This window comes from Columba livia, chromosome 26, assembly GCF_036013475.1.
Source record: "Columba livia isolate bColLiv1 breed racing homer chromosome 26, bColLiv1.pat.W.v2, whole genome shotgun sequence".
Lineage (NCBI taxonomy): Eukaryota > Metazoa > Chordata > Aves > Columbiformes > Columbidae > Columba > Columba livia.
This window is the reverse complement of record NC_088627.1, coordinates 4,588,569-4,650,359: the sequence shown is the minus strand read 5'-3', so window position 1 is coordinate 4,650,359 and position 61,791 is coordinate 4,588,569. Positions and strand designations below refer to the sequence as shown.

The 61,791-nt window shown below is 47.1% G+C and overlaps 5 protein-coding genes across 13 annotated transcripts; 2 read left to right on the top strand and 3 right to left on the bottom strand.

Annotated features, from left to right (window-relative positions):
- Positions 1-3,611: 3,611 nt before the first annotated feature.
- On the bottom strand, positions 3,612-33,651 carry MACO1 (macoilin 1). Of its 2 annotated transcripts, none has more exons than XM_065041834.1 (11): positions 33,343-33,651; positions 24,944-25,085; positions 24,152-24,278; positions 21,313-21,436; positions 17,842-18,020; positions 16,893-17,391; positions 8,847-9,005; positions 8,479-8,661; positions 7,660-7,780; positions 6,425-6,599; positions 3,612-4,816 (listed from the first exon to the last, which is right to left on the bottom strand). In XM_065041834.1, the coding sequence occupies exons 1-11, from the start codon at positions 33,420-33,422 to the stop codon at positions 4,614-4,616; spliced, it is 1,992 nt and encodes a 663-aa protein (XP_064897906.1). In that variant the 5' UTR covers positions 33,423-33,651; the 3' UTR covers positions 3,612-4,613. The 2 variants fall into 2 exon arrangements, with proteins under 2 accessions (XP_064897906.1, XP_021136510.2); XM_021280835.2 differs by lacking the exon at positions 33,343-33,651 and adding an exon at positions 32,527-32,933.
- Positions 33,652-33,977: 326 nt separating this feature from the next.
- RHCE (Rh blood group CcEe antigens) lies at positions 33,978-43,305 on the top strand. Of its 5 annotated transcripts, XM_065041872.1 has the most exons (12): positions 34,476-34,529; positions 35,041-35,200; positions 36,522-36,554; positions 37,112-37,298; positions 37,517-37,667; positions 38,335-38,476; positions 39,729-39,889; positions 40,183-40,320; positions 40,550-40,680; positions 41,342-41,421; positions 42,406-42,479; positions 42,674-43,305. In XM_065041872.1, exons 4-12 carry the CDS (start codon positions 37,132-37,134, stop codon positions 42,698-42,700), a joined length of 1,071 nt encoding a protein of 356 aa, XP_064897944.1. In that variant the 5' UTR covers positions 34,476-34,529; positions 35,041-35,200; positions 36,522-36,554; positions 37,112-37,131; the 3' UTR covers positions 42,701-43,305. The 5 variants fall into 5 exon arrangements, with proteins under 5 accessions (XP_064897942.1, XP_064897945.1, XP_064897944.1 ...); XM_065041870.1 differs by lacking the exons at positions 34,476-34,529; positions 35,041-35,200 and adding an exon at positions 33,978-34,441; XM_065041871.1 differs by lacking the exon at positions 34,476-34,529 and having other exon boundaries at positions 34,536-35,200.
- A 1,170-nt stretch (positions 43,306-44,475) lies between these two features.
- TMEM50A (transmembrane protein 50A) lies at positions 44,476-46,980 on the bottom strand. Of its 4 annotated transcripts, none has more exons than XM_065041916.1 (7): positions 46,775-46,980; positions 46,353-46,449; positions 45,867-45,979; positions 45,652-45,719; positions 45,363-45,455; positions 45,226-45,286; positions 44,476-44,939 (listed from the first exon to the last, which is right to left on the bottom strand). In XM_065041916.1, the coding sequence occupies exons 2-7, from the start codon at positions 46,443-46,445 to the stop codon at positions 44,894-44,896; spliced, it is 474 nt and encodes a 157-aa protein (XP_064897988.1). In that variant the 5' UTR covers positions 46,446-46,449; positions 46,775-46,980; the 3' UTR covers positions 44,476-44,893. The 4 variants fall into 4 exon arrangements, with proteins under 4 accessions (XP_064897988.1, XP_064897992.1, XP_064897989.1 ...); XM_065041920.1 differs by lacking the exon at positions 46,775-46,980 and adding an exon at positions 46,728-46,771; XM_065041917.1 differs by lacking the exon at positions 46,775-46,980 and adding an exon at positions 46,603-46,746.
- Positions 46,975-51,949, top strand: RSRP1 (arginine and serine rich protein 1). The gene is made up of 6 exons (XM_065041861.1): positions 46,975-47,240; positions 47,408-47,463; positions 48,657-49,286; positions 49,592-49,746; positions 50,926-51,009; positions 51,421-51,949. Exons 1-6 carry the CDS (start codon positions 46,996-46,998, stop codon positions 51,601-51,603), a joined length of 1,353 nt encoding a protein of 450 aa, XP_064897933.1. The 5' UTR covers positions 46,975-46,995; the 3' UTR covers positions 51,604-51,949.
- Positions 51,950-52,429: 480 nt separating this feature from the next.
- SYF2 (SYF2 pre-mRNA splicing factor) lies at positions 52,430-55,357 on the bottom strand. Its single transcript, XM_065041909.1, has 7 exons — positions 55,160-55,357; positions 54,958-55,071; positions 54,135-54,260; positions 53,791-53,908; positions 53,611-53,701; positions 52,952-53,050; positions 52,430-52,842 (listed from the first exon to the last, which is right to left on the bottom strand). Exons 1-7 carry the CDS (start codon positions 55,217-55,219, stop codon positions 52,677-52,679), a joined length of 774 nt encoding a protein of 257 aa, XP_064897981.1. The 5' UTR covers positions 55,220-55,357; the 3' UTR covers positions 52,430-52,676.
- Between the last annotated feature and the right edge of the window lie 6,434 nt (positions 55,358-61,791).

Sequence of the window (61,791 nt, the reverse complement as noted above, 5' to 3'; positions counted from 1 at the left end):
TTAAAAAAATATATAAATAAAACAAGAAACCCAACAACTTGCTGCTGCAGATGCTGAAGTTGCTGCTCGGTCCTGTTTACACAAACCTGTTTGGGGGTGAAATGCGGAGTCCTCACTTTGGGTTCCGCTCTTTCCCGTCTGAGATGCTAATCCTGGAACACTCATTCTCAAGAGCAGGTGATGCTGGTAAAGGAAAAGGGTTAAACTGTTTTTGTAGAGTGTTTTCTATCAAATGCTATTGGAATGAGTCTGGTTTTTATTGTAAAGTGCAAACAAATAAATAAACCCATGTGTTGCACACAAATATTCCCAATAAGAGCATGTTGGGAGCAGCAGCTCCCGCTGGCAGCGCTGGAAATGCCAAAAAGCAAATCAGTTTTGGTCTAAGGAACTGTCTCGGAGCCAGTGGCTCCAGCGTGCAAAACCAAATCTGACTTAACAATTGGGGAAGGAAAAGGAAAGACAAACCGCAGGTTTGTTCTGCTTAAAGGCTTCAGAGGGAATGGGCACCCGAAGGCAGTCGGGGTTCACCCGCTTCCCTGCGCAGACACCGGCATCTCCGGCATTTAAGCCCTTGCTTCCCCATCACAGCAAAATACGTCAAGAGAGGGGAGCTGGTTCATCTTAGCGCTGTTACAGAAGAGTCTATGAATAAAGGAGCTTTTTGTTAAATACTAAAAATAAAATTACATACTGCTTTCCGCTCTGCTTAAAATTTTAGGGAGGATAAACCCCGAGGTGCTCAAAACCATCGCACAGAAGCCCTGTCTTTCCATTACCTTTTCACAGAATCACAGGATGGACTGGGTTGGAAAAGCCCTCAGAGATCACCAAGTCCAACCCTTGGTCCAACTCCAGTCTGTTTACTAGATCATGGCACTAAGTGCCATGTCCAAGCTCAGTTTAAAACCCTCCAGGGCCGGTGAGTCCAGCACCTCCCTGGGCAGCCATTCCAATCCTGACCACTCTCTCTGCAAAGAATTGCTTTCTCATCTCCAGCCTCAATTTCCCCTGGCAGAGTTGAAGCCCATGGCCCCTTGTCCTATTGCTGACTGCCTGGAGAAGAGCCCAATCCCCACCTGGCTAGAACTGCCCTTCAGGTAGTTCTAGAGAGTGCTGAGCTCAGCTCTAAGCCTCCTCTTCTCCAGACTAAACAAGCCCAGCTCCCTCAGCCTCTCCCCATAGGGCTTGTGTTCCAGTCCCTTCCCCAGTCTTGTTGCTCTTCTCTGGACCCGCTCCAGCACTTCAATCTCTTTCCTGAGCTGAGGGGCCCAGAACTGAACACAACACTCCAGGTGTGGCCTCCCCAATGCAGAGCACAGGGAAGGATCACTGCCCTTGTCCTGCTGACCATGCTCGTTTGGATACAGGACAGTGACTTCCTAGACTTATGCTGGCTGGAAAACAGCTCTGGATACTCCGGTTTCCTTTGGCAGATGTCTCTAGAGCACTTATTCCGCAGTAATATTTCAAAACAGACTGAAGAAAGAAAACAAAACATCCTCAGTGACCCTTTTGCAGTCTTAGGCTCTTAAGCTCCCCATATATTCATCTTGCAAGTACAATTTATGATGAGTCATTAAGATCTTTTCCATTTCAGACATTTAAATATTTAAAGATGCAGAGGTTTGAGTGCTTAAATCACCTCCTTCCACTCACGGTGCGCAGCAGCCGGGGCCTGTAAGTACCGTCCCCTTCCTAAAGGAATGAGGAGGGAACTGGAAAATGCAACGTGCTCTGTTAAAACTGCAAACTTATCAATAATGCATTTGGATTGGGAAACGATCTGTGTGTGTGTCAGACTGACGGTGGTTTGAGGAGATGAAAAGAACCCGAATGTGTCCTCGGGAAGCGGGAGGTTCTGGCAGCACTTGCGGCAGAATCACACAATAACCCCACAATAACCCCACAATAACCCCACAGTAACCCCACCATAGTTGGGACTGGAATTTCTCGGTACCTGGACAATTTTAAGCCTCCGAATGGTCCAGCTCAGCTTTGCTTTTGGAGCAATGAGAATGGCTGGAAAGGAACAAAGGTGAAAATTAGATGGACTTTTGCAATTCTCAATAAATTCACCTTTTTTCTTTTGAGAGCCTGCAGAGCAACTTGCAAAGTTCCTATATAGAATAATACCTGTTCTTCCTTCTGTTTGACAGAAGTGAAGCTCTGTTGCAAAAGAGAAGACTTACCTGGAATAACTGTGTTCCTTAAACAAAACATGGTCTTTACAGCAGGTTAAAGCAGGTCACTTAAAAAAGCAAAACAAAATTTCTGCAAGAAAACGTTTATTCTTTGTAAACCCCACCAAAAAACCTGCAGCCAAGACCAAGTATTGAACGGAAACTGTGCCCAAGTAGAGCAGTGTAGGGGAAAGGGACCTGGGGGTCCTGGGACAGCAGGGTGACCATGAGCCAGCACTGGGCCCTTGTGGCCAGGAAGCCAATGGGACCTGGGGTGGGTTAGAAGGGGGTGGTCAGTAGGTCAGAGAGGTTCTCCTGCCCCTCTGCTCTGCCCTGGGGAGACCACACCTGGAATATTGTGTCCAGTTGTGGCCCCTCAGTTCCAGCAGGACAGGGAACTGCTGAGAGAGTCCAGCGCAGCCACCAAGATGCTGGAGGGAGTGGAGCATCTCCCGTGTGAGGAAAGGCTGAGGGAGCTGGGGCTCTGGAGCTGGACAAGAGGAGACTGAGGGGGGACTCATTCCTGGGGATCAATATGGAAAGGGGCAGTGTCAGGAGGATGGAGCCAGGCTCTTCTGGTGACAACCAGTGACAGGACAAGGGGCAATGGGTGCAAACTGGAACACAGGAGGTTCCACTCAAATCAGAGAAGAAACTTGTTTGGGGTGAGGGTGGCAGAGCCTGGCCCAGGCTGCCCAGGGGGGTTGTGGAGTCTCCTTCTGTGCAGACATTCCAACCCGCCTGGACACCTTCCTGTGTAACCTCATCTGGGTGTTCCTGCTCCATGGGGGGATTGCACTGCATGAGCTTTCCAGGGCCCTTCAACCCCTCACATTCTGGGATTCTGTGAAAACAGGGGAACCTCAACACAAAAAGGCAGTGACAGTATCTTGTGTTCTACACAAAGATGGAAAACCTCTGACATTTCTGAGTGACACTTTCATGGTGACAATTACACAAGATGATGCAAAAACACAAATGACAGCAACATGCACACCTGGCAAAAGCGAGAAGTTTCATCCCAAAAGAGTATCTGTGATTCAGATAATGAAACTTTAATACTTCTATTGATTTATGTGTCCTGCTCGCTTTTTTTAATGAGGCACACATGCCAATTAACACGAAACTTAAAATCTTTTCAGAAGAACTTTGTCCTTCCAGAGTCCCAAACCATAATGGTGGGTTTATAATTCTGCTGGTTTCCAATATTATTTTGCTTCCCGCTCTCCAAAAATCCAAAACGCTCCAGGAGTTGCAAGTGCAAACACTTTCTACCAGTGTATAATATACATTTGAACATAAACCTTTGTGCAATTTCGGAGTTTCCTTTCAAACTCCTTGGGGCGACGGCTGAAAGATGTTCAGCTCCGCTTGTGAAACACGAGGTGATGTTGAGGGTATCACACTCGAATAAAATAATAATAATAATAAAAGAAAAACAACCCAGAACTGCAGCTTTTATTAGCCAGCTTTACAGTCTCTTGTATACAGTACATTGCACAGTTCCGCCTTCACAATAACGCTTCCTGCGGGAATATTGTGCCTTCCACGATGCAGTATAATCAAGGCAAGTTACAGAACACTGCGGAGTTTCTATCGAAATAAACAGAAGATGTAACCCTGGTTTATAATGAACATCCAAATTACCATGTACAATTTGCAGTAGACTCTGTAATGAGCTTGATATAGAAGCTAGATGACAGTGAAGGGGGAAAAAATAGTTTAAACTATCAAGTTTCCTCTTGAAATTGTCTTTTCCCAAGGCACTGTGAACGAGACTGTCAGCAATTCTCAAGGACTAAAACACCAATGGGAATATAAATATTTCACACAACAACCACCGTCACATCATCAGCTATTCGCTTATTTTGTCCCTTAAACGACGCCCCTGAAATTTGTTTGGTCCTTTGAGGGGTGATCAAATTATTTCCTGCGACATCACATATTTGTATTGAATACATCTATGAATCAAAGCTTTGTTGGATTATTTAACCCTTTCACTGTAAAAACTCTAGGTGGTGTTTTTCCTCACCATTTCTCAAGAAATCTGTAAATTCAACTTGATTATTAAAATAAGAAAACAAAGGAAAGAAAGGGTTCAAAATCAAGCAAAGCCCTGTGTTTTTCAAGAGGAAACCATGCAAGAGTACATAAAAAGGCAAAATTGGCTACTTGAAAACCAAGAATTGTTTTGAATGCGTTGGCCAAGGAAAATAAATCGCAAAGTTCTGTGAGGTTTTCTCTAAAAATTTACAAGAAAAACCGATGGGCAGTTCTAGTCAATCCAGATGTTCTTTTTTGATCCTGTTTTAAATGACAACGAGGACGGTCTCACACGATACAACTTCATCTCGACTGCAAGAGACACTCTGGTGCGGCGCCTTCGGCAGGACGACATTACTGGGCAAACAGAGAAAAGAACCTTGGCATTCATTTCTTCAAGGGCTGATAAACGGAGGCGTTGGGATCGAGTCCGGAAGGGCTGGTCTCCACAAATTTGGAAGAGTAATGTGGGGAAACGGGACTCAGAGTGCTGGTGGCCGCAGTGTATGTGATGCTGGGCATGACTGCCATGACTTCTGCAATCTTCTGTTTTAGGTCCTTGATTTCCTGATCTTTCTGAATGATTTGCCCTGGAAACAGCAAAGGAGAGCGCTCAGAACCAGTTTTCAAGCAAAACAGCCCAAGACAGCATCAGTAAGAACACAATTCACAGAAACCCAGAATGTCAGGGGTTGAAGGGCCCTGGAAAGCTCATCCAGTGCAATCCCCCCATGGAGCAGGAACACCCAGATGAGGTTACACAGGAAGGTGTCCAGGCGGGTTGGAATGTCTGCACAGAAGGAGACTCCACAACCCCCTGGGCAGCCTGGGCCAGGCTCTGCCACCCTCACCCCCAACAAGTTTCTTCTCATCTTTAAGTGGAACCTCCTGTGTTCCAGTTTGCACCCATTGCCCCTTGTCCTGTCACTGGTTGTCACCAGAAGAGCCTGGCTCCATCCTCCTGACACTCACCCTTCATATATCTGCAAACATTAATGAGTCCCCCCTCAGTCTCCTCTTGTCCAGCTCCAGAGCCCCAGCTCCCTCAGCCTTTCCTCACACGGGAGATGCTCCACTCCCTTCAGCATCTTGGTGGCTGCGCTGGACTCTCTGCAGCAGTTCCCTGTCCTGCTGGAACTGAGGGGCCACAGCTGGACACAAGATTCCAGGTGTGGTCTCCCCAGGGCAGAGCAGAGGGGCAGGAGAACCTCTCTCACCTACTGACCACCCCCTTCTAACCCACCCCAGGTACCATTGGCTTCCTGGCCACAAGGGCCCAGTGCTGGCTCATGGTCACCCTGCTGTCCCCAGGACCCCCAGGTCCCTTTCCCCTACGCTGCTCTCTAATAGGTCATTCCCCAACTTACACTGGAACCTGGGGTTGTTCCTGCCCAGATTCAAGACTCTACACTTGCCCTTGTTCTATTTCATTCAATTTTTCCCTGCCCAGCTCTCCAGCCTGTCCAGGTCTCTGATGGCAGCACAGCTTCCAGTGTCACCACTCCTCCCAGCTTGGTGTCATCAGCAAACTTGCTGACAGTCACTCTATTCCCTCGTCCAAATCATTGATGAATATATTGAATAAAACAGGCCCCAGTACTGACCCTTGGGGCACTGCACTAGATCCAGGCCTCAACTGGACTCTGCCCCATTGACCACGACTCTCTGGCACAGCTGAACGAAGGACAGACTGGGCAGGGTTTATACTGGTTTCATGCTCCCTCTGGTGGCTGCGCCACCAGTAGCCACACTTACCAGCATCAAGTTTACAACAGGTTGGGTTATTATTTTCCCCCACATTTAGGTTGTATTTACTTCAGGAGCATCAAAATATTATTAGGATTCAAGGACAGGGGCTTAATAGATGGCAAATGTTATTTTATCTTCTAGTTGTTTAAAAGAAGTTCTCCAGCTTGAAGGTAATGGTTTATAGAAATGTAGAAAAACATGATAAATTAATCTAAATGCCCATCTTGACATTTATTGCCTTCAGTTCAATAGCTTGGGGGATCAGGTCAGCTGAGGAGCCAGACTCTGAGGTTCACTCACAATGCTGAAATAGCCAAAAACACACTAGAAGCTGAAATGCTGAATGGGCACCACAGCCCACCCCTCAATATAATGCCAGGACATCCTTTCCGTCATATTTTTGCAATTTCAGTCGGCGCTACGTGTTGAATTAAGCCCCCCCGCGTTACCTTGGGCAATCTCAAGCTGCCGTTTTGCATCTCCCAAGGCAGAGAACAGATCCAGCTTGATCCTGGTCTCTGCGCTCAGGCTGTTCTCTAAGTGCTGGGTTTTATCCTGCATGGCTGACAGTGCTGACATCAACACCTCCGTATCCTTCTCGTTCTCCTTGTACTTCCGCAGCTCCTGCAGGAGTGATTAGGACAAATGTTTTATTCTCATCGACTTTACATGTGAGATACAGTGCGAAGTCTTTCCCTTCCCCACAGCACACCGCCGAGCCTGGAATTAATACTGGAAAATTAAAATGATGGTTAATTAAGGACACTGTAATACTACCTCCAGTAATTATACAAGACCATCATACAAGTGATTAAAGCCATATTGTACAATACATAATTACAGCGCAGTGAGCAAGTACCATTTACTCTGCTTCTCGCCCTCACCCATTCGTATCGAGACCCTCCCGTCCTCCTTTATCTTGGAATATTTCCCGCATTGAACCTTAATATGCTGCAAAGCCAGAAATCTGCAGAACAGAAAAGGGGGAGCAAGTACCCTGCACATAAGAGACAGTCGCCTTATGGCTGGGAAGTATGCATTAACATTTCAGCTAATAAATAAAAATACTATTAAAAAACCCTATAATTTTAAATGTAGTAACAATAATACACCAGGGGATATATTAATGCCCACACAAAAAGCTTCTCTAATGGTTTGAAGGTGATAATAAAATTTTTAAAGCTTGATTGTAGTTGGGTTTAACACATGCTCGTGTTCTTAACGGAAAAACGACACTTGTTGTCGAGGGCTCGGTAAAGCCAGGAACAACAAGACTGCATATGTTATTAGAAAACAAGTTCACAATGGCACCAGGTGGATTTTGAAGAGTCTATTAAAAAAACCTCAAGACATTAAAAACACATTAATGCAAACTGTCAGTTGACAGTCCAAGCACATCTTTAGGAGCAGAGATTTTAAAGGAATAAGGTCAACTTGGACTCGCACATCACAGCGCTTAAACTAACATGCCAGACGCCACGTCTGCTACAAGTCTACCGCAATGGTGTAGAGCTGAGCCTATTAACCCTCCTCATCCCCACGGCCTTACAAAGCCTGATGCAAGACAGACATCTGAGCGTAATTCCTGAAGGTGCTGATTGCCTTGTACGTAGATCCGCCAGCTTCAGAGGGCTGAACACGCTCGTTGGGATGCAGATCTAAGGCCCCGGTGTTTTCTCCTTACCTGAACTTTCATTTCTAGTTCTCGTATCTGATCTTCTTTCAGCTTGATGTCAATTGTTAGCTTCTTGCACTCTGTCTCCAGCTCTCGGATACGATTTCGTAAAGTTTCGGTACATTCTCCCCTGCATAAAGAAAAAGAAGATGAAATAAGAATGAGGTTGTCATTCCTGGCCTGTTTAACACGTGAAAATTAATACAAATATTGAAGGATAAAAGAAGGAAGATAACTTTGTTCTTTTCGGCAAGACAATTTCCCTTATGGCAACGTTATATCTCAAGTATTAGGAAATGTGGAATAGTTATGAAATATGGAGAACACAAAAGCAGAAAGAATTCTTTTTAGCCATTAGGAGCGCTGCAGATTGAAGTCATCCGCATTGGTGCCACGCTTTCATCTTGGAGAACTCCCATCTCTACACGTGTTAGCGCTGAGACAGCCCTGTGGTGACCCAGTGATCACTGCCCGGAGCAGAGAACGCTCCAGACGTGAGATAACAACAATTTTGGCCAGTGTTGCTGCATGAATCCCTAACCACAGTCCCCACAGGGAAAGGGACGCTCCTTTTTTGACAGCAGACTGACCCGCACCAGGCACAGCGCCTCTGTCAGCACAATCGAGGTACAGCAGATTACTTAGAGCACGTTCATCTTTCCATCCTGCAAATGTCATTTGAATCAATACTGAGATGCAGCTGCATGGAAGGAGATGTCCCTCTCCCACCGCCTTCACACAAATAAAGCATCCTCCTGCAAAGACATTTCAGCAGCACCAGCTCTGTTTCAGGAATTTTCTGGAGCTGCTTCAGAGGGAACAAAGTACCTTGTAGCAGCAGCGAAAGCCACAGCACGTGCGGCAGTTGCTTCTTCCAACTTCTTCCTTTTCTTTTCTTCCATTAATTGCTTTTCTACAAAGGCTCGTGCCTCCTGCTCTGCCTTTAGCTTCTTCTCCAACTGGCTGATCATTTGTTTGTCTTTTTGCTTCATTTGTACAGCGTTGTGTAATCTGGAAGGCAACAGGTACAAGATTTAACGAGGGATTTGATTGACTCAAAATAAATGGCTGTCAGCGCTCCCAAACGAGCCTTGCTGGGTTCGCGGACAAGTGCCTCAGATTTTGTAGTCTTAAAGTAACACTTTTCCTTCCCCAGACTATCGGCAATGAATTGTCAGAGCTGTAGGAACACGTACTTGTTCTGAAGCAGTTCGTTTTCTTGGCGGAGCTGCCCGATCTCGGATCGAATTCCCCGCTCTGTGTTAGTCAGCGAGCTGATCTGACTCCGCAGCTCCTGTTCGATCTGCCTGCTCGCTTGCAGGTCGGCCTTTAACTTTTTAATGTCTTGTTCCAACCTAAGAAAAGACAATTGGAAAAGATCGTTTCAACTCTGCTGCCCGAAGGCTCAAGCGCATCACATCAAAATAAGCAGAGAAAACATCGCACCATCCGCCACCCCCAAACCCTTCATACTTATCACAGAACTGACTGGGTTGGAAAAGCCCTCAGAGATCATCCAGTCCAAGCCTTGGTCCAACTCCAGTCCGTTTACTAGATCATGGCACTAAGTGCCATGTCCAGTGTCAGTTTCAAAACCTCCAGGGCCGGTGAGTCCAGCACCTCCCTGGGCAGCCATTCCAATGCCTGACCACTCTCTCTGCAAAGAATTGCTTTCTCATCTCCAGCCTCAATTTCCCCGGGCAGAGTTGAAGCCCATGGCCCCTTGTCCTATTGCTGATGCCTGGAGAAGAGCCCAATCCCCACCTGGCCAGAACTGCCCTTCAGGTAGTTCTAGAGAGTGCTGAGCTCACCTCTAAGCCTCCTCTTCTCCAGACTGAACAAGCCCAGCTCCCTCAGCCTCTCCCCATAGGGCTTGTGTTCCAGTCCCTTCCCCAGTCTTGTTGCTCTTCTCTGCACCCGCTCCAGCACTTCAATCTCTTTCCTGAGCTGAGGGGCCCAGAACTGAACACAACACTCCAGGTGTGGCCTCCCCAATGCAGAGCACAGGGGAAGGATCACTGCCCTTGGCCTGCTGACCACACCAGTTTGGATACAGGACAGGACACCATTGGCCTTCTTGGCCACCTGGGCACACTGTTGGCTCATGTTGAGCTTCCTGTCAATTAGTCCCCCAGGTCCCTTTCTGTCTGACTGCTCTCCAGCCACTCTGTGCCCAGCCTGGAGCGCTGCAGGGGGTGCTTGTGACCAAAGTGCAGCACCCAGCACTTGGCCTTGTTGAACTTCATCCCATTGGAATCAGCCCATTTTTCCAGTCTATCCAGATCCCTCTGCAGAGCCCTCCTGCCTTCCAGCAGGTCGACACTCCCTCCCAACTTGGTGTCATCAGCAAATTTGCTGATGATGGTCTCAATCCCCTCATCTAAATCATCAATAAAGATGTTAAACAGGACTGGACCCACCACTGACCCCTGGGGACACCACTAGAGACTGGCTGCCAGCCGGATGCAGCCCCATTCACCAGCACTCTATGGGCCCGGCCCTCCAGCCAGTTCTTAACCCACTTGTCCAAGCCATGGGCTCCCAGCTTTTGCAGGAGTATATTATGGGAGACAGTGTCAAAGGCCTTGCTGAAGTCTAGATAGACCACACCTACAGCTTTCCCCTCATCCACCTGATCATAAAGGAGATCAGGTTGGTCAGACAGGACCTGCCCCTCCTAAACCCATGCTGGCTGGGTCTGATTCCTTGTCCATCCCGAAGGAATCTCAGAAGTTACCACTATCCTTGCTAAATAATAATGTTTAATACAGCCATACATATCTAGCTCTATGTATAGCTACACACACTTAATAACCTCTCATCAGAATTCGTTTCCTTCCATGCACTGCAGAGTTGTAAACCACATCTTATGGAATTAGATTTTGCCTTTAAGTCTGTGAAATTGTCAACAAGAACAGTTGCATATATGAACAAATGTCACTTTTTGCAACAAATTACGAGCTCCATTTGTTCGTCATAGCCAAGCTACAGAGCACACTGCTGAATTCTCACCTAAAAGTACTTTTTCTTGAAGTACATGATGTGCGTGTTGAATAAAGATTATGCGTTAAGTCATCCACAGTTCAGGAGTCAGTAAACTCGGTTTTAATTGCTCCTGAACAGAGACCATCTGCTATACACTTAACTGTAGCTTCACAAAGTTCTTGACGACTCGTGCAAGCTTCTAATTGAAATATTTTCAAGCAAAACCAGTGAAAGAAAACACATATAAAGAGGGGCACCCTGCTCACCTTATACTCAAAATGCGGGGGAAAATAATTAAGATTGATTCTTAGAAGAAAAACACACCCCAGGGGAACAATCCATGTTTTTATGGGCACTGCGGCACTTATTTAAAGCAAATATGTCTCTCGTCATTCACACATAATCCCCATTTGCTCTATCCATTATTGTTTATAAGTGTTCATAAAGGAGATAAAGATGGGTTTATTTCCTACAGTTCTGTACAGAATTAGCGGTAGGCGAACCTGGAGACTTAGGGAAAATAGTCACAAAAGCCCAAATGAACTGTCCTTGAACAGTCGCAGCCTTTTCCTTGTAACGAAAACACTTTAGTGCAGGAAAACCTCAAATGCCAGTGAGAGATGGAATGATATGAGGGATGAGAACACCCTGTGTGAATGAATCAAGAGGGTAAATGTGGAATCAAGCATGTGGAAATCCATGACATTCCATCTGTAATAGGCTAAAACTGCACCAAAGACGTCTGCTGGGCAGATCAATTCCTTTTGATACAGTCTAAATTGTGCTCAAACGTATCTTTAAAAAGAAAAAGGAAATACACTTAGCACTATTATTATTTCCCTTCTAAGCGAATGCACATTTTACAGTGAAGACCACAAATCATTTCAACACCTTGTTCTCTGTTGTAGGAGGAAAAGGATTTGCAAACCTGACCAAATATTCATTCAACCACAGCACAAAAGCCCATGGGCAGACGTTATTCCGGGTGCATTTTCCCCATGTTCGGCACATTAAGTGATGGAGCTGGAGAGTTGTTGGGTGACGATACAATGATCCAATTTCACCTTCCAATACGCAGTAAATAAGCATTTTAGAAAGAGCAAACTTTGAATTGAAGAGAGTAAGGTGCTGTAGGAAGCACTAACAGCCTGTTCATGCCAACAGCTCGCTGGTTTTAATAGAGGTTTCCATAAATAGCTGAAAAAGTGGCTGGGAGGACAATGTAAAGGAACGTACATAAAATCATACACGCTTTACATTGACAAATACCCATAAATAATTTCAACGTACATGTCTACAATCAAGTGATAAGTGTGAAAATAAGACAGTTATAGGGAAAAGGCTGTGTCAGGTTTGCTCAAATAACATATCCCAGGAAGCCTTGAGCAGGTAAAGCCCAACCGAACCCGAGCTGCTGGCACAGGACGAGCCCAGTTTGTGTTTTTGGCAACAGAGCATTGAGATGAATTGAACCTCCTTGAGCCATCTGGTGTGCGCTTCTCCTGCCGGGTCCACGGGCTCCGTCCCTGCGGGAAAACTGAACCGTGAACCCACTTGCTAAAATGAAACCTCATAATCGAGGAAAACTAATATAATGTCATAAAAGAAGCGTCGCTGTGACGAGCACAGATAGCACGGGGCGCTCTCCCTCCTCAACAGTCCCCACTTCTATTACAATGACAAACGACCCAATAAGCCAGCACCGCTTTTTTTTGCACTATTATTATTCTTCTTACCGTTTCATTTTCTGCTTAAGTCTCTTATTTCCAGGCTTATTGGAAAAAGTTATTTACAGGAGATGAAGAAAACTGGAGTTCTAGAAGATGCTTTTCGCTATTGCTGCACAAACTACAAGTCGTTTTGCTACACAACTGTTTTTAAAATGAGGATTTAGTTGCAGATTATTACATTGTGCTGCTTATACAACCAAGGCCAATTTCTTTCTGTCATTACTTCAAACACAGATTTACCCATTTTCCTTTCTCAGCACGACAACGTATCATTCCTGACCTCGCTGATGAAGAGAATTAATCACTAATCACCTCCGAGACAGAGTATTTTTCCAAATGCTTCAGGGAAGATTGATGGATCAACTTAAACCCAACTCACTTCAGCTTAATCCTCCTAAGTATCGATAACGGGTGAAAAATTTATCCTTGTTGCTCGCTTTCCTCAGTGAACGCAATTCTATGATCACCTCGCAATTACACACAAATTAAACACAATTGATGGAAAAGTTAAAGTTTTCAAGGCCTCAGAAGGCACTCGGATGCTTTTCTGAGACCCGTTTTTTCCCCTTTGTTCTGTTTCAGCCCAGTCTATTGCCACGAGCATCCCCGCAGTGAACCCATTTCTCTAAAGTAGCCAAAGCAGCATCGACGTTCTGCTGGAACTAATACACTGTTACGAGTGGCTCCTCGGAGCATTTTTCATTACCAAAAGGACAGTAATCCAGAGAGAAAGCCAAGTTACTTCTTCTTCTCCTGCACAGAATTGATCTAAGGAGACGGCGTTTCAAACGTCGTTCTGCTCCTGAACAGGCCGAGCACTATGTTGACAGAGAACAAGCTGTTGGAAGGATCCTCTCCCAGCTTTCTGATCTATCCTGCCCTACCCTACTCTATCCTGCCCTACCCTACCCTATTCTATTCTGTCCTGTCCTACCTTACCCTATTCTATTCTGTCCTGTCCTACCTTACCCTATTCTATTCTGTCCTGTCCTACCTTACCCTATTCTATTCTGTCCTGTCCTACCTTACCCTATTCTATTCTGTCCTGTCCTACCTTACCCTATTCTATTCTATCCTGTCCTACCCTACCATATTCTATTCTATCCTGTTCTGCCCTACCCTAGCCTAACCTGCCCTACCCTAGCCTAACCTGCCCTACCCTAGCCTAACCTGCCCTACCCTAGCCTAACCTGCCCTACCCTAGCCTAACCTGCCCTACCCTAGCCTAACCTGCCCTACCCTAGCCTACCCTACCCTACCCTATTCTACCCTACCCTAACCCATCCTACCCTAACCCATCCTACCCTACCCTAACCCATCCTACCCTACCCTAATCTAACCTATCCTACCCTAACCTATTCTAATTCTCCTTCATTTCCATCACATTGGATGAAACACAGACCATCTCAGCTGACAGCAGAACCTTCTGGCACAGTGATGCCATCCAGGCAGGGGGGATCAGGAACAAACAGCAAGTGCTCTTTGCACATCAACGGTACCACAGAAAACGTACAATAATCAGCACCAAATGCACAGAAATTTACATTAAAACCTTCAAGTCTGGCTCTGCAGGTACTGTCAAATCTTAGGAAAGCCAAATAAGACGTGGCTCTTGCTTTGCAAGTGTTTTGCTTAGTCCAATTGCCAGAAGATGTCATCGTTATCTCTGAGAATAATTAGTACATAAGACAGCTTGTTTCAACACCTCACATGGCAAAGGCAAGACCTCTCTGGGTACAAACAGTTTTGCCAAGCTGCACTGCCAGCTTTTCTGCATGGTTTTTTTGTAAGGGTTCAAATAGCTAGAGGCAGGACATGATTATTACCATGTAATCTGCAATTAAAAAAAAGCCGGCAGCAATTACAGTTTGGACTCGTTCCACGCATTGAGCCCCCAAAACATGAACAGAACACGCTGCACCTCCGAAGTCACAAGGAAACGGTAACAAGAAGTCGACCTGTTCTGTACCTACTGACGACAATTTTAATTGTAGGAGGAAAAAAGCTCCAAGGACAGAGATTTCTTTCCAGGCTGGTCGGCAGGGACGGAGCCCCTGGAATCCCCGTTGAGGTGACAATAACAAATATTCACGGATATCCCCAGAGATGGGGATCAGTAAACTAAACACACGCGCACAAACCGTTTTATCAGACGAAGATTCAAACCTGCCGTTTCAAATAAGAATCATATTGCATATATAAGATATAAACTTCATGAGCAGTAGCCTTTCAGATGGAAATGTCACATCAAGTGTTGAAGAGAAAAAGTTAACAAGCTCACAAGAGTGTCTTGTTCTCAAAAAACCTCAATTTTACTGTCTCGAATAACCCCTGTTAATCCCGAGTCCCCAGCAGTCATAAGACATACTTTACATTTAATACTGGTTAGTCAGCTCAGGGAAATCATTTGTGAGCACAAAAGGAAAGCAGCTTGGCTCTGACATCCTGCTGGGAGGCTGCTGGACAGGACCTTAGGAAAAGCGTCTTTATTTGGAAGCAGATCTGATCTGAGAGTTGGACACGAAGGCAGGATTTCAGGGAGCCCTTTTCAGCACTGATGCAGACTCCGGGTTTAATAGCGGGAATGAGTAACAGCGCTGGAAGTGGAAAAGATGACGAACAAACGCCTCGCACTCCAGGGACAGGATAACTGACAAGGTAAAACAATAAACAGGAATTTTTGAATTTAAGTGCATTCCACCCCAAGCAATTTGTCAGGTAAGTTTATGCTTCTCTTGGCGTGGGAGTTACATACTCTGGCTCTGCACTGAAACAAGACTTCATGAATGATTTCAGTCATCTACGGCTGTGAGGAACCATAAGCAACAACACACAGGCCGTTGGTGTTTTAAGTGCTCCTGGCTCGTCTGCACTGGGAAATCGGTGCTCAATAAGCAGTGATGTGAATTTGTAGCACAACAACCACATTACGCCCACGCGTCACATCGAAACACTCGACAAACAAAAGACTGAAGTAGCTTAATTCACTTTGAGGGCAGAGTAAATGTGTGTCGCACAAAGGCACTGTCAGAGCATGGTAATCGTGTGCTTGGCCCTACCAGTGAATTAGTGGAGCTGGAGATCTGTAAGGGCACAGTCTGGTTTATCATACACTCACTTTGGCATTAGAAAACCTGCTTTGGGCAATTCCAATGACCACCCAGCTTCAGCAATGCGGAATTTACAATTTAAAACATACAAGGTTTAAATCTCATTCCTTGTCATAGCTACACGGGACAAAATTCTTAGTCGGGCAGGTCATTCTATAAAGCTCTTCCCTTCTCTTTTCTCAAGACTTGTGAGCAATATTTGGACCATCAGCAAAGCTTAACTGCCCTGTTCTCTTCTTCAGCGAGCAACTAAGCCACATAACGAGTAAAGTTTGATGAAGACAAAGCCGTCTACATCCCATTAATCTTGGCTGAATGCAATTCACAGACTAGATTGATTATCTGGTTTCTTATTTGCTTCATACAAGCTCTCTACAGACATTAGGCATCAATTAGTCTGGATATTTAATTGGCAGAGGAGAAAATAATATTTTCATGGAAGTCACTGTATTCACACAGCACAGACCCCAGGGACAGACCGGAATCAAAGTCCAATTAGCAAAGGCACCTGAGTGTTCAGCACATGGGGAAAGGAAACAGAGACGGGGGCCAGGAATGGCAGGAAAGCGTGACATTGAGCAACCGTTTTGTTCTAGATGTATCTCCATCCCCAGTGGAACAGTTGCGCGCTACCTCCTTCTTATATTAATATTTGTTTTGATAACATCCGACAGCACCATATGTCTCCTGGTTTATACTCTGTAAGTACTGAGCTGCATTTCATAAACACACCTTTACTTCCACTTCAGATAAGTGTATGTAAAGATGTGACCTACTCAATCTTTACAGTTTACAAGACAGCTAAATTAACCCCCTGTGACCTGTATTTAAACCAACAAGGTATGCAGGTGGGAATCTGAACCTGTCACTTGAGGGAGTTACATCACAGTCGCTGCTGCTTCACACCTACGCTTGTCAATTGGGGATTAAAACAAAAGGCAAACATTTCAAGGGGAAAAAAAATAAAACTAAACAAAAAATGAAGACAAAACAGCTGGTCGGGCACCACCAAACCCCACTGAGCTCCCTGCGGGTGTGAAGGTCACCCCATGAGGTTTGTCAGGAGCACACGCACTCAGCTCTGTAATAACAACCGTCGCGTTTCTCTCGTGCCGGCTATCAAACGAGTGGCCCAGCTATTAACTGTGCCTCACAACACCCCTGTGAGGTAGGTAACCATCATGTTCTGATGTAGAAAGGACACAATTTGCCCCAGGCTGTATAGCAAACCAGAGGCAAAAACCAAAACAGAACCCAAAAGGCCCAGTTCCCAATGATCTCCTTCCATCACTAGACAATTCTGTTTTCTTTATGGGACCATAAGTTACATTTTCCTAAGACAAAACCAAAAGATGCGATGTACTGGAACAAAGGGAGGATAAGACGGGCTGTTACACAATGCTCAGATCAAACTTACCTTACCAGTGCATCTGGTTTGCTCAGCTGGTTATTAGGAATACAGTTTTCCATTAAGTCCTTATGCGTGCTTGGGCTCTTGCTCGCACACTTCTGTTTCTTCTCGTTTTTAGCGGATGAGGAAGGGATGCTCCCGTTAGTCGCACTGTGACTGCGAGGCGACGAGTTCACAACCCCACTGACGTTTTTGTAGTTTTTGGCCGAGGCAGTGCATGAGTCCTCTTTTAAGAGGTTTTCTGTACTTCCTACAAGATCATTATTTAATCTTTTACTATTGATATGGTTTTCCATATATTCAATTTCTTGTATTTTAGAGTCTACGGGTTGTAAAATGTTGTTGTTTATTCCAAGGTTGTGTTTCTTAGCATCCTTGTCCTTTTCTTTCCCTTTTTCTCTATATTCTAGCTCCGGCAACGTCGCGGATATTTTTTTGTTGGCTGGAATGCCTCCATTGTGCTGCAGAAGTATTGAGGAATCCATATCCGATAATCCTTTGGCTGCTGCAATACCAAAATAAAAACATACTTAGTTCATTAAATCAATCAGTAGTGACACACAAAGAAAAATCATTAAGTACACATCAAGCATTTCTGCAGCAAACAATCATTCTTAGGGCCAATCTAGAGAAGAAAATCGGAAGTCGCGTGATATTTTGGGACTTTTTTCTCATCATAGGCAGGAAACGGTAACCTAGAGATTTAATAATAAAAACTAGTGTTTCACAGAGCACTGACCGACCAGATTGATGCAGTTACTAATAAAGAACTAAACAGAGAGGACATAATTCACTGCTACCGTCACACTAACCACGGCCAAACAGTTTTATTTCTGGCTCCTCTAAGTTCACTGCAGTTTCATCAAAACAACATGGACTGAAGCAGCTCTTCCTTAGCTGGTTGGTTTTTAAATAGCAGATAGTAGCAAACACGTAAGCAACAAGCAGAACTTGCCTTCCTCTGCCTCCCTCTCTTGCCGCTGTAGCATCTGCTGTTCTGGGGGCAGCGCTTGCTGGAGAAGCTGCATGTAGAATTCATTTTCCTTCTGCACTTCTTTCTGTTTTCTTAAACGCATCTTGTAGCTGACGTAACTTTTAAAGCCAAAGCCCAAAGTCACAACAGGGTAGCCAATACTGAGAAAAAAAAAAAAAAGTGATATTATTATTCAAAATGTAATCATAACAGCAAATTAATACTTGGAGTAAAAGATATCGCTGTGAATACATGTGGATTACAACTTCTCATAGAAAATTATATAGAAAACTTTTTTTGCTGTGCTCAAATAAAGCTACAGTTCCAAAACGTAGGCACTTCCTTATCAAGATCGGGGAAAGGGAGCTGGGGGTCCTGGGGACAGCAGGGTGACCATGAGCCAGCACTGGGCCCTTGTGGCCAGGAAGCCAATGGTACCTGGGGTGGGTTAGAAGGGGGTGGTCAGTAGGTCAGAGAGGTTCTCCTGCCCCTCTGCTCTGCCCTGGGGAGACCACACCTGGAATCTTGTGTCCAGTTGTGGCCCCTCAGTTCCAGCAGGACAGGGAACTGCTGGAGAGAGTCCAGCGCAGCCACCAAGATGCTGGAGGGAGTGGAGCATCTCCCGTGTGAGGAAAGGCTGAGGGAGCTGGGGCTCTGGAGCTGGACAAGAGGAGACTGAGGGGTGACTCATTCCTGGGGATCAATATGGAAAGGGGGAGTGTCAGGAGGATGGAGCCAGGCTCTTCTGGTGACAACCAGTGACAGGACAAGGGGCAATGGGTGCAAACTGGAACACAGGAGGTTCCACTGAAAGAGGAGAAGCAGCTTGTTTGGGGTGAGGGTGGCAGAGCCTGGCCCAGGCTGCCCAGGGAGGTTGTGGAGTCTCCTTCTGTGCAGACATTCCAACCCGCCTGGACACCTTCCTGTGTAACCTCATCTGGGTGTTCCAGCTCCATGGGGGGATTGCACTGCATGAGCTTTCCAAGTCCCTTCCAACCCCTGACATTCTGTGATGATCAAATTATAGCTCATTGCATACAGCAATTATCTGTAGCATAGATTAAAGGATTACAACAACACAATTGCACCACGCATGGCACAGGCAGCTTTAGAGAAGCACCAGGGCAGGAACTGTGCATCTTTTAAGGAGAAAACAGCCAAATACAGCTGAAACTCCCAAGTTTCAATCCTAAAGGGCCATGTGATACACAATTAAGCTGGGAGATGTGTTAATAAATATGGCAACGAACAGCCTTTAGAAATTCCTCAATTAGGTGACTGACCTTGAAGCTGTAAGCGAAAACCATCTGATCTCTAAACTTAGTTCTTCCACTTCTCTTACTGACAGATAAGATATGAAGAATTTCACTTCCAGCCAGAATCTGCTGCTCCATTTGTTGACGGAGATGACAGAATTCTGCAACTATTTTTTTGGGTATCAGCTTCATCATGCAGAATTTCAGTATTCTTATTAGCTTATGACAACTGCACCGACACAGAACGCTAAGAAATCATGCCAGTGCATTTATTAACAAGGACACTCAACCAATGAGCAAACATCCCTGCATAAAAATAAATATATCTTTGACAAGTTGTGGCAGAATGCAACCCCCCCTCTCTCCAATATGGAAGGAGTAGACACATCTCCCTCTCTCTCTGCTGCTTGAGGCTGACAGCTGCTTTTGTTTGGCCCCAGAGCCCCTGGCCAGGGCCGTTAATAGAGAGGAGAAGGTGCCAGGGAGCCGCTGGGCACCCGCAGCCAGTGTGGGGGATGTTTGGAGGCTTCAGGGGCACCCACAGCCAGTGTGGGGGTGCAGAGAAGCTTCTGGAATGCCCACAGTCAGATCTGATCAGGCTATAAAAACGGGATTCTCGTCGAGACTCCGCCCCTTGCGCGGATCTCTTGGAGTTACGAGCTGAGCCGCTGCTGTCAGGAGCCACTGCCCGCAGCCCCGGGATGGAGACTCCGCTTGCCTTGCCACCACGTGTGTGAGTAAATCAACCCTCGCAGGGTTGCGAGTGTATCTACTTTCCGTGCACATGTGCACTTCCTGTGCTCAATACAAGCACGTGTATAAATTATTTCCTTGCATAATCGCAGGTGTATTTTCCTCCCGTGCTTCACATAAGCACGTGTAATATTCTGTGCACATTTGCACGTGTATTTCTCCTCGCAGGATTGCGAGTGTACACTTTCTGTACTCAATACGAGCACGTGTATCCCTATAAAATAATCCAACACCGTGTTCAGGCCAGTGTGGACTCTTCCCGGACTCAGGGATGGCTCTGGTGTTGTTTTGGTGAAGCCACGTGCATGCACACTGTGGACCTCCTGTTCTATTAGTTGCTGCCCCTTGATAATTTACCTCAACTGATATCCGAACCTGCATTCAAGTCACTTTTGGAGTGCTAAAACCCTGTTTCTCACCGGTTTAATACAAGTTGGTTTGGACTCTGTTGTCCCTTAAACTAACCCCGGGGTGCCTCCATGACACGGGTATTTTAACAATACACAGCGAAGCCACATTTTGAACACTGAAGGTGTCCTAGATCGGGGAAAACTCAGATGCAGATGATGATTAACCATTAAAACCTTCTCGTTCTTTGCTCAATAATAGCACTGTGCAAACTGCATTTCTAAGGAAGCTGCCAGAACGCGGGACCCATTTGCACATGCACCTGATGTTATCCGTGCCAATGTTGCTTTTGTGACCCTGTGCGCAGCCAGCTGCAGTTACAGTTCTAGAGCTCAGGTGACGAGCTGAAACGTTTGAATCCAATTCAGCTCCTAAAGTGCTTTTGTAACCTATTCTAGAATTTAATTGGCGTTTCAGAGATTTATTGGACAATGTAGACGATGTACATTAAAATGACACATGGCTAATTTATTGGAGAGTGGATCACATGGAACTGGACCAAATGACTCCAGGGAAACAGGACACGTTTTAAACGTAGCCTGATCAACACATACTACACTAAAAACTTGCAGTGTATTTCTTCCAGAGATGGATACTCTACAGATGAGTATTTTGCCTGAAGTCACTCTTGTAACTTTCAAAGCAGTGCAATAAGTACTGTTTGGTTTGTATTTTTTGTCACAATTTGCCACCTGAAGTTTATTCCCTTCCTTTGGGAATTATGAAATCAGATGCTCATGAGAACCCTTCTCATTGGAGGGGAAAGAGAGGAATGCTTTGTTACAGAAACATAAATTGGAACGGGATACATAAATTATCAAATATTTTGAATATCCACACTGCAAATTAGCTCACATCTTCAGAAAGGCTGCCCTTGGTTCATGTTTTGCATCCGTTTCTTGTGGAATATTTAATGACAGATGTGTGACCGGAGAGCTGAACAGCCAAACCCTGAACCAAAATAAAAAGCCCTGAATATTAATTTCCCTGGTGAAACAAACGTTAATAAGAAAAGGAGGAAGAAAACCACACTTACCAGTGTGCTGCAAATGGACGACAAAGGTCTACATGGAAGTTTTTTAGATCTTTAAATCTAATGGCTGCTTCAATATAAACGAAAAGTATCCACAGTGATACTGTTGGTAAGCAGACGCCCCTCTCTATTGAGAGAAGAGAAAAACAAACACCTTACTAAGGTATTACAAGCAGCAAATACTTTCAAGTTATTTTTAAAACATTCCAAAAGCGAAGGGAAATTGTCAGACACTTAGAGAATTGGAAGAGGTTTTTTTTCAGAATAAGTAAGGCATTGACACAGTCTCCCACAGCATCCTCACAACTAAACTGAGGGAGTGCGGTCTGGATGAGCGGGGAGTGAGGTGACTGTGAACTGGCTGAAGGGAAGAAGCCAGAGAGTCGTGGTCAATGGGGCAGAGTCCAGTTGAGGCCTGGATCCAGTGCAGTGCCTCAGGGGGCAGTGCTGGGGCCGGTATTATTCAATAGATTGATCAACTATTTGGACGAGGGAATAGAGTGACTGTCAGCAAGTTTGCTGGTGACACCAAGCTGGGAGGAGTGGTGACACTGGAAGCTGTGCTGCCATCAGAGACCTGGACAGGCTGGAGAGCTGGGCAGGGAAAAATTGCATGAAATAGAACAAGGGCAAGTGTAGAGTCTTGAATCTGGGCAGGAACAACCCCAGGTTCCAGTGTAAGTTGGGGAATGACCTATTAGAAAGCAGCGTAGGGGAAAGGGACCTGGGGGTCCTGGGGACAGCAGGGTGACCATGAGCCAGCACTGGGCCCTTGTGGCCAGGAAGCCAATGGGACCTGGGGTGGGTTAGAAGGGGGTGGTCAGTAGGTCAGAGAGGTTCTCCTGCCCCTCTGCTCTGCCCTGGGGAGACCACACCTGGAATCTTGTGTCCAGCTGTGGCCCCTCAGTTCCAGCAGGACAGGGAACTGCTGCAGAGAGTCCAGCGCAGCCACCAAGATGCTGAAGGGAGTGGAGCATCTCCCGTGTGAGGAAAGGCTGAGGGAGCTGGGGCTCTGGAGCTGGACAAGAGGAGACTGAGGGGGGACTCATTCCTGGGGATCAATGTGGAAAGGGGGAGTGTCAGGAGGATGGAGCCAGGCTCTTCTGGGTGACAACCAGTGACAGGACAAGGGGCAATGGGTGCAAACTGGAACACAGGAGGTTCCACTTAAAGATGAGAAGCAACTTGTTGGGGGTGAAGGTGGCAGAGCCTGGCCCAGGCTGCCCAGGGGGTTGTGGAGTCTCCTTCTGTGCAGACATTCCAACCCACCTGGACACCTTCCTGTGTAACCTCATCTGGGTGTTCCTGCTCCATGGGGGGATTGCACTGGATGAGCTTTCCAGGGCCCTTCAACCCCTGACATTCTGGGATTCTGTGAAAGTGCCTGTGATGTGTTTATTTTAAACCAACTCTAAACTTTTAACTCCTTATCTTGCTTTATTACTTTTATAAGGCACCAGTGAAAAATAACAGATGCACAGCTAATGAAATAGCTTGGCACAAAACCCTACCCGGAGAAGGAACACAAAGGGAAGAAACAGCAGATGAGGTAATGTTAGAGCTTGTGATGTTTGAGTCAGAAGTGCTAAGCTGGGACTAAGTTTTCACTCCAAGTTGGGTCTGTCTTGGTAGCAGCAGCGAACAAATCCACTGAGAAACCAGAATGAGCGAGCCCAGCGCTGGTTACTCCAGATACAGTAACACAGAAAGGAGTGAGACTCAAAACTGCACCGGGGAACGTGTGAGACATGGAACTGATTCCTCTCCCCAGCATCACTGGTGAGAATGTAAAATAGTGGCCAAGCAAAACAAAGGTCTTAATCCTCTTGGCTGATGGAAACGCTGCTGCACGTGATACAGCCACAAATTTCCACAAATCCACTCCAGTTACGTGCCACAAGCTTCACACAAATTAAAGTTCTTGATTATGTTCTGACATCAACATATTGTGTGATGGTTGGGAAACAGGCCTTAAGTTTGAGACTAAAAGAGCATTATTCTGAGGGCCTCATGTTCCTGCCTGTGGTCTCTGCTGTGGTTTTTCTAGACTAGTTGCACTCTGTGTAAATGAGAAACCTACACAACGTAAAGGGACTCAACATTTCAGCTATGTAGATAAATCACCCAAAAAGCTCAGAACTGCCCTACGAAATACAGAGCAAGTTCCCATTGACTTAAGTGAACATTTAAAAAGAAGAATCCTGAAGGTTGCAGTGAATTAAAATATTAAACAAGCCAGAGTTAATACCGGCCCACAAGGTTTTTCTTTTAGAGTTTCTAAACATCAGCTCTGAGAACAACTTCAGATAACACTTTAACATCTGAATACAATCCTAAAAATAACTCCAGGTTTTGTATGTGTTTTAAATTGGGCAGCACCTGCTTCTCGGCAGCTCCCATTAGCTCCCACATTGTCATTATGATAAATGACTAACTCGTCAGAACGCTGCCTGCGTTCACCAGCAATCAGAGGAACGATCCACGCTATCCTGTGCGTCCTCGTGATCTGACAGCAAGTGTAATGTGAAATATTCCAAAAGCCCCAAATCCCAGGGATTTATTAAAAAAAAGCCCCCAAACAACCACATATTAAAAAAAGAGGGATGGGAGGAAGGGAAAAGATTTCTCCATATATGTCCCAAGCTGTTGGGGCAGCCGCTGGCATTACCAGCCTTCTCACTCACAAACTGAACCCCATTGACACAAAGTTGACTAATAAGAATTTAAGCTATGACAATAGTTAAAACAAACGTGGTAACAAATAAAAGCGAGTTTCTGCATGCTACTAAGAGCGGTAAAATAGAGATTCAAATCAAATCGTAAATAAAAAATAGGGACCTACCTGTGTGCCAGACGTACTGTACCCAGACATAGGTGCTGGCAGCAAAAAACAGCCATTGGATTGGGATGAAGAGCAGACATATGATATTGGATGTGAATGCTACACAAACAAAAAACACTGAAAAGGCCTGAAAAGAAAGGAGGGGTAGGAGGGAGAGAAGGGTGGTTTGGTTTATTCCAGCAAATATTACCAGTTTGCTTATTAATGGTGACACCACAATGATTTCAATATTGAAAGGTTAGTGTTGTTTGTAATCAGGGCAAAGAAATGGAGCGGTCCAGCCAACGAAAGCGGAAAACTCAGCGAATTGCGGGAGAATGGGTGCAATGCGAGAAACTGTGCCCATCCACTCTCCCAACAAGGCTCCACACAGCTGTATTTATTCCTTATTACTGTGTTTGAGCACTTGCATTTTCCCTATTGATACAGTATCACCATTACTACATTCTCCTTCTGGAAAAGAAATGCAAACAGCAGCATCATTTACTCTCTGAAAGAGCCGTAAATCTCTGAACAGGCAGGGGCTTCTGGTTTATTTTAAAGAAAATCCTGTTATCTCAGGAATTCAAACAATATTTTCCTAGAGTAAAAATGTGGTAGCTGTATGTTTCACTTCCACTTGCCACAGACAAAATAGGCAGAGCAGACTTAAGCCCAGCTCAGTCTCTTGAAAATTCCTCCTCTTGTGAAAATCATCATTGGCACCACTAAGTTAGTCGAATAATGTTGAATATGCCCTGAAACATGGCAGGATTTCCCTGCAAAGGGACAGGGAGTTGGGGTTGTACTTACCAAACCCTGGTATCTGAAGGAATCGTAAACGCTCCTGATGAAGAGCCAGAATGGCCACAAGTACTCAAATCGGAACTCCAGGACAAAATCTGCCAGCAGCACCAGGGCCCACACCACCAGGAACTTCAGATACAGAAACGTGCTGGGAAGAAAGAAAGAAAATAATTTAAAAAAGGTAATTTCGGGTCAGTATTTCTATAGAGATGCTTACTTTTTAATTAACAGTTGAGGAACGAAAACCATAGACAACTATAATACAGCTAAGAAAACTTTATCCGAAATAATTTCACAAAAGAAGTAGTTTTATTATGACGTTGTTACATGAAAATCAGACCTAGGCTAATGAAGTTAATTATATTCAACTGCCTTTGTTTTTAAAGCAGCAAAGAACCAGAAGGGTCGCTGCTCGTACGAGCCGTTCAGCATCAACCTCCCTTTACTTTGTGGGGTATTTTTATAAGGAGAGGCCTCGCCAAAGGGCCGTGGGCGCAGCTCAAATGCTTCTCCTCCGGTCTGCACCCTTGGAGCTCAGAAATGTCCGTGTTCCCTCTCACCACGCTGCAGATGTTCACTCATTTTCCACATTTAACACAAACGACAACACCAATAAATGGAGATACATTTTAAGCCTACAACTACAGCAATTAGGAAGACTGGTTGGATACTCAGCTGTTGAGAGTTAGATTGGAAACATCCACATTTACGTACATCCATCCCTAAAAATAAAAAGAACACCCAACCACACAACAGAAAAATGGAAGCACATGAGACTTGAGACCAGTTAGTTCAACTTCTATTTTTCAACTATTTCAAAGCCATGTTCCCTTATTCTTAGTCCTGCATTTTGAACCACTGATGATCCTTCTTGCCTACAGAGCTCAGTAGATCTGGAGATCACACCTGCCGAACACAGGAGCACTAGAGGAATCAGCCCAACCCATTCTGCCAAAGAGGAGGAAGCAAAACCCTGTTTCCCCCCAAACCCAGCACCCAGAAATCTACTTAGTTACTCCAGTTCCCCAAAACGCAATCACCTTCTTGCACTGTGTCATCACAAAGGTAGGATTTTAAATATATATATATATATATATATATCTTTAATTAAGGGTAGCTTTTCCTTTTAGTAACTGATTTCCCCCCCCTGTATCACCCTGCCAACAGAAGCAGCAGAACTTTGCCCTGGAATGTTGGCTGAGGAGTTGCCAGGAGTTTTCACACACAGTGCCAGGTAGGGCCAAGTTTCCACAGCGCTCACGGGGCTTTTTTAGGAAGTTGTTCGCAGCTTCAGAGCAGATACAAAATAGAAAACCCCACCAGAAGTGTCACATACCGAGAAGCAACTGAAAAATCAGCACAAACTGAAGACAGACTTCATAGAAAATACATTTATCAAGTCTGAGATAAACAAGCAACTATTCCTACATTTAACCCACCTCAGCCTCCCCACATGCACACCTTTTGGAATATTCTTTAACTTAATGGGACTGAAAAAACCCACGTCAATACAGAGGCTACATGAAGGACTTGAATTTAATGGAAACAAAGTTAGTGATGCAAACGCTTGAAGAGTTAAGGTCCTGCTGTTTGCAGTTTTTATGGAACCATCCCCAGCCACTTAGTCAAAAACCAACCAAAACGCATCGAACAGACACATTTCTCCTGGCAGATTGTGCTTGTTCTCTGTTTATTTAAAGTTTAGATCTTCCCCAGAAATCTGTAAAAAGCGGCTGCCTGCAGAGAATAGAGATAAAAGGTGAGAGGCGCCGGCTGCTCCTTTGGACCGTGCTCCTGAATGGTACATGTGCAGCGCTCAAGAGCTGAGAAAACATCTCAAGGCATCACACCTACGTGATCATTATTCTGTCTGGTTAGCTGGAAAAGCAGCTGTGTTGTGGAGGCACTTTCTGCTGGCTTAAAGATACGGTTATTGTTTCTTTTTCTACCCCTGGAATCCATAAAGACACCATATTTTTCCTAGCGAATTAGCTTTATCAGAACGAACACTTTTCAAGTGTTAAGTGCCACTCCAAGTTAAAGCATTTGCTGCATAAGAGTTCTGTAACACAGCCGTTGAAGTGATTTCTAATATTAAATTATACCAATCCAAAGGCCATGGTGACATTTACCACCTTTTAAAGTAGAACTGTAACAATACAACATTTGTCTTATGCTTTGCCTATTTCTAAAGCATCTGAAGGACTCAAAAGCAATTAAGAATTTAACGAGTATAGGATTAAGACACAAAAAGACGTTTCCATTTATAAAGGACCTCACCCACTTATCTTGGCATCAGCAACCAAGTTCATGGTTCTGTAATGTATTCCACACATTTATTCAACAACATGAATCCAGACGCATATCGCACTTTGAGGACACATTTTAAAGCTACCATACTCCATCAATTATTAGTGGGGGGGGCGGTTTATTGTTGGTTGTTATGTTTTTTCACATCAGGACCCGCTGCCCCCCAATCAAAGCATGCAGGACTGCAGGCTCCGACTCTGCACTCCATAACTAAACGCTCCATCCCAGCTTTAAAACTTGATATTAGCAGCAGCCTAAAGATACCAGATCCCTCCTCGACAGGGCCGGTTTTACAAACTGTGCTGAGCTTCCACAGCTCCCCAGAGTGGTGCAGGAGCAGCTCGGGTGCTTTGCTGCAGTCTGCTGATGGCAACCAGGGTTTGCAGGAGGAAGAAAGGAATCCAAATCTCAGCTTTGCTTCTTGCACCAGGGTAAGTAAACTGGACACCCAGAGGTGCTGCTCCCGGCCAGCACCCAGCACAGCAGGTTGGGTACCAGTGCTGAGTGAACTGTCACCTCTGCAGGGAACACTTAGACCAGTGACGGCTGAAAAATGCAAGAATTAAACCCCAAAGACATGCAGGAGAACGGACCTCTGGTTTTGACAGGCTCTTCTGCCGTTCTGTTTCCTACGACAGCCCGTTCAAATAAGAATCCCAGAATGTCAGGGGTTGAAGGGCCCTGGAAAGCTCATGCAGTGCAATCCCCCCATGGAGCAGGAACACCCAGATGAGGTTACACAGGAAGGTGTCCAGGCGGGTTGGAATGTCTGCACAGAAGGAGACTCCACAACCCCCTGGGCAGCCTGGGCCAGGCTCTGCCACCCTCACCCCGACAAGTTTCTTCTCAAATTTTAGTGGAACCTCCTGTGTTCCAGTTTGAACCCATTGCCCCTTGTCCTGTCACTGGTTGTCACCAGAAGAGCCTGGCTCCATCCTCCTGACACTCCCCTTTCCATATTGATCCCCAGGAATGAGTCCCCCCTCAGTCTCCTCTTGTCCAGCTCCAGAGCCCCAGCTCCCTCAGCCTTTCCTCACACGGGAGATGCTCCACTCCCTTCAGCATCTTGGTGGCTGCGCTGGACTCTCTCCAGCAGTTCCCTGTCCTGCTGGAACTGAGGGGCCACAGCTGGACACAATATTCCAGGTGTGGTCTCCCCAGGGCAGAGCAGAGGGGCAGGAGAACCTCTCTGACCTACTGACCACCCCCTTCTAACCCACCCCAGGTACCATTGGCTTCCTGGCCACAAGGGCCCAGTGCTGGCTCGTGGTCACCCTGCTGTCCCCAGGACCCCCAGCAGGAATTAAATGACTAACAAAATTCAGCAGCAGCCCTTTTCCTTTTCTCTGCTTTGTACTTGCCACTCTTACTCCATCCTTTGCCCTCTCAATCCCTCGACTCCTCGCAGACTCCTCTTCCCTTCCACACATTGCTATTGTGACCAGGTCTGTGTGTCCCCTCACACCGTGCTCCTTGGGAATCCAGCACCAGTCGTTTGTGTCTGTGACTCTCGGACACTCATTGATCCTTCCGTGCACATCCACACACTTCCCCAACTTTGACGGCTGCTGCGTCAGTATCCTCACTGAGAAATAACACTCTCCAGGGCAGAAGGGCTTTCTAACCTCTGTAGCCCTTGTAAAAGGCTCAAATATATTCCATTATGCCAATTATAATTCTGAGTTTGTTCTCTATACAGAGGAAGATTGCTGCAGATAAATACTTAAAATCTGGGTTATCCAATTTTCTGACACGTGTCAAAAAATCTGACTTCAGTGATGTGGTGGGGCTTTAATAAGGACAAGGCTTTCGCTGGAAAACTGGCATATGGTGTGTAATCCGGGAGGGTAACTCAAGAGGAGGGGGAAGGATGGACACGTTCCCGAGAAGAGCAGGGTGCCCAATGGGAAGGAGCAGTGATGACAGTGCTGCAAACTCTGTCAAACGTCAACTGATTGCTAACGTATACTGAACAGAAAGATTTATTCATAATCCAACAGTGGCTGTGCTCCTCTTTTGAATTTTCAAACAATTTTCTTAGTTACTCTTCCTCCCCCCTCAAGTGACAGATGCCATTCCCTTTGTTCTCTTTTTAACACCCCACAGAAACAGACATTGTGCTTGCTGTAAGGTAACAACATTCAAAAAAAGACCCACAAAACAATAATGCACCCCAAATCCAAACGGATAGCAAATGAAGTTTCTATTCTATCCCACTGTTATCAGCAAGTCTCAAAGGCTGGAAAGTGAATCTTGGCAGGATTTGTTTCGTAGCCCGGCTCACACAGGACGGGAGTGGAAGGAGGGGAAGGCACCTGGAGGCTGGCAGGGCACCAAAGGCACAGGTGGCTGTTAGAAAAGTGCAGTTTAACATCCGTGTGAAATGACCAGAGTCCCCAACCACCATCTCAGGGTTACTCGTCCAACAGCGGACAAAACATCAGAGATGCTGACTGAATATCACTGGAGATTTTCCAATAAAAAAGGTTTATATATGGAAACACACAAAGAAATATATAAATATATGTAAGAGCATTATTAGTGGACAAAAACAGTAGTATAAAATGAGCACAGCAAGTATGCAAGAGAGAACACAGGATCGCTGGGATGTGGTATGCGTGTTGGAAACTATTATGTGAAATACTTGCCAACTAAATTTTTGAAAAGGAAAAGACACAAAGAATCCCAGGAAACCTCCCTGACTACTTATTCAGTGCCTTGATACGGCAAAGTATCTATCAGTCACTGGACTATGGAAACGTAAGTAAAGGAAGACAAGCCAGAAAACTCTGCCAGTATTGTGCTGAAGCATGGGCACAATCAGCACTGTAGCGCTGAACAAGAGGAGCTGTTACCCCACTCGGCTGAAAACACCGAGGTCCAGAACACACCAAATAGAGCCAGAGAACTGCAGTGTGCAAAGCAGGAAAGTCACTGGCAGAGGGAAGCAATATTACATGTACTATCAGGGCTGACGTAGTAGAACACATTTAAATGTAAGCTAAATTAGATTTGAGACCTGAATTTAAGTTAAAGTCAAAGGTAGCACTGTTGGTTTGTTACAGACCTCCAGGGCAGGCTGAGAAGAAAATCTTTTTCCATGTATAGGAAGCTTATAAAAAATGTGCCAGAATAAATCAGTAGGAAGAATCATTATGGATTAAACACAAAAAAGCCCCCCAAAAGGCCACATTCCTGGAGTTAGCAATGAACTGTTTTTCTTTACAGTTTATTTGGCTGTCAACAGAGTCAAAAATCAAGTGCTGGGCAATCAGCAGTATCAGGATTTGGTGGCGCACAGAACCACAGGGGTGTCTGAGCAAAGCCATCGTGGTATCAAGAAATGCCACCCGGACCACGGTGCCCAGGGGCACAAATCGACTTAGTGCCCCAGCGGGCACCCAGTAACCACTGGGGATCCCAGACACATCCTTGGCCACCAGCCCCGGCACCGCCTGCGACAAAGGGCAATACACCTATAGGGCTAAAATAAAACCCTAATTCTAAAGGAACACGCAGTGTTTAAGGAGTATGATCAGGAAATTCAGGATCCATAGCATGTCAGCTGAAGGGACAGCGTAAATTAAGCCAATAACATGTGGAATTCATCTTGAAACTTAACCAGCTACAAAATTAGTAGCAAGGGCCAATATGACTCAGGAGAGCCCAAACAAGCAGTATCAGCAATAAAGCTGAAGGACTTTAAATAGATCAAGGATGAGGACTGGGAAGAGTTAGAAACAAGCAGGAACAAGAAAACTTTAATTGCTTAACTGATGACAAGCTACAATGAATACTTTAATTAACAACTAAGGTTTTAATGCCTCCACGGTGTCAAAGGTATAAGATGTTAATCACTGAAGCAATGTAAAACAATAGCAACAGATAGCTTAAAAAGTGAAAAGGCAGAAAGCAGAAGGAAGGAAAAGCAGCAAATGGAAAAAGCAGCCTGAAGAATAGGGAGGGCAGGTGTTGAAAATCGGGTGGGAAGGGGCAGGGAAGGTTGGTCAGGAGGCATTTTGGAAGTGTTTATGAAGGGCTGAGGCCAAACAGACTGGTTAATGTAAGTGTAGAGAAGCCCACCAGCAGAGTCTCACTGCAGGACGGCTCTTTCATTGCTTCACCTGCCCCAAAACTCTTCAGCTTTGCAGCTTTTAACTACGCTCACTGTCCCCCCATATGGAAGGATGGGAGGGGGAAGGAGGATGGCAAGATGGGTCTTAATTTAAAAAGCAAACAAAAGTCCTCCAGGAGTTAAGTATCTCAATCAGGCTGTTTGTTCAGCCTTGCTGTTTTGCTTGTAATACTGTGATGCTGCCTACTGATAACTGTATTTAATGGCTTTGTGTAAGCTGATGGTGACAATTAAGATAAGTTGAATAAAGAACCATAGTAATTACAAAAATTTAGAAATCTATAGTTATATAAGAAGCTACCTGTTTATAATTGCTCTGAATTATAGGGGGGAAAAAAAGGAGAAGAAGGAGAACAAAAGAAACAAGAGGCACAATCCACTAGAAGCACCTCCAGGTTGCATTTCCCAAGGAAAAAGCCTTCAAGATCCTCTTTTCTTTCCAGGGGACAATACTGTGAAGTCACTGACTGCTTCTGTTTGTCAAAATGCTGCATGAAACAAAGGCTAAAACTCCTATTTCGGAACTAAAGCATTCCAGAAGGCAGTTCCAGCAGCCAGATGTCTCTCTCAGCTCTTGCCACAATTCTGTATGCTCAACACACACCGCAGCTGCTGCTTTTCTCATCTGTTTCTGGTTTTCCCTCCTTCTCTCACCTCAAAGGTAATAGAGAGCATGTGATTCTGAATTACTTTTGAAAACTAAGTAATTATATAAGAAATTGCTTACACTGGAATTATTTCCCCAAGACTAGTCATCTTTAAATATTAACTTCTAAGCAATGGGTGTTTTTCTTTAACATTCCAAGCACCGTTTTCTCAACACCTGGGAGTCTAAAGCAACAAGTTACTCTCTGCTCTCACAGAGGGATTCACTACAACTAGGATAAGCTGTATATTGTGACAATTTTATTACAGTCAGAGCTCATTATCAACTGTTTCCTTTATGCAAAGCCAGTATCTGCATTGTATAAGTCTGCACAAGTTTCCAGCCGCTGCACATATAAACCTCAACTGGACTAGAAAGAGAAATGGGACATAACGCACACTGTAACTCTCAAAAGCCAGCTTTCCAGCCTCTACAAAAACTCCCCTTTATTCCGAAATACGTAATAATTATATTTCCTATAAAATTTGGCACACTTACCAGGAGGGCAGAGCTCTAAAATACTTTTTATAACACACGTACAAGCAGCAAATGCTTAGGAATCTGTGCTTTGGTGCGTTCTGCATGTGAACACCTGGAAATCAGGCTTTTGTTCCAGGACACCGACGAGGTCCATCCTGTGCCTATGAACGTGCATCTCACTTCACTACAGTTTCCTTTCCCGTTTCGCGGGTTCAGTGAGGAACCCGCCGTGTGTTCACCACCGTCCACCCCTGCTCCAGGTGTCACCACACGAGTCCTCGCTCGCATCCCTTGCTGCTACACCCACATCTCCCGTGTGCTCCCGCTGCAGAGGCCCCAGCACAAGCTCCTTCACCACCACGTGAAAACCAAGTTTCTCAAGCCCAGCACAGGGGGCTGCCGCTCGCCCAGACCCGCAGCCCAGAGCCAGCCCGCCCACCGCCTCACGGGTTTAGCCCCTCAGGGAAAGCCCAGCTGCGAGGAAACCTCCCCCGGGAACCAGGGCTCCACCGCAGGGGGCAAAGCCCGGGGGACGCTCCCACCGGCTCCTCGCCGCTTCCTCCCGGCAGCGCCGACAGGACCTTGGCCAGCAGCTCCCCCCCGGAGCCGGGCGCGGGGGGCGGCGGCGGGGCCGCTGCGGCCTAACGGCGGCGCGCAGGCCGCGGGGCGGGGCAGCGCCTGAGGGAGCCGGGGCGCCATGGCGCGCACGGCCCCGCTGACAGGGGCGGGGGAGGCGGGGCGGCGGCGGGAGCCGCTGAGGAGCCGGGGGTGCGAGGGGACCGGGGCGGCGCGTCCCCCTCCACCCTCCCCACCGTCCCGACGGCCGCTCGGTACCTGCCGTAGATGCCCTCGGTGATGCGGTTCCGCTTGAGCGGCCGCCGCAGTTTGCTGCAGTCCGCGCTCCGCCGCTTCATCCTCCCGGCCGCCTCCGGCCCGGCCCAGCCCGGCCGGCCCCGCCGCGCGTCCCGGCCCCCGCGCTGCCCCGGCCCGCCCGGTCACGGCAGCACCATCCGCCCCCGCGGGGGGTTCCCTCGCGACGGCCTTTGTTTTTTTATTATTTTTTTTTTCCCCGGGAAACAAAGAAATAAAAATAATTCCTGGTCCGTCCCTCCCCGCCGCGTCCCCCCGCGCAGCCGCCGCGCAGAGCCCCGCCTCTCCCGGCGCTGCCCAATCAAGTGGCTGACCCTGCCGGAATGACGGCATGCCCAACCAATCGACGGCGGGGAAAGGCAGATGGACGGCCGAGGAGACCCATCATAGCATCAGAAAGTTGGCCCCGCCCCACGCTAGCGTGTTGCCCGCCCGCGCCCCTGATTGATGGTCTCAAGGGCCCGTCAAAGAGAAGGATTCGTGAATTGATGTCTTGTGGGCCAATCCCTGAGTAGATTTTCTTCTCCTCCCACCTACTGTCCTTCTGGGCTGGTTCCCGCCCCGTGTTGTTATCGACAGAAAAACTGCCCAATAGGACAGACTAATAAAAATAAAAGGACAGCTCAGCTATCCATTCGGAAACGGAAGAAGGAGGGCTCAATTTCCTCTGTCACCTTAGCACTGACGTACCGCCCCTCATCCTTGACTGACAACCTCGCTGACAAATAGACTGTTGGGAAAGCTCAGTCTCAGGGTGCAAAGGTACGAGGAGGCAGCTCGGCGCGCCCTGTGTTTCCCCCACTGCGCGCCCCCGTGGTGATGGCTCACCGGAGAGAGGAGGAAAGAACGCCTCAGCTTGACTGACGGACTCCTCCAGCCAATAAAGAACGCATAAAACAGAGTGACAAGCGATCGCCCCAATCGCGAGGCATGAAGGCGGGGGGGCGGGGCGACTAAGACTCTCTTTCCTCGATCGGCCCAAAGACGGACGGTGGCTGGAAATGGGCCAATCAGAGGCCATGAGGGAAGCCAGCCTTCGGCCAATGGGAGGCTCGTCCCTAAGGTAGGCATGTTGGGTGGGGAGGACGTTCAGCCAATGGGAGTCAAGGGGCGGGGATTCCACCGCCCCCGGCCGGGATTACCCAGTCACGGTCGGGCGCGCCTCCTGCCTGCGACGCGGTAGCCGGTTCGGGGCTCGTGGTGCGGCCTTTGGGCCTCCCCACCCCAGGGGCCGCTCGTAGAGTCCCCGTCCCAAGGCCTGTCACCCCCCCGCTGTGGACTACGGAAACCTATGGCGGCCCCCGAACCTGAGGCAGGCCGCCAGCGCGGCCTGGCCCGCCCTGGCCCCCAGCCCGCCCTTTGGCTGACTGGAAATTGGTGGTGCTCGGGGCTCCCTGCACCTCTCCCTGTTGCCTTGTCCCTTTCAGCCTCGCCCGGAGCTGGGCTGGGGGCCATGGGCCTGCCTTGCCTCTCGGGGGGATAATGGGCTTCCCTGAACCAGGGTCACGTCATGCGGGGCTGAGTGTGGGTCCTGAAATGGCATTAAAATGGGAACAGAGGAATATATGTGAGGCTTCCAGTCCTCTTGGCTGAGCCCATGGGGACGTTTGGCTGGTAGCAGAGCTTTAATTTCAAAGTTATTTTGTACTTCACCCTGTCTAGTTTGGCTTGGAGAAGAGGATACTGAGGGGTGACTCATCCATGGGGATCAATATGGAAAGGGGGAGTGTCAGGAGGATGGAGCCAGGCTCTTCTGGTGACAACCAGTGACAGGACAAGGGGCAATGGGTGCAAACTGGAACACAGGAGGTTCCACTGAAAGGTGAGAAGCAACTTGTTGGGGGTGAGGGTGGCAGAGCCTGGCCCAGGCTGCCCAGGGGGTTGTGGAGTCTCCTTCTGTGCAGACATTCCAACCCGCCTGGACACCTTCCTGTGTAACCTCATCTGGGTGTTCCTGCTCCATGGGGGGATTGCACTGCATGAGCTTTCCAGGGCCCTTCAACCCCTGACATTCTGTGGTTCTGTCTGAGGTCTTTCTGTTCGGGAGGAAATGTGAGCATCAGCATTTAGTGCAGTGTGTCATCCTGAGGGAAAACCAAGATTCCTGGCCTTTGGTGTGTTTTCCCCCAGTATTAACACTGACAGGGGATTTGGTAGCAGCTGTCAAAAGAGTTAATTGTGTTCATTTGACCAAGACAAAGTGGCGGAAGGAGTTTTGGGTCATTCTGCTTGTCACTCTGAGTCCAAAGGGTTTGTCTTGTCAGGAAACAGACTAATGAGATATATTGAATTCATAAACCACACAAAGACAGCATCAATTAGCTGAATCAATTTCTAAATTGCTGTTTCAGTTGTTACCTTTTTCTTGCCTAGAGAAAGTTCCACAGGCATTCTGGTTCTGCCAGAAAATCCTTTGAATGCTGTTCAGGAGCTTCTGAAATGGGGGCGAGGACACTTAACTTATGGTTTTATTAGGCCTAAGTAAAAGCTGGTAAAGCAATTTGATATTGCATGTGAGGAAGGTGCAAGTTACCATAAATGCAAACCTTTCACAGATGGCTTGAGAACTGTTATTGTAACCTGGGTTGGCAGGAGGAAAGTCACTTCTTCCACTCCTGAGCTGGGAGATGTTTCAGCAAATTGCCGATTTACATTTAAACAGTACCTTCAAATATGTATTGAGTACAACACCCTATTCTTACAAGTTGATGTGTTTTACCCGCCGTTTCGCGGATCCGTAAGGCTCAGCAGCAGCTGGAGCGCTGTAGGGATGGGATCCTGGCGCATCGCAGTATCGACAGCTTGATGTGTCTGTGCTCATCGGCGCTTTCTGAGTTCAGTCCTTGGCAGCTGTGGTGAGCTTGGGCTCCTGACGTGCCACAGATAAGGATTCTATGAACTGTTCCTTGCCCACGCCTCTTGGGCTTTTTATCTCTGAGTTTTTATTCCTGTCCCCCACAACTCCTCTTCTATTGGTTTGAGGTTACTGGAACATTGTAATAGAAAAAGCATTGATGTGTTTGTGCTGAATGTAATCAAGTACACAATGTCTTCTAATTACCGCAACTTCCGAAACAACGTGCCATGGCTAATCCTTTTTCTGCAAGCTGTTTTCCTCGTCTTCTTTTACTTTTTGTCCTCAGATGGTGATACAGACCAATTGACGAGGTACCCAGGTAAGATCGGCAGCCTTGCTGTGAAAGGAAAGGTTAATGCCTGCTTTTATTTTATAGTGCAATAGAGATGGGATTCTGCAGCTTTGTGTGTTTGTTAGTGAGAAGTAGAATGTTTTTACTGCCCTTTAAGTACCCTACCTTGCTGGGTATGGTGTGTATTTATTTACATCAAAGCCAAGACAGTGAAGGAGGATATAAGTGATACAAAATTGCGTTGCTGGTCTGTTTGTCGCTGCCCGTTTGTGGTAATCTTGACTCCTATGAACACAATAAACTTCTGTGGGCAGGCACCGTACTGTGTTAAGTGCCCGACCCTGGGGTCTTGGCATCCATTCTGATCACTTTGTGGAATTAAATTCAAAGTCAGGGTATTGTTTTTCTGATTACTTAAGGATAACAAAGTGAGCTCTGCAATTCTTTACAAGTAGTAAATAATAATGACACCTGAACTTTTATCTGAAGTCTTCTTATTTAATTGTGATATTTTACAATCTATTTTTAACCATAAATCTGGTCTGCATAACTTCACTGCTGTTTTGCTCTTTTCTGTCATGCAGCTTTTCAAGATGTCAACCACATGGTGATTTTTGGATTGGGCTTTTTCCTGACATTTCTGAAAAGATATGGCTTTAGCAGCACTGGATTCAACCTCCTGATCATTGCGCTTGGTGTCCAATGCTTCGTGCTGATAGAAGGCTTATTAGTTTTCTTGCTTCTAAGTGAAGATGAAGGTAGTCTGACAAGGTAATTAGTTTGTGTTAGAGGTGGAATCTTCTAGAACTGCTGCTTGCTCTTTGTGAAGGATGATGCCTTGTTATATGGACCTATTTGCAAATTAGCACAGTCATATTTGCAGACGTTCTAGAAGGGTTTGGGTTTTTAAGTACATTTTACTATCTGTCTTTCTTTCTTTCTTGACCCTGTTGTGGTCTTGGAACAGATTTTTGTTTCCTTTATTGCAGAATAACAAAGGCCACTATGAGCATGACTGCTGTGGTCATCTCCACTGGAGCTGTTCTCGGGAAGGCTAATCCTGTGCAATTAATTCTGATGACAATTGTGGAGATAATAGTTTTCCGTATGAGCAGATGGATCAACACCACGTTCCTGGAGGTTCTCTAGTTTAATTTCCAGGCACACGGGGGGGAAGTTTCACTGCGACTTTGGAATGTTGCCTTTTGGTGGTTTGTTAGTGCTCTGCTGACGGAACAGCAGAGTGTTTTATCTCATCTCAGTTCACTGTGGCTGTTTTTGTTAAGAGATGGAGTCTGACTTTGAAACTGTACTTCAGGACATTGAACTCCAAACCCTACATACTCTAGATCGGTATAATGGGCTCTATCTGTGTTCTTAGCCTTAAAGGTTGAGTTGATTTAATGGGTTGGGATGTCGAACATTTGGCCTTGCCCATGCCGTGACCATCCCCAACACATCAATTAAAGACTCGACTTATGCTGAGACACTAATTGCCTTTAAACTTTATCCCCTCCCCGTGTCAGTTCAGGCTGGAAGATTTCCAGTGTGGCTGGTGGACCAGCCCAGTGTGGACAGCAGAGCCAGACCTGCATTTAACTGGCACTGGAAACATACCCCAGAATCTCTGTATATGAACTGTGTGTTTATGAGCCACACCGATAAGTTAATAACTCGTGCATAAACTGAAGGACTGTGAAAATAAATTCCTCATAGGGAGGTTACATGAACAACTTTATCAGGAGCTGCACCAAAGGCTTCCTGTGGGATGAAAGAAACAACAAATCAGATTATTCTATTGATACAGGTTCCAGACCATATTGGCATGATGCACGTTCACCTGTTTGGAGCCTACTTTGGTCTGGCAGTCTCCTCACGCTTCTCTGAGCCGTCACCAAGGTCTGAGAAGAACATGAGTACCCCTAAGTCGGATTTATTGTCAATGTTGGGTAAGGCATTTGCTTTAATGCCTCGGTTGGAAGAAGAGGTTGCAGTGAGGCCGTAAGGAATGTTTCAGGGGGCTGGGCTCAGCATACTGAAGCTTTTGCAGCCAGAGTGCAGGTCTGAACGCAGCCACGCACAGAAAGCGGCTGCTGCTGCGGTCTGTGGTTTCTGCCAGTGAGTTGGGGAGTCTTGGGGTGTTTCCTGCAACGGCTGTGGCCAAGTTTGCTGTTGTCTGTCTCAGCATAAAGGCTCTGCCAGGTTAACCATTCCCTCTCCCAGCTGACTCGTCCCCTTTGGGCTTGTGTAGGCCCACTGGTGAGTGACTGTGCACCAAAGCTGAGGTCGTTACTTGTGTTCCAGTAGTGCTTACGGTTCCCAGCCGGGGCCCAGGCTCGGTTCTGTTTTGCAAGGTGCTGTACAGAGATATAAAAAGGCAGTCCCTGCCCAGCCATGTAAATAAAAAGATAAAAGCCTGATGAAGGGTGTGGAAATATGATGCAGACAGACACACGAGAAAGGATCCGAGTGAGGATAGCCTGAGCTTATGGGATTTCCATTATTTTTCTTAAAGAAGCAATTTTGTTTCTTTATTATCATCATGACTTCTGTTATGTAAGTGCCACCAGATGAACTAAGATCTTTGTGTGAAGGCCCATAGAGTCCGATTCTCAGTCAGTCTTTGCCCAGTTTAGGGAAAGAGAAATTCAAATGTTGCTCTTTCTAGTGCCGGGAGTTCTTGCTTTGCTGGCAAATTCAAGATCAGGACAATTCAGGAGATTTTCAAAAAGTTTTTTTTCTGTTCAGCAGCGCTGAATATTCCTGTCATTGGTTTCAGTGCTATTGAAAACCGGTTTTCAAATGCCTGTGCAGAACAGACAGGATGCTGATTGTTTGGAAATCAGCTGTGGAATTCCCGCTTGTATCCAAGCCAGTGTTTAAGGGGCTGACAGACAGGACAACGCTGATGGTAGAGGCGTTTTTGAAAAGAGAATCAATCGTACCTTCAACGGTGGGAAGGCCCAGCCAGATGCCAGCAGGGCTGTGCTTTGGCTCGGTGTTTGATGTGACAGCCATTCTGGGAAGGTGCTGGTGTAGCAGGGAACCCTCAGGGCTGTCATTGTGAATTGTTGTCCGTTGTGTACAACGTGGGAATTGTAGAGAATACCCAACGTGGGCTGGAGCCCTCCAGAGACAGCCGGTGATGGATTCGCCGTGTTTTAGAGCAGGTAATGATCATTGCTTGTCTTTGTCTCCAAGGTACTCTGTTTCTCTGGGTCTTCTGGCCAAGCTTCAATTCTGTACTAGTTGTGGAGGAGAAGAGCAAAGCGATCTGCAACACCTACTTTGCCCTTGCCGTGAGTGCTGTAACCGCCTTCGTGTTGTCTGTTCTGACCACCAAGGATGGGAAATTCAGAATGGTAAGACATGAGGGACGAGCACTGCATGGAGGAGACATTTTTCTGTTACTCTCAGTAATACACTGAAAGTATAATAACTATTAAGTGAAAAACAAGTCTAGGTTTTCAGCCTGACAGTCATCACTAGCTTCTCGAGCAGAACACTAAGCTATAACTTTGAAATCCTGTTCTCAGACTGTAATTCACCCTAAAGAGATTGCATTTGCATGAAAAGAGCAATCTATGGTGCTGGGCTCCTAAAGATAAGTGATGACTGGATTCCCACTCCATGTTTTTGTTGTTTTATTTCACAGACTCATATCCACAGTGCAGTACTAGCTGGTGGGGTCGCTATTGGTTATACAGCGAGCAGTATTGAGTATCCTTGGATTGCCATGATTTTGGGTCTGCTGGCCAGTGTGATAACCATATTAGGATCCTACTGCATACAGGTAATGCTCAAAACCTGAAATTGATTTTTGTATAAGCTGTATAATCTTTTCCAGTGTTGGTTACCTCAAGGGAAACCTCCTTTTCAAAGAGATTAAAGCTGGGAAACCTGAAGTGGTTTGAGCAGGTTTGCAACTTCCAAGACCAAAGTTCATCTTCTAGACTGTGGTAGACAATATGTGATTATCAACTTGTGTTTCCGTGTATCACTTAAACCTTTTCTTCTTCCAGTGGTGCTTCAATCCTGCTCTCAAGATTCATGATACCTCTGGAGTTCATTTCATTTTTGGCTTGCCCGGTGTTCTGGGAGCTCTTGCCCAGGTCATCCTCTTCCTAATAAACAACTGGTCTACTTTACCAAGGTATGTAGATTCTTGCTGTAAAGTAATAAGCTCAGCTGATCATTGTAGTGTGACAAGACTCATTTTGGCTTTTGTGATGTGTTTTGGGGAGCTTTGTATGCTAATACGGGGGGACAGAAATCAGCATTTCTCTTCGATTGAGGCTTTAACTCTGAGTCAGGGGCAACAATGCCGGTTTGGACTAAAGCCAGTCTGGACACTGACCTGGAAAATGTATTTGGGGAGATATTCTGCAAAAGCTGAAGGGCTCTGTTGAGGATATTCTCCATTGGTTATTTTGATCTGGCGCTGGCATCTCATTTCGCAAATCAAGTTCACGTTGTGTCGCACAACTAATTCTGATTTTCTCAGTTTACACAAGAATGGATCACAGTGATGCCTTAATGCTTCTTGTCACATTCTGATTGAAACAAACAAATCTAATGAAGTTTTAGTAGCACAGTGATGGTTTCTAAGGGCAAAATACATCCCCTGAAGTCTGTACTAAGCTTCTGATAGGATCTTTTAAAACCTCTAACTGCAACTGCAGAGTGATTCAAGAATAACAATTTTTTATGAGAGATTTTTTGATGTAAAATTCTATGTAGATATGGATTCATTCACAAGTCTTAATGCTCAATTCAGCAACTGTTAAAGGTGAAACTCTTGCTTTGCTTTTCAGTCTGGGTTATTTGGTCACAATTTGCATCGGTGCCTTCTGCCTGACCATTGGTGCTGCCTTGATAACGGGTTTGATTACAGGTCAGTACTGAAAAACACATTTCAGTGATATCTTCCTCATCTCCTCAGTGCAGGGGGTTTGTCATCCTGTTGTCACATCAGTGTAACCCTTTGCAGAAAGAGGCCAGTTTAACTGGGGCTCTGAAGTGTGTTTCTATGGGGAAAGAATTTGTAGAAGAAGCCATGAGAAACACGAGTGTCCTGGCTTTGGAAGAAGAGATGTGTTCAAGAGAAAGAACCCAGTAGCACCATTCTCTCAGTGGGGAAGTTTGTTTTCACAGATGCTTGAGAGCTGCCTTCCAATTTCAGACAGGAGATGTGTGAGGATGAAAACACTTTTACATTTGGGTGTTGTAAATCTGCAAAGTTTCACTAACATCAGGAGCTCGGCCTTTGGTCACCAGTGGTTTGGGCTCGTGTGTTTCTCATGTGACATCTTGTCTGGTTTATGGCAGCTGCTGTTAATTCTGTCTTGAATAAAAGAGAAATAGCAGATGGAACTTGCTGTGAAATATACTCTAAAGATGATTTTTTTGGTGCTTTAATTGATCTGAAACCTTTGCATTACCCTAAGTGTAATTAAAAGGTTGACCTAATCAAGCAGATATTTACAGCTAAAATAACCAAACATCCCATGTTCAACCAATTGTTTAAAAATCTAGATGTTTCCATCTGAAATCCCAAGCTACCAGTGTTGATAAGCCCGATTGCTTTAAAAACACAGGCATTTTTTGTGCGAGAAGTGAATGATTTTGGATGTATTTTTAGCTTCTGGCAAGCTGTTTAATGGGGTTTTACCTAGTGTAATTAATTTTTAATAATGAGCATTGATCCTGGCAAGCTTCTCTTTTTGTATTTAACGTCAGCTTGAGGCAACGGTCTCATTTAGTTCTGCATTTGTATTTTGATCTATGTTGCATTTGGATGTGTTACTAAGAAACCTCCAGTTACAGACAGTAATATGATAAATGTATTTATATTGGATATATGTGTTTTTACTAATAGGTTTCATTTTAAACCTCAAACTGTTTAAGACCACCCCTGTATCAAAGTACTTTGAAGACCAGTTTTATTGGGAGGTAAGTTGCAATGTAAAATTAACTCTGTGGGAGTATATGTAGCACTTTGACCTTGATGAAGAACTTTAGGTATTTGAATTAATAAAAGAAAAAGAGAAGATGAGAATAAGCTTCTAAGAATGTTTTCCATTGTGGTTTTTATATGATGACTTGATGCATAAAATGTTCTGATACGAGAACGTTTGTCTTCACAGTTTCCACATTTGGCTGTTGGATTTTGAACGGAGGAACCCAGATGACAGATGTGATCAAGATAAGCTTTTCATGTTTGTCACTAGATGAAATTAATAGCTATGATAAGTTGAAAGACCACTTAAATATCAGTTCTCAGGGGCAAGAAAGCCATCCCAATGGACACACAAAAAATCAGCAATCAAGCTGAATTAGTTCTGGTGAAGGCCTCATTAAGGAAGGATTTGATGAGGGAGCTGGATCAGGGCCTGAACTCTGCGTCTTGCCAGGCTGAACCCCGACTTATCTGACTGCTTGAAGAAAACCTATTGTTACTTGGCTCGGGTTCCCTCTTTGGAAGTTCAAAGGGCAAGAAGTTAAAATTGTTCTTCCTATGGATGGTGCCCCTGAAGTAGAATCATACAATTGTTTAGTTGGAAAAGACCTTTAAGATGATTGAGTCCAACTGTTTTGTTAACCCAACACCGCCAAGTCCAGCTCTAACGCGTGTCCCTGAGAACCTCATCTCCGCAGCTTTTAAACCCCTCCAGGGCGGAGGATTCTGTGATCCTCAGTGTTTCTTCTTTGTTTCCAAATAGTTGACATAGAAAAGCTCTTGCAAAAATGCTTGCATAATAAATAAGTCAAAATGTGATTGTTTTTGTTTATTCAGCACACTCGCTTAAAAATGAAGTAATGAGGAAAAATGTATTATTGAAGACGAGGCATGAGTTCTTTGATGCTTACTGCAGGAACACCTGCTGCCCTCAATTCATTCCTCAGGTATTAATCAAAGTCAATCACAGTCACAATTCTCCCTTGTAGTGCCTGTCCTCGGTCTGACGAGTACTCTTCAAATCACAGAATCATTTTACAGAACCCAGAATGTCAGGGGTTGAATGGCCCTGGAAAGCTCATCCAGTGCAATCCCCCCATGGAGCAGGAACACCCAGATGAGGTTACACAGGAAGGTGTCCAGGCGGGTTGGAATGTCTGCACAGAAGGAGACTCCACAACCCCCTGGGCAGCCTGGGCCAGGCTCTGCCACCCTCACCCCAAACAAGTTTCTTCTCATCTTTAAGTGGAACCTCCCGTGTTCCAGTTTGCACCCATTGCCCCTTGTCCTGTCACTGGTTGTCACCAGAAGAGCCTGGCTCCATCCTGACACTCCCCCTTTCCATATTGATCCCCAGGAATGAGTCCCCCCTCAGTCTCCTCTTGTCCAGCTCCAGAGCCCCAGCTCCCTCAGCCTTTCCTCACACGGGAGATGCTCCACTCCCTCCAGCATCTTGGTGGCTGCGCTGGACTCTCTCCAGCAGTTCCCTGTCCTGCTGGAACTGAGGGGCCACAACTGGACACAATATTGCAGGTGTGGTCTCCCCAGGGCAGAGCAGAGGGGCAGGAGAACCTCTCTGACCTACTGACCACCCCCTTCTAACCCACCCCAGGTACCATTGGCTTCCTGGCCACAAGGGCCCAGTGCTGGCTCATGGTCACCCTGCTGTCCCCAGGACCCCCAGGTCCCTTTCCCCTACACTGCTTTTTTTTAGTTGGAAAAGACCTTTAAGATCATCGAGTCCAACTAGTAACCTCACACTGAAGACAGAATTCTGAAGAGCACTCTCAATTTCTTTTACAGGCGTTAAAAAATAGTTGACAAGCTTAGTGGATGAACTGCTTCCCCTAGAGCCCCTGCAGAATTGGTACCTGTGCCTCTACACTGTCATCCACAGCACCTTGTTACTCGATAAATTAAAAATTCAGGGAGGGAGGAAAAAAAATCCCAAAGCAGTATATTGTGCAAGAAAAGCCACATACCACTATGTTCTGAAATTGAAGAGATGGTTATATTGTCCAGATATAGGAAATATTTAATAAATATATGTTAAAAAGTAGGTTTAAAGCATTTTTAGTAAGTCTCGGATTGTAAATAACATCATAGAAACAGGCGGTTAAATACAACCATTTTCCACTATACTATGTACTTGTAGCAAACATTGCATCGTAAAAGTGACTGCCATTGTTACCTGTAGCAATTTTACAGTTCTCAAAAACATGACAAGGTTTAAATCCACATACAAGAGTAAAAAAAAATGAAACAGAACCAGAATTTGTAATGCTATGATTTAAGTTGGTTTCTCTTTAGACATAATTGAAGGTCACTGTTTACAAAACGCTTTTACAAAACATCGGGGGTGTGCAGTTAAAAACCCAGCGTGGCCAACGCGCTTCCGCAGGGGTGGTCACTGCCACAGATCTTCCGTGCGACCGAACTTGAAGACCAGTCCTCTGTTTACAGCAGGATAAAGGGACGTGAGTACGTAACACAGCAAATCAAATAAATACCTTGTGTTTTAAATACATTATTTCAGCGAGCAAGTTCTAGGATTTGTAAATCCAGTTCCTGGGCCCGCAAGAAAACCTCTGGAGAGCCCAGAGATCTGCTGCCTTTACCAGCAGTTTATTCACCCAGGTCTAGTTATAAATCAGAGCTTCAGAAAAAAAAGATTACAGCAAGTTTCACTTGTCATCATTATAAACAAATTAGATAAGAAACAAAAGAAAACAGTCTTACCCAAAAAAGATGAACGCGTTCTGGAAAAACACAGCTATTCCTGGGTATACCACCGGTTTTTCTAACAGAAGAAAGAAATCTCCGTCAACTTTCTGGAAGTCATTTGCAAGAATATCACAATCTGTGCTGTATCTTACCCTTAACAACGTAGCCTCCAAAAAGGATCCACATGGAAGCAATCAGTGACCCAAAAGCCATCATAAAACCAATGAACAGCCAGATCCGAGCACCTGGAAAAACACATTGGGATGGTTTGTGTCCGAGGACAGACACTTGTGGCGCTCAGCGTGCTTTTGTTTCACAGCTCCTGTCACACACCAGAGCTGTGCTCAGATACACCACGTGTACACTGGGACGGTTCTTACAGCTCTTCTGAGTCTACAGCTTCACAGATTGATTGTTCCACAACAGCCCAGGCCCCCGTACCTGTTTGTCCCAGGCAGCCTTCGCTGTAACTGTCACCCCGCACCTGCCCGTTGGACACCGCGTTGATCCTGCAAACAAACACAAGACACGAAAGATCCTCTGATAGTAACTTTTTATTCTTAGCAACCTCTCCGTGTAAAGACTATGCGTTCTTTTATTAATTGCACAAGGTAAGTTCTGGAAGTGTGTAGCTCTGATGGAAAAATGACACTTACATTAGGAACGCAATAGTGGCTATAACCCCGCAGGCATGGTATGAGTGGTTGAAATCTTCCATTTTAGGGTATTTTACAGCTGCATCTATGATTATCCACCAACCTGTAAAAAACTGTTAAAGAGCACAACAGCTGTAAATACAGACACAAGCCTTTGAACAATATAGAAGATTTCTATAGGAAAAGTGACAATATATAATTAGTTCTTGTAGTCTCCAACCTAGAGTCAACTAACAGCATGACTAGTTTTGCTGTCAACTTTGGAACAGAGTTAAATGCAAAGCCAGAGATTTACCTACTCTGATAGTTATTACATGGGGTAGAAGCTGCAAAACTTTAGTAACGTGGAACCAGGAACAGATTCTGTCCTTAACTCCATTGCCTACAAGGACAGCGTATCCCTGTTCTTCCATTTACTTCAAACGATGAATAATTTCGAGCTCGTTGATGGCTGATGACATCTAAAAGAGAAGAAAGCGTACGTACCAGCACTCCTGCGGCGACAGAAGCGATCGTGTTCCGCTTCTCCCCCCAGTCAACGCACTCCGAGCACCTCAGGCTCTCCAGAAAACCTGACATTTTTCTGAAGAACAGAAGAAAAAGGGACATTGGTTTCCCAGAGGAAATCCATCACCCACCAAGGGCCGGCGTGCAGCCCCGTGCAAGGCGGGTCAGAACTGCCGCATGCCACCTGAAAACCCCACAGCCCGAGGGGCGGCTGAGGGCGCCTGCCCACCGGCATCCCCCGGGACACGGCCGGGCAGCGCTCCCCGCCCCGCCGGCCTCGCACACGAGGCTGGCGACATCCGGCGGGGCTGCGACCACCCGGGAGAGGAATAAGGCGCCGGCCGAGCGCCCCACCCCGTCCGTCCGGTCCCGTCCCGTCTGTCCGTCCCGACCCCGCTCACCTGAGGGCGGGAACGGCAGCAGCCCCCCCTCCCACCGCCGCCAGCCGAACCGCGCACACTGCGCGTGCGCCGCGCTCAGCTGATGCGCTCCGGGAGAGTCACGAGACGCGGCGGCAGCGCGCAGGCGCACTGGGTGCAGACGCGAGCGGCGACAGGGGAGGGGGCGATGGCGCGCGGTGCGCATGCGCGAAGTCGGGGGGTTGGGTGTGGTGTCCCCGCGCATGCGCGCTGGCCCGCGTTACGTAACCGGGGAGGGGAAGTTCTGGAAGGTTCTGGGTCCGCCTCAGTCGCTGCTGGGCGGCGGGAGCGAGCGGAGGCGCTTGGCAGCGCTGCGTCTGTCGGGACTCTATCGCGACTCGTTTCCTTGGCCAGTCGCTATGGGGGTGACTCACGAAGCGGGGCTGTCTCCTCAGGCGTCGCCGCAGGAGCAGGATCCGTGCGCGGGAAGCCCGGCGGGCTGGAGCCGGTGAGTCGACGGGGCGGGGGGGGTTATAGCAGGCGGTGATTTGGGGCGGCGGGGAGGAAAGGGCTATTATTTGCTTTCTGACGAACAGTTGCGGGTTGATGGCGAGGTAGAGGGGGACACACACACGTTATTCACTTTTTAATTATAATTTTTTGTTTAAATTGCAGAAGCGCCCTGGCGTCTCAGGGGACCCAGCCCCGGGGCTGCCCGGCGGCTCCGAGCGGTGAGTGCCTGGGAGGAGCTGCTGACGCGGGGGGAGTGGGGCCCTGCGCGGGGCGGCAGATCAGAGCCGCTTGTGTGCGAAAAAGTGAGACTTGTGAGAAACAAAAGCGAGAAAAGTGAGAAACAGTCGTATGTCGGTGTCCTAGCGGTGGGGGGAGGGTGGGCTGGGGTCAGAATGAAGCAGTTGGTCCGGCTTAGTTGAGCCACGTATAGCGCTTTTGACCTTGTTTAGAGGTGAAACTTGAGCAAGGGGAGTGTTGTTTACAAATTCGTGTAGGGCTTAAATTACACATTTCAGTGAGGCTTTAAGATTTATTTGGTAACTTGGGTTAACAGGCAGCACTGGACAGAAATTTTATGATAAAAGCAAGATTCTAAAAAGTATAAAGTAGTGATGTAACTCAGGGTTTAAGTCGTGGTGCTGAGCCGGTCACACCCTGGGGCGCAGTGACCTTTGTAGACACAAAATGGCTGCTGGCGAGAGACGGCCATTTTAATTATTAATATAGCAACTAGGCTTAAAGCCTTTACATTCAAATCCATTAATCCTCCACTAGTTATGTAGAATGTTTCCAATAGCACTTTGCTACATACGCTGCTGGAATGTGTGTTCTGTGTAGATATTTTTTCAATGGTGTACAGTTAAGATCTTGAAGTGACTTCTTGGTGCCTTAAGAGTGATTTATTATTATTTTTTCCTCTCCTGGTGGAGGAAAACAGTAAAACTTAACCTCCATAGGACTGTAGAAAGAAACTATGCAGTTTGTACTGACATGGAAGGCAAATGGTTGTTTTGTGTTGTGGGTGTAATAGACTGCATTTAGACTAGAACGGTGATAAAATACCTTGACAATTCTGTTTGGGGGGAAAAAAAAGAGGTTAACAACTTGTGTGTGTTTACCTGGCAAACAAAGGGTATTAAATTGAAAGCCCACACAAACCTCTCTTCAGAATTCCACACTGAACTACTCATGGTTTAAACTGAAACCCTTTTTTATTTCATGTGGGACTCTGACTACAGGAGAGGAAATGATGAAGCTTTAAATTGGCTTGTGCAAAACATGCGGATAAACTGGATGAGAATTATTGGTGTGTTTAATTATCCTTAAACTTCTGGCCTGTGTGTCATAATGTTGTTGTACAAATGACTTGCTGCATATACATGATGAGCTTCCCGCTTCCCACCCACAACAGGAACAGAGACCGGGGGTTGCAGAACAACAATGAAAATGGAACCAGCTTCTGAAAGTACCTGCGCGGAGAAAACAGTGGTTAGGAAGACCGAGGACATGACAGGCTTCATGGATGACTTAACCCTTAGTTCGCCAAAGAAAAGAGAATCATCTTTGAGATCCAAGAGAAGTTGTGACAGGTCCTCAAGCAGGTCATCCAGCAGATCCTCCTGCAGCTCACGGTCCAGTTCAAGTAGTTCCTCTTCAGCTTCCTCCAGGAGTTGGAGCCGGTCCAGATCGAGATCAAGGTCACGGGCCAGACGAAATGGTTCCCGGAGGTACAGGAGATACTCGCGGTCCTATTCCAGAAGCCGGTCCAGGTCGCGTGGGTACAGGAGGTACCGGGGGAGGTACCACGCCAGGCACTACAGGAGGTACCGGCGCTCCCCGCCCCGCTACCGGTCACGCAGCAGGTCCTGGTCTCGTGGAAGATCCTATTACAGAAGGTCCTACTCAAGGAGCCGGTCGCGTTCAAGAGGCCGAAGATACTACGGATTTGGGCGAACAATATATCCCGAGATTTACAGGAGCTGGAGAAGCAGATCACGAACAAGATCTCGGAGTAGGTCACCTCTCCATTTGAGTGAAAAAGGTACTTCTGTTTTTTTCAACTTGTGTTACAACCTCAAAACATACAATTTATTTTTACCAGCTAAATTCTCATCTGTTTACATGTAGAGCATAATGGTGAAGTGGAAGAAAATCTCTGTACGGCTATAAAAACGTATTAAAAAATAGTTCAGAGTGTAGTGTTTGCACGTCAACTGAAGCTGAATGTCCCAGTTTCTGAGGAAAATTCATCACTGTTTATGCACAGTGACCTGCAGGTTTTAGGCTTGTATGAGTAGGCACATGTTGATTACAATATCAGAGAATGACAGGTTTTTTCTGTTGTAGACAAGAGGGAACTCCTGGAAATAGCGAAAGCTAATGCAGCAAAAGCTCTGGGAACAGATAACATCGTCCTGCCAGCGAGCTTGAAGATCCTTCCTCCTTCCAGAGAGATAAAGAAAGAAAAGCAAGAGCATGAAGGTGCTGGAGAGTCAGCTGAGGTAAGTATGAGCTGGAGTATTCTCAATGAAAAGGTAAACGCTTCTTCAAACTTGTCATCTGCATGGATGTGTTAGAGTTTTTAACTGGAGTTTGGGATTATGAATTCAAAGCCTTGAAGAAAAACTTCAGCTTTACTGGAATGCTAAAAACCACTCTAGAAACCACCACGGGCTCTGCCTTAAGCCAAAAGTCCCGTGGGCTCCTCGGATGCGTCTGACGCAGAGCAGGTGCAGGTTCTGCAGCAGGGGTAGCTGGGGAAGGAGGCGTCAGTGTAGGTGTTTTCTCCTGAGTTGTTGTTCTTGCCCATTACTTAGACTAGTTCATGCGTTCCTGACCTAAACCAAGGAGTCTCCTTACCAAACCTAGTGACTAGTGTGGGGTTTTTTTTAAAACAAGCTTCCATCTTCCTACCCTTTTTAACTGTTAAAAGCTTTTCATGTGCAACAAACTGTTTCCCAGAAATTCCATACCCAAGCACACAATGCATTTTACATACTCTATTTCTGTCTTATAGAAATCATGCCTATGGTTCCAGACATGATGAAGAAAATCTGTTGGTAATTAAGGGACTTGTGGGCTGTAGCTGCTGCGCATTCAAGGGAGGGAGAAACTTGAGCAGCTTAAACTGAATTTTAGTTTGGCTCTGTTGTAGTGTGTTAACGTGATTCATGGTAAATACAAAACCGCAATAACTGCTACGTCAATGAGATACTGAAGTAAATTTATTAAGGGTTTTAGACAAATGGTACAGGCATCCCTTTCATAATATATGCAATATATTCCAGATGTTGAGAGAGTACAGAAGAAGAGGCCTGCTTCACTTGCAGATAAGTTTATTGTCATTATCCAAAGCTCTGCAGGATGGATGTGCAGAACTTAATGCAACTTACTCTATCACTACACCTTGTTTGGCTGTCCATGCTTTGAAGCCTTTTTAAAACTGTAACTGGGGCGTGGATATCAGGTCACGTGTGAATTGGCTCAGTGACATTGATACAAACATGGAATGCTTTTCCAATTGAGTTCAGCGTTGATCTGTTTGCATTCTTAGTAGCTTACAGCTACTTTTGATGTTAAATATCTGAAACAACTCTACCAGAAAGCTCGTAGTCGCTAGTAACTGCCTTGACTTGAGTGGGTGATGTTCCCTTGCTGAAGCTGCGTGTGCTCTTCTCTAGCAACCCCAAGGAGAGGCAGAAGACATGACCAGGAGCGGGATGGAGAGAGCAGCCATACCCAGGAGCATTTCTTTCAGTCCTAATGTAAGTGATTGCCCAAGATGGAATTGCAGTACTTCCTCCCTCCTCTGTTAGGCTTTTCCCACCATTGGTTACCACATAGGAAGATCTTAATAGTAATGAGTGTGATGGTTGCATAATGACTCTCCTGGAGAAGTTAGAGTAGATGTTTAACTTTGAACACCTAGTATAGACTGGAAAGTATATACAGAACTAGTTTACGCCAGAACTTAGTTTAAGTTCCATATTTTGGTTAATGCAAACTGAGGAAAAAGCAACTTCCCTGACCTGTTTTACGCAGTTTATACTCAGTAGGTATCAGGTCTCCTGTGAGCTGGAGATCTGTCTTACCAGCACACACAAACCCTTTGAAGCTGACAAGTGTTAGTATGTTCCTTCCTATTCTGGCATGTTTAAACGTATTTCTTCTTGCAGAACACAATGGCAAAGCCAGCGCTGCAGAAGCCAGTGAGCCATGTTGTTAAAGAACCGGCAGTGTCTCCGGCCAGAGAAGAGGACAAAAAGGGAAGTCCCTATGGGCAGTGGGTTCCTGTCAAGAAGGAGAAGAAAACATTTTTAAACTTCTCACCTAAAAGTGCACCATTCCGGGCACGCTGAAGTATTTTTCTTGCTATTTCTTGACTGCAGCATTACACATATTTCAGTAGTGAGAGCTGAAATGTTCTGGTCAGGTTGAAGACTTGTTTAATACTGAGTATTTATTTTGAAATCTTAATTTTGGAATCTTAGGTTTCTCTTTCAGATGTGTAGAGCACAGTGATCCAGAAGCCACAGAGGGGAATCTTGTGTATATTTGTAAATATTTTTGTATTGCTTTAATGGACTAGAACTTCCCAGGTGGGTAACCTTTTCTAAACAATAGTTCAGTAGCTGTTGTATTGAACACTTGATTTACATTGTGTAACTGTTTACTAAAGTAAATAAACTTTAGTTTTGCACTGGCTTCTCTGTGTGTCACGTGTTAGATGTTGCTGGGTACTACGTTAGCTGTGTCAGTGGTTATTTCCAGGTTTAGTGTTGCTCACCCTACTGTTGGCATCAAGTGCAACAGAAGGTAATCTTTGCATCATTAGAGTCGTTCCTGCCCAGGCTGGGCCTAGTTCCAGATCAACTTCCCCTGATACCCCCCCGGAAGTGAAGTGTCCCAACTGAGCTGCATGGGTTGGGGAGCAGTTAAACTCATATTCTTTGTAAAAATAAATGGTTAGTAAAATAAACTGTGTGCAGTCTGGAACTTCTTTTGAGAAGGTATTGAACTGCCAAGCCAAGGCTGGCAAATGTACTAAGGGTTACTGAACAGCAACCTGTCTGATCTGTGCAAGAACTGCAACCAGGGACAGGAGACAGGCAGCTGGAGCAGCTTCTGTCACAGAAGGGTCACACATGTTCCTTATTCTTTTGCTAAACAACAGTTTTCAGGGACTCCACCAGGAAACAAGCTTTATTCTAAACCAAGCACAAAGAGTTTGTGTTTATTTAGAACAGGATATTGCCCAAGCTGGTTATTCCTGCTAGTCAAAGCCATATACAGCTGAAGCTGGTAGGCAAATTACTTCTATGAAATATACCATTGATTTTACAAATTACTGAGTTCTACAAACTAGTTTATTGATAAAATCGCGTGCAAAATATACCAAAGGGCTGGTAGGAGCTCTGAAGGAGCCAAGGGCTCAGACAGCCGTTCCTCTCTCCAGGTTCTGTTTGATCTCGGCCGTGTACTTCCCGTAGAACCTCTCCGCCTTCTTGTTGAACTTGGCGTTGCGCTCGTTGATGTAGTCAATGTCCGCGTCGTCATTGTAAGGACGTCGGCGACTGTATTTTTCACGCTTTTCAATCCTGTACGACAAACAGCAGTGGCTTAAAACCCGAGGGTGAATCCTGTGGGTCTGTTAACACCAAGCTGCTCTGCCACACACTTTTTTGGTTTATCTTGGTATTTACTCACTGTTTCTCGAGATCTGCAACCATTCTATCGATCCCTTCCTTAGACGGCACGTGACTCCCGTGGATGAGACTGTTGGAGGTGGGATAAAGCGCTTCTCCGCTGGACAGAGGGACAGGGCAGCGGTTACTTTGAGATTTCACTGCTCCTGCCTCATGTTTAACATACACTTAACTCATACTGAGCTGCAGGAGGCCAAGATTCAGGTGAGAACGTGTTAATGCTAAAAACAAGCTATTAATTCATTAGAGGAAACCCTTGCACAGGCCTCTGAAAGATACAGAAACCCTCTGAGAGCCTAAATCCAACTGATTGCAAACTTGGCAAGTTGTCATCTGCTGCTCAGGCCACCTAAAAAACCCCAAACGTATGCCAACAAATGACCAATTTACTCACACAATTTAAATATGAGCTAATTGACAAAATACTTCATCCAACTCAGAAATACAAAGTTTAAAGAAATAAACCTCAATTACACCACTGCCCTGCGGAACTGCAAAGCATATTATCAGGGAGGCCACGTTTTAAGATCATGTTAAAAGACTAATTAATATCGCAGTGTATATGACAATAGTCATATGCTGAAAGGATTAGTTTAAGTCATTAGTGTTTGCTAATAAGGTAGAAATAAATACCGCAGGCAATCTGAAATGACAACTCACTATTGCTCCTTCATCTGCTCGTACTGCTCCAGGTCGGGTTTGATCTGCCGGGTCAGCCGCTGGTACTGGCGCAGCTGAGCGGCCGCATAATCTTTGGGGTAAAGAAATCGGTGTTAAGGCAAAGGGTTTTATTTCCTGACTCTGCAGCTGAGATGCAGAGGTGTTTGTCATGAACATTACCTGAAAATCCTAGGTCTGGGTTTTTCTTCTTCTTTTTCCTTTCCCACCTCTCAGCCTCCTCAGCGCTGATCTCCAGCAGTTTCACCCGCTCGTAGTCTTCTCCTCTCGCCGCACATTCCTGGCGCAGCACAAAGAACTCGTCAGTTTTAACAACAAAATTGTGACCAGGCATCAAACTTAGAACTACCCAGATCAGTCCAGTCATTGGACAATAATACAGATAATCAGGAGCCTAATGAGGAGATGGATTTTGGGGAAATAACGTCTGTACAAGCTCCCAAGACCCTCCAGCCACCACAATGGGGGCTTGGCCTCGCCACAGGGAGCTGGATCTGTCCATTTACCTTCTTCTTTTCCTCCACCTGCAGCTGCCACTCCAGACGAGCTTTCTTGGCTTCCCAGTTCGCTGGCAATTTCAGTCTTTTATCTTCTTCCACCACTTCCTGGTGATTCAGCTTGCGAGCCTCATTCTGGGAACAAAACTGGTTTGTTATATGTTGAAACAAGAGAACGCAGAACCCCATGGATCGCAGGGACCCAGCCTGGGAGGGGGCCAGGCCAAGGGTCACTGATGGTGGCATTTAGAATGTGAAGGGCTAAAGAAACCATCACCTGTGTGTGCAGGGTGGGGGGTGGATATCCCAGAATGTGAGGGGTTGAAGGGCCCTGGAAAGCTCATGCAGTGCAATCCCCCCATGGAGCAGGAACACCCAGATGAGGTTACACAGGAAGGTGTCCAGGCGGGTTGGAATGTCTGCACAGAAGGAGACTCCACAACCTCCCTGGGCAGCCTGGGCCAGGCTCTGCCACCCTCACCCCAAACAAGTTTCTTCTCAGATTTAAGTGGAACCTCTTGTGTTGCAGTTTGCACCCATTGCCCCTTGTCCTGTCACTGGTTGTCACCAGAAGAGCCTGGCTCCATCCTCCTGACACTCCCCCTTTCCATCTTGATCCCCAGGAATGAGTCCCCCCTCAGTCTCCTCTTGTCCAGCTCCAGAGCCCCAGCTCCCTCAGCCTTTCCTCACACGGGAGATGCTACACAGATACGACAGGGAACCGGCGGCTCGGCCTCCCCGGGAGCATCGGGGACCCCCCATCGCCCCTCGGGCTCCGCTTCCCCGCCACCAGCACAACAGGAACCGGTCCCGGCGCGGCCGCCCCGCGTACCCGCTTCATGTGGAGCTCGCGGAACCTGCGCAGCCGCTCCTCCCGCTTCTGCGCTGCCGCCGCTGCCGCCGCCGCCGCTTCAGGCCTCGCCTCGTCCTCCGAGCCCGAGGAGCCCTGAAACAACCCACACTCAGCCACCGGCGCTGGGGAGGAGTCGGGAAACCCCTCGCTGTCCCTTTGCCGCCTCCCTTCGCCGCCTCACCCCGCCGTCCGCATCGGGAGCTCCCAGACCGCCGAGCGCCGACACCTCCGCCGCCGCCATCCCGGACGGTAAACACTTCCGCTTCCGGTGTTCGCGCACCTCCCGGCGGAGCGCTGCCGCCGCCGCGCTCGGGCGCCACCCAGCGGGCGGGAGGTGTCACCGCCCCCTCCTGCCGCCGCCATAACACCGGTCCGGCGTCGCTCGTTATACTCCGGGACTGTTCGTTATTCCCCCGGGGCCCGAGAGGGTTCGAGCTCCGGTCTCCGCCAGCATCTGGCTCCTGGGGTTGCCGCGATGGCCCCTGGTTGTCCTCTCCCCGTTCCGCTGTCCGGTTAAAACGCACCCGGGCTGACAAGGGGCTGTTGTGAAGCGGCTGCAGCCTCGTCCGGATCCTCCGTTGCTGTCGCTCCTTCTGCACGAACGGTTTGGGCTTTAGGGGCTTGTGTGCCCAGGAGAAGCAGATTAAAAGCAGTAACTCTCCTTTTTCTCTCTGGAGGCAGATTTAAAGCCTCATTGCTGCGTCTCAGAGCCATCTGGAGAGAGATCTTTAAATTACCCCCGTGTTCCAGACACAAACGTCTGGGCTGGCAACCGCACTGAGTCCAGGGCTTGGTAAACGCTGTTAATCAACCTGTTCTTTCTTCTTCCGAGGAATCCACGGCGTGCTGCAAACTTTCTAGTCAAATCACAGAAGCAGGACGTGAGGGAGATGAGGTTCTCCTGCCCCTCTGCTCTGCCCTGGGGAGACCACACCTGGAATCTTGTGTCCAGCTGTGGCCCCTCAGTTCCAGCAGGACAGGGAACTGCTGGAGAGAGTCCAGCGCAGCCACCAAGATGCTGAAGGGAGTGGAGCATCTCCCGTGTGAGGAAAGGCTGAGGGAGCTGGGGCTCTGGAGCTGGACAAGAGGAGACTGAGGGGGGACTCATTCCTGGGGATCAATATGGAAAGGGGGAGTGTCAGGAGGATGGAGCCAGGCTCTTCTGGTGACAACCAGGGACAGGACAAGGGGCAATGGGTGCAAACTGGAACACAGGAGGTTCCACTTAAAGATGAGAAGAAACTTATTGGGGTGAGGGTGGCAGAGCCTGGCCCAGGCTGCCCAGGGGGGTTGTGGAGTCTCCTTCTGTGCAGACATTCCAACCCGCCTGGACACCTTCCTGTGTAACCTCATCTGGGTGTTCCTGCTCCATGGGGGGATTGCACTGGATGAGCTTTCCAGGGCCCTTCAACCCCTGACATTCTGGGATTCTGTGAGATGAGCTCAGCTGTGGAACCATCGACAAGGACCAGGGTAGAGCCCAGTGTGGATGACAAACCAAGGGACACTATCGCCCTGCACCATCCAGCCCCGCAGCGCCAATGGGAACTGCTCAGGTTACTCACAGCAGGGAGAAAGGTGCAGCTCTCCAAGAGATGAAACGTTTTGCTGCAACTTCTGAGCAAAGAAATAAAATTTTGCATAATATTGCTGGAGTTACCAGGATCTTCCAGCAGCACAAAGCCACATGTACATTTATTATAAGTGTTTATCAGTGATACTGATCCACACATACAAATGCATCTGTGTGTGTGTGTATGTATAATGTCTTCATACTTGCACAGTAAAGGTAGAAGTGCTCCAGACTTCCGTTTTTCTTTGAAGAAACGATCCAAACCCTGTAAGGTTGAGAACGAAACGTCTTTTAAATTGACCTTTTCAGCTGCGGCTCATGATTTTCCAGCAGAGGGAAACGCAGCACAAGCGATGAGGCGCTGCGGCAATGGCAGGCGGCCCTGGCAACCGCCAGCTCTCTCTGTTCTCTTTTAACTCCACTTTCTTCCGCTGCCAAACTCTGATGCATGCTGAGTGATTAAAAATATCAAGTACAGTGCTACCCAGCGAGGAGGCAAGTCAGAGGAAAGAAAGAAACCCAACCTAGTGAAGGCAGTGCTGTAAAACAGAGCAGACTGGGCCGAGGAATGGAGGTGGAATGGTTTTATTTAGCCCTGGTGACAATGTCTTAAGAGAGAGGATTGTCCTGACGTGGTTTGGTTTTTGGATGTCCCCCCTCACCTGCCGTGTCCGTATCCCTGCTGCTCGGCTGGGAGTTGTTGGATTTCTGAGCTCCCACCACACTGAGCACGGGTGTCGTGTACTCGTTACCTTTGATTTAATCACGGGAAGCTGATTTTTTGGGGGTTTGTGCATTGTGTTGGCCCAGCCGAGCGCTGAGCTTGGTGGAGCCTCTTTTCCTGTCTTGCTGCCGTAACGCGGTTATGGAATTAAACCAAGAGGTTTCCCCGGCTTCTGTGGATTCACCTCCGGGTCCGATGCCAATTCATGTTCCTGGTGCAGGTGCCGAGAGCCGTGTTGGTACAGCTGCAAATCCCAACCTGGCCTGGAAAAGCAGGGAATTCACCCAAACCCGCCTTGCGCCAAGGAGCAGGGGCTGACAGCGAGTAGACGTGGAGCTGCTCATGCTGTCACTTACAGTTAATGTATTTTTAGATTAAAATTGTTTCTATTTCTCATGCGCACAGAGCTGGCGCTGCTTTTTTGGGCCGTAGCTGACTCCATTGTCTTCTCCAGCTCTGCCTCCCCTGCAGTGCTGCAATGAAAAATTCCAGTTACACATTGTACAGGGGATGGGAGCTCGGAGGAACTGACTCATCTCGTTATATTTGTCCTTTTCAAAGGGGAAGATCCTGATGGAGGGTTGCAGGGGGAGCAGCCGTGGTCGGCTCCCACCCACCGCAGCGAACGTGATGCTTCGATCGGGGTGCGCGGGGTCCCCGCGGTGCCACCCGGGTGTCCTCGCAGCATGAGGCTCCTCGGGCTGCGCAGGTGCGGGCAGGGAGGGCTTTGTGTGCTTTCGCAGGAAAATAATTGTGGCTCCGGTGTGACAGAGGGGACAGTGCATGCTGGGTGTGCAATGCCATGGTTTGGGTGTGCAATGCCATGGTTTGGGTGTGTAATGCCATGGTTTGGGTGTGTAATGCCATGGTTGGGGTGTGCAATGCCGCGGTTTGGGTGTGTAAAGCTGTGGTTTGAGTCTACAATGCCATGGTTTGGGTGTGTAAAACCATGGCTCGAGTGTGCAATGCCATGGTTTGGGTGTGCAATGCTGGAGTTTGGGTGTGCAATGCCATGGTTTGGGTATGCAATGCTGTGGTTTGTGCAATGCAGTGGTTTGGGTGTACAAAGCCACAGTTTGGGTGTGTAATGCCATGTTTTGGGCGTGCAATGCTGTGGTTTGGGTGTGTAAAGCTGTGGTTTGAGTCTGCAATGCCATGGTTTGGGTGTGTAAAGCCATAGTTTGAGTGTGCAATGCCGTGGTTTGGGTATGCAATGCAGTGGTTTGTGCAATGCAGTGGTTTGTGCAATGCAGTGGTTTGGGTGTGCAAAGCCATGGTTTGAGTGTGCAATGCCGTGGTTTGGGTGTGCAATGCTGTGGTTTGTGCAACGCAGTGGTTTGGGTGTACAAAGCCACAGTTTGGGTGTGTAATGCCATGTTTTGGGCGTGCAATGCTGTGGTTTGGGTGTGTAAAGCTGTGGTTTGAGTCTGCAATGCCATGGTTTGGGTGTGTAAAGCCATAGTTTGAGTGTGCAATGCCGTGGTTTGGGTATGCAATGCAGTGGTTTGTGCAATGCAGTGGTTTGTGCAATGCAGTGGTTTGGGTGTGCAAAGCCATGGTTTGAGTGTGCAATGCCGTGGTTTGGGTGTGCAATGCTGTGGTTTGTGCAACGCTGTGGTTTGGGTGTACAAAGCCACAGTTTGGGTGTGCAAGGCCATGGTTTGTGCAATGCCAGGTTTGGGTGTGCAAGGCCGTGGTTTGTGCAATGCCAGGTTTGGGTGTGCAATGCCATGGTCTGGGTGTGCCAGGCATTGGTTTGACTGCGCAACGCCACAATCCCGCCCTACAATGCCACAACTCATCCCCGCACCCTGCGGGTGTCAGTGCCGCTGTCACCAGCAGGACAGCGCGGTGTCCCCTGCGCCCCCTTCCCCCGCTCCCTCCCACCCTCTGTGTGTCACATCGCTGCCGTCACACGCGACCCGCCACATGGGGCTTTGGCGTGTGAGCCGCGAGCGTGAGTGCGGCTCCCGCGCCGGCCCCGCAGCTGCAGGAGCCGCTTCCACTTCCTGCCCGTCCCTGCTCAGCAGCTGCCGCGCTCCATCCTGCTTCGTGATGAAAGGTGCTTTAGGAGCGGAAGAGCCTCACGATGAGGAGGAGAAATGATGTTCAGGCAGGGCTGCAGACAAGGCGAGCCTGCGCTCCGCTGCTCCCCACCCGCGGGGCGGCTGGTGCTTTGGGGACGGGTGTCACAGGGACCCTTCCCCATCGTGGATTTTGGGGGAAAACACAGGGGTGAGCGAGCGGCACGTAGCGGGCTGGTTCACCGCGCTCCCTGCAGTGCCATCCCATGAAATCTGGGAGTCTGTGGAATTAACAGAGCCTGGCCCAGGCTGCCCAGGGGGTTGTGGAGTCTCCTTCTGTGCAGACATTCCAACCCGCCTGGACACCTTCCTGTGTAACCTCATCTGGGTGTTCCTGCTCCATGGGGGGATTGCACTGGATGAGCTTTCCAGGGCCCTTCAACCCCTGACATTCTGGGATTCTGTGATCTCAGACCTGTGGCAAAACTCCCTTTGTCAACAAAAATTACGGGGCAGGAATGAGGCAGCCCCCAGGATGCCCGACATGGAGCCATAGGGTGGGACCCATGGGTGCTGGGATCTACTACCCTTTCCTCTTCTTTGGCTAAAGAAGAGGAAAATAAGACCTAAAACTTGCACAGGACCCAATCAAACTCGCAATAACTGCATTAATCCAGCAAGATGGGCAACATACTAGTCTGCTGGAAGTTAATTAGAGCATATTTACCTATTGGAACAGATCTAATATACAGCTTTATTGCTTGCACTCATTAACCATTAAGAAAAGCGTGAAGATTGTTTGGGGTTTAGGTAGAAGAGAAGCTGTTGGCTTGGTGTTTTTTTCAGTCTGGTTCCTTTCAATCACAGATTGCTGTTGGTGTCCTGTTGGGTTGCAATTATAATCTTTCAGATCAGACACATAATCATTGGGCTGAAGAGCAAAAAGTACCTGGGTAATGCGCTTAACAGAAATTAACCCGGTTACGTTCGTACTCTATTGAAAATGAGAAAGTGCTGATGGTCAAAATCAATTCCTCCCCAGCCAAATTACTGCAGGGCCGGCTTAGGGTTTCAGCTAAATGCTCAACCCTCAAACAATGAGCCTGATTGGATTGAATTAGGCTCCTGATCATATAGTTCAGAGGATGGTGATGGTTCGTCTTTAATGGGCAGAATGGGAAATCCACCTCGGTGTCCCCCCGGGACCGTGCGGAGGGTCCTGCTGGGTGTCCTTGGTGCTTTGCTCAAGAATTTCCCACCCGTGTCACACCCAAGATCCAGACGATGGGCTGCGGGATGTTTGGGATTCGCAGCCCCAAGGGCCGATAAATCACAGCCGTCCTGGGGGGAAAACGTTTCTCTTGGAGAATTCTGCCCCCGGAGAGCGGGGCAGCTCTGCGCAGCGCTTGTCAACTCCGGCCTGGTTACATCTTTTCCCTTAAAAGCCGGAACCTCGCGGAGTTTCCTGGATGAGAGCACCTCAGTCATTAACCATGAATTTCAAATGAAGCAGATTTACAGTATAGATCACAGAAATACGCCCGTGTGAGACGGCAGGAGGGCAGCACGGGAATTGGACCATGTGCCACCCTCGAGCATCACCCCATCTGTGCGCAGCCATTTCGGGGGTGCCAGCCTGGTCCCCCACCGGGATGGGGACACCTCTGAGGTTCCCAAAACCCAGCAGCAAGGACTGATGGCAGGAGGTGGACACATCCCCAGGGGAATGTGACAAGCGGCAATTAATTAGCTGTCAATAACAGGGAAAGATGGGACCCATGGTCCTGCTGTTGCAATTAGGGGAGAAGGAGATGGGAGCGGGGGATGCTGGGAGCTGGGGACCTGTCCCCTCCTGCTGTGGGTCCCAGCATCACTACTATTGACTCCACAGCACCATGGGGGTTCCAGGAGCTGCCCTGGACACGGTTTGTTCCCCCTGTGCTGTGGGACATGGGACATCCCAGCGGGTGCACCCAGTGATGTGCTGGGAGGGACAGGGGTGGCTGGGGGAGCAGCTTCTCCGGGCGCGGAGGGAGGATAACATAACATTTCCCCCGATCAATGAAGATTTTGGTTTGTGAGTTATTAGCCCGGTGTCATAAACTATCTCAAAACCGCAAAAGTAAAATAATAAATCTCCCTGTTTACCTCCTGTGTGTTGTTTTTTAAGTACTGACGTCCCTCCAGGCATCTGTTCAATATTGCATCGGCCGAACGCGAGCACAAATCATACAGACAAAGCTGGATTTTTAGGGAGGTTTTGCTGTTTTCCAGCTCTTGTGCGGGGCTGGAGGGGGTTGAGAGATGTGTAGATGAGGTTCTCAGCACATGGGGCAGTGCTGGGGTTGGGGGGTGGTTGAACTCGATGGTCTTGAGGGTCTTTTCCAACCCAAATGATTCGATGAGTGTGCTGTCGATGGAGCGACGGTGATGTGGAGCATTGGGCACATCGCTGCGTGGACACCGCTGCACCCCGTGTCTGCTAACGAGCA

Excerpts from the sequence above, each read along its gene's own strand:
- MACO1 (XM_021280835.2), bottom strand. The coding sequence starts at position 32,612 with ATGCAGAACGCACCAAAGCACAGATTCCTAAGCATTTGCTGCTTGTAC. Across the intron at positions 18,021-21,312 it reads CGTCCATTTGCAGCACACTG|TATTGGCTACCCTGTTGTGA; the intron begins GTAAGTGTGGTT and ends TTTTTTTCTCAG. Across the intron at positions 8,662-8,846 it reads AACGAACTGCTTCAGAACAA|ATTACACAACGCTGTACAAA; the intron begins GTACGTGTTCCT and ends GTTGCCTTCCAG.
- RHCE (XM_005513440.3), top strand. The coding sequence starts at position 36,425 with ATGTCTTCTAATTACCGCAACTTCCGAAACAACGTGCCATGGCTAATC. Across the intron at positions 39,890-40,182 it reads AGGATGGGAAATTCAGAATG|ACTCATATCCACAGTGCAGT; the intron begins GTAAGACATGAG and ends TTTATTTCACAG. Across the intron at positions 40,321-40,549 it reads TAGGATCCTACTGCATACAG|TGGTGCTTCAATCCTGCTCT; the intron begins GTAATGCTCAAA and ends TTCTTCTTCCAG.
- TMEM50A (XM_065041916.1), bottom strand. The coding sequence starts at position 46,445 with ATGTCAGGTTTTCTGGAGAGCCTGAGGTGCTCGGAGTGCGTTGACTGG. Across the intron at positions 45,287-45,362 it reads TGGAGGCTACGTTGTTAAGG|AAAAACCGGTGGTATACCCA; the intron begins GTAAGATACAGC and ends TTCTTCTGTTAG. Across the intron at positions 44,940-45,225 it reads AACGCGTTCATCTTTTTTGG|AGGACTGGTCTTCAAGTTCG; the intron begins GTAAGACTGTTT and ends TGCTGTAAACAG.
- RSRP1 (XM_065041861.1), top strand. The coding sequence starts at position 46,996 with ATGCGCGCTGGCCCGCGTTACGTAACCGGGGAGGGGAAGTTCTGGAAG. Across the intron at positions 47,464-48,656 it reads CTGCCCGGCGGCTCCGAGCG|GAACAGAGACCGGGGGTTGC; the intron begins GTGAGTGCCTGG and ends CACCCACAACAG. Across the intron at positions 49,747-50,925 it reads GTGCTGGAGAGTCAGCTGAG|CAACCCCAAGGAGAGGCAGA; the intron begins GTAAGTATGAGC and ends GCTCTTCTCTAG.
- SYF2 (XM_065041909.1), bottom strand. The coding sequence starts at position 55,219 with ATGGCGGCGGCGGAGGTGTCGGCGCTCGGCGGTCTGGGAGCTCCCGAT. Across the intron at positions 53,909-54,134 it reads AGGTGGAGGAAAAGAAGAAG|GAATGTGCGGCGAGAGGAGA; the intron begins GTAAATGGACAG and ends GTGCTGCGCCAG. Across the intron at positions 52,843-52,951 it reads GTTGCAGATCTCGAGAAACA|GATTGAAAAGCGTGAAAAAT; the intron begins GTGAGTAAATAC and ends TTTGTCGTACAG.